This window comes from Harpia harpyja, chromosome 3 (genome assembly GCF_026419915.1).
Source record: "Harpia harpyja isolate bHarHar1 chromosome 3, bHarHar1 primary haplotype, whole genome shotgun sequence".
Lineage (NCBI taxonomy): Eukaryota > Metazoa > Chordata > Aves > Accipitriformes > Accipitridae > Harpia > Harpia harpyja.
In genome coordinates this window covers 4,198,290-4,270,378 of record NC_068942.1, presented here as the reverse complement: position 1 = coordinate 4,270,378, position 72,089 = coordinate 4,198,290, and positions in this window count along the sequence as shown.

The following is a 72,089-nucleotide window of genomic DNA, read 5'->3' as shown; positions in this document are numbered from 1 at the left end:
TCCAAGATTTATACAGTGTGTGCACTCAGCATAATTTGGGCTACCGTGTGAGTCTGAACCCCGAGCCAGCTAGACAATATAAGTGTACTATGCACTAGCGCTGTACAGTGGTAGAAAAAGGAAAAGGTGGACCAATGTGTACAGATTGTCCATTGCTCCATGAAGGACATAGAAAGATAACTTTGGTCTATTACTAAAGTAGCCTCCGCCTAATTAGGTAATATATATATAAAATGATTTAGTGTAACTACAGGCACTCTTCAGTATAAAATAGATGCTTATATCAGCCTCCATCCTCTCTAGCCCTCTAAATATCTGTTTTCATTTTCCACTTATTTTTTCAGCTTGATAAGAACATGTTGAAAGCATGAGTTCTAATGAAGTGCATAGGGGCATGTATTTAGAAGCAGTTAAGCACAGATAAAGAAGCAAACAATTGCTAGGTGGGATTTTCCAAAATTACTAACTACTGAACTCCCCCATGAAAGCTTCTTTTAGGTAGTATTTGTACTTCCAGGCATCCAAATACAGTCTTAAGCTTTAAGCAAGTTTGCAGTATAAAAAATGTCCAATTCATAAGTTATTTTAATAGAATCTTGCATTCATTTGTACATGAAGACTTCAGAAAACAATAGGCTAGTTTTAGAAGAGATCCTGTTCTGGGTGCTTGGTTTAATGTATTCCTAAAAAAGTATTTATGACAATGGAAAAAGTTCAAATGCAGAATGCTCAGACCATTACATTACCATCAACAGCTGGTTGTTCACTGTCTCCAAGGATAGCAGAATTGTAATTTAAATGTGTTTTAATTTAAAATCCAGATTTGTCATGGGCATTAGGTCATTTCCCATGAAAGATGAAGGATGAGGAACAGAGGTGTGATCTGAGAGCTGATGGTGGGTTCGCATTTTACTGAATCACAGTGCTAGGACATTTGATCTCAGTGTTTTGTAAGCAAGTTCTTTATTTTTCAACACAACAATTTACAGGTAATTTTAAGAAGTTAAGTCCTTCTAAAAAAGAAAGGAAGAAAAACAAAACTCTATTGAAGATAGATATTCTTTCCCCTAAAAGCTTGGATGGAATATGGATTTTCTGGCCTTGAATATAATAACTGGGGCTCCAGAGCAAAATGAAGAAAAGCAAAATGAAGAAAAACAAAATGAAGAAAAGCAAAATGAAGGCACAAAAAACCCCAACTGAAATTTAAACACTAGTCCCCGTGAAGAGTTAACGTGTGTTTGAAATACTATCTTGCATACTCTAAAACATGTCTTCTGTTCATAAGCGTTGAAGCTCTGAATTATACACTGTAGCTTGCAAACAGATTTTTCTATATGATAGTGATAATCCAGCTCTGCACCACAAGACATTGAGCATACCGTGTAAACTGGATAAGATGAAAACATGCTTAGAAGAGCCAGAAAAGTAGCCATTTGGTTGGACCCAAGGGCTGGTATTTAGAAATCTTGATTATGACACTATTGTCGTTTGCTATGCACTAGCAATGCAGCTGCGCCATATTTCTCTCCCAGCTGGGGCAAAATAGTCACCCAGCTAACACAAATTAAGAGGCTTGCTGAGTTTGTTTGCCAGGCACTTTCAGACCCTCTGGTAGAATGTCTGATCTGCATGCTGTGTTCCATTGATATATACATTATAAAACGTATTTGTCAGATGGTGGCAGGTTATGATCTATGGCCTAAAAGTAATCAGATCACGGAATATTTTGCAGGGGCAAGATTTCAAGAGAAATTTACTCTTGACGGAGCACCTTAGACAAGCAACCCATTTTTACATGTTAATTTACATGCTGAAGCATAATATAAATGTTAAAACCTTAGATGGCTTTGGAGAAGGAGAAAAATATTCCCTTGTACTCTCTCCTGCTCCAAACCTATGCACAGCCCCAGCACTTCTTTTTTTTCACAGCTCTGGCATTTCCTGGGCTTCCATCACTGTCTATAAATAAATATTCTAGGGTACAGAGAGGAGGGTAATTCAGGTGAGGGCTTAAGGCACATTGCTGCATAGCTGAGGAGTGCCCAAATCAGCCAATTACAAATTCATTGAAGTTACAATCGATATTACACTTTCAATTTTATGAATGTTCTTTCAAAAAGACTCTTTTTCAACTGTATAGAAAAAAACCCCCCACACCATACCCATGCAAGTCCCCCAAACAATTAATTGGACTGCAGAGTGAATTACTAGTCCTATAGTTTGGTTAAAAGGACATCCTAATTGCTTGTGGATTGGAAGGCTAAAGGTCTATACTAACGCATCTGCTAGAGATAAACCATCCCTAAAGAACTGTGCTTTAAATGTCTGAGGGTATTCTGAATGAAAGCTTCAATGGCCATTTTCACACTAACATAATTATAACATCAGAAGGGGAAACCAGACAGAATTTCCCTAACTAACTTTGTCAAAAAAGCTGAAGAAAATCTATTTGCATCACTGAAGTAAGAGAATATATCTATGAGCAGCTGGTTAAAACTTTCAGATGGCAAATTATGCATAGACATTTAAATGAGTTTTTATGTGGCATGCTGTGATGAAGGGAATGTCTTCCAGCTGAGATGTAGTCAGAATTGCTGGTAAACTTTATCACTGTATTATGATGTAAAATTTATCATTGTATCACTGCATCAGTAATTTGAGGATATTACTATTTCTTTTTTACTACCCAACTTCCTCAGCTGGGCTCTGTGGGCTATAAGCTGAACTGCTGAAGATCATAGAGATTCCCTAATTCCAACCGTTTTTTTTTCTGTTATGCTACTTCATCACCTTACCTCACTCCTAATATTATTCCTTTAAAAATTAGGCATGGTGAGTTCAAGCTCATTGACCTTAAACAGATTGGTATTTACTTTTAATCTAGATTCTATGTTTCAAATGTTTCAGGTTAAGGAAAGAAAAATTTTAATTCAGGGCAATTGTAAACATTAGTCAAATGTGAATTTGAAGTGTACTGAAGAATTGTTACATTCTATCCTATCTCTCCCATTCCTTCCTTTTTTCCACTTTCATTTTTATGACTAATACCCTTTCTTCACTTTCTGACCGCTTGCTGACTCAGCTGCTGACATACTTTTAATTTAAATGATGACTTTCACTGACATCAGTGGGAGGTTAGGGTGCAAAAAGACTTCCTTGAATGAGGAATAATACAGAACATGACAGAAACAGGAAATAGCAATAATGAAAGTATATGGTTATATAGGTTAGATAAGTGCGTAACATGACCATTCAGAATCAGTGATTCTTTCTTTAAGTAACTGCTTTAACTTGTGTGTCTGTTGTAATTTCCTGGTGTTTTCCACAATGAATGAGAAAGCCTATCCACCAACCTGGAAAAAATCAGAGGCTAGGAGAACACATAGACAAAGTATATATATATATATATATATAAAAAACTTTTTTTTTTTTTCCTAGTCTTACTCCTACCTAGACTTCTGCTTGTAATCAGTGTTGGAAACAGGATATTGGGCTAACTGAACCCCTGGTCTTAAACTGGGTGGCTTTGCTTTGGTTCATAAGTTTTCTTACAAACACTGGCATATTTTATTTTATTTTATGGCAGTGGTTCCCATACTGTGTTCCATTCTATGTAGCCATAGAAATTATTCACATCCACTTACCAGCTTGATGATAAAGGGATATATGCTTCTCTGACACTATTTGTTAAAAATTCTTCCAAGTTCTGCATCTGTTATGTGGTTTTGGTACTTACTTACTCACTGTTTCCATTATGCTTTCCATCATGCTTTCCTTCTGTTTTCCTCTTTCCTATCTTTAAATATTAATTCTTCATTATTTCGTTGTTGCCAGTTTCAGTTCTCGAGGCCTTATGAGTTTTAAAATTTATAACTATTTTTCTTTCTAGCAAATCCTTCCTCAGGACTAGCCAGTGTCACCAATTTTAAAAGACATTGCCAGAAAGCATGCATTTTTATGTATAATGTGCATGGCAGAACCATAATTTTCAAATTTTTTTTGTCTATTTCTATGATTTACATGTTCTATTGGGAAGGATTTGTATTTAATTCTGTGACATGTTTAGTGTCAGCCATGCTATGATTACTTTAAAAATAACTGGTTTATTCCTATACAATATCACAAGGAAAATTCAATACATATAATTTCAGACCTTTGATTTTTATTGACTTTGTTTTAAAAAGTTGCCACTAAATAAACAACATACGAACAGCTGAAGCCTTTGAGATCAGTCAGTAAACTGTATTAAAGAGTTTAATTGTCAAGCTGACATCACATCAGCCACCAAGAAGGATTAAATATGAATTAATAAGCAGAAGGATTCATTCTGGTTATACAGACAGCTATCTAAATTTTGTTTGATGTGTCATTGCATGTCAGCATTTTAAAAGAGCAGAATAATAAATAGTAAAAATGAAAGAAAAATCGCCATTTGTATTAAACACTGGGACACATACACACTTCAATAACTACGTAGACAATATATTACAAGTAGCAAAACCTGCTGCAAACCTCGGCAGATGAAACTTGGTGCCTTTATTCATGACTCTATTAGCTTTCTACTGAGTCAGCACTGTGCTAGCATGCAAGTCATTCTCAACTTTGTAATTTAATTCCCTTGTAAAGAAAACATGAGTTTTGGGGATGTACCTGATTAAATATGGTTGCATTTTCTGATCTGTCTTGGATTTTGGAGGGGCTTTTTTTGTCAGTAAATAGGCAAACTGCTGCCCAGTTTTTTCCTACTGGTACAAAACATGCAATCCATGGAGCATATTATGTTATGTCCCATGACACAAAGGAGTGCCATGGTGAACATGAAGACACTTAACAATCGCCAAAGCTATCTTTTATTTTCTGTATTAACTGACTGAATAAATCAGGTGAGTTTTAACATAGTGTGGGTATTTTGGGTACTTCAGTTTGAGTATATATTTTTAATAAGACCTCACTGCTGCAGTAATAAAATATTCCCACTGAAAAGAATTCTAGCTAGCTTAGCCATGCAGTTGGTTTTCCAAAGGTGTTGGAAAAATGCACTGAGGCAGTTTGCTATTAATAAATATAAATTTAATGCTAATTAATATTAATTAATATTCATTCTAAGTCAATGGAAGGTTATTGATTCAGCTGTCTTTATGAGAAGCATGAATTTATAAGTAAACAGCTGGACTCTCCAGAAGCTGATCCGCACCTGTACCACGTGAGATCTCTGCCTTCAACATGCCCTGCTGGTAAATTCATTTCCTTCGGTTTTGCGACTTAGAAGGACACTAAACTTGAAACCAAAATGGAATACAGGGTCTTGCTTCTCCAAGGACTGCCTTGAAAGGATCCAGGCCCTTTCTGCCACCACCACCTTGGGAAAATGGAAGCACTAGACAGATAAAAAATAATCTCTTAACATGTTTGCAAAGCCATCGGCTAATCTCATCCCCTCTTAGGACTTTCCGCCTCCCCCTCTGGCAGAGCGTTTGCTTTTATCCTCAGCCTCTATGGCAACTTGCGGAAAGGAGCTAGGCCTAATCGTGACTGAAAACTTCCTCGTTTAATTGAAACAGGATATTGTAATTGATTTTAAAATCCCAAACGGACCAGCAGTTTCCCTGTGGTTTCATTAGGAAAGCTTTGTACAGTTTTAAGTGGCTATATTCATGGGGAGTGGTGGAGGCATTCGGACGGAGAAAGGAGGCATTTAATGGGCTCACCTGTTTGTGTGTACAAGATCGCATGATTACCCATTTACAACAGCTAAAATGGAAACAGCTGTCTTCGAACAGTTTAGAACTTTATCCCCTACTTAACTGCACAAATAAATAAAAACCCATTTCCAATGCAAATTATGCTTGATACCAGCCAAAGGTATTTAACAAGTTAGTTACATTTGTACTAAGGCTTTTAAGGCATTCATATTTATCCATGTGTTTTATCTTTAAAAATAATTGCATGAGGTTTGATGCTGACAAAAGCTATGAGACACAGACAGTGTGGGCAGGCGTCTCTAGCACAGTTGAGTGAAACTGCCTAAAATGGGGATCGGCAATCAGCTTCCCTTGTTACTGTTTTTCTAAGAGTCTGGATAAGAGACTGCCTGTAGTTGATGCCATGGTGCTTTGTAACGTGTCTGTCTGAGTATCTTAAAAAGCATTGCAAAAAGTATTATTTGGAATGCCTTGAGCTAGTACAGCCTGTCTACAGACCCCAACAACAGCTGTCTCACGTATTTTAAAAGTGCTGTCTCTACTGGTTTCCTCCCAGCATGAACAGAAAATTACAAACATTAAAAGCCTATTGGTACACCCAGCCTTTGTACTTTTTTTTGCCTACAGTGCAATACATTATGCTTTGAATTTTACTCCCAAAGATTCTACTGTCAAAAACAACAGTGGGCACTCGCGGAGAAGTATTTTTCTGAAGATGCAGAATGGATTGACACAGTGACTCATGTCGGGTCTGAGAGTGTCACAGGGCTCTTCAAACCAGCAGGATAACCCAAATGCTTTAGGGGCAAGAAATCTGCAGCAGCTTTCTTTTCTTAAAAACCATGTGCTGCTCGAAAGCCTCAGCAGCACTTCTGTGGGAAGATGGGCAAATTCTCTTACTCCAAGCTATTAAGGAACAGCTGCTTTAATAAAAGAGTTGGGGAACTCCCCAATTCTCCGTTCCCTCTCTTGCTCCCCACAGAGAGAGAAGGCAAAGAGGATTTATCTGAAGTTGTGCTATGTCTTTAGACTTCTTGAAAAGCCAGGTGAATTCTCTATGGGCACTGCTTCCATATAAACTAATTATTTTGCCTGACTGTCTGACTTTTCTTTCCAGGCACTTTTTTATTAGCTTCTATTTAATATAGCCAGTCAGGTCTCTATATTGTATTTTCAGCACCTCACCTCCACCACGTTCCATGATTTTTTTTTCCCATCTGGAGAATTGTAAGGTCTTCATCTCCCAGATAGATTCCATGGAGCCTAAAAAGGTTTGAATTCGTATACCAGCTATTTCCTCGGCAACAATGCTTATAGAGTCATCTTCTTGGACACAAGTTTCCATGAAACATTAAAAATTATCTCTGAAACTCTGTTCCTTCATTAAATAAAACTGAAATCAGGTAACAGGTTAAAAAGGTATTAAGGATAACATGTAGGTAGAATGAATCACACATGCACAGAAGGTTTGGAGTCTTAGTTATCAAGAATTCATAGACAATTAGGGAAAATCATGTCTTCGAGAAAAGGGTGGTAGGGGGGTGGGTGTGTGTATCTTTTAGAGTACTAATGTTGAAATAATCTATTTAAGAAAAAGTAATAATAATAAATTCTTGAAAAAATTAAATTATGGTCAAATGAGACAGAAATTTTCTTGCTTTGAATTATCTGATCATTTGTGGTGACATGTGGCTCGTTCCTGGCCTTTCAGATTGAGACTAGGGACATTTCTGAATTTGCTTAGTGCTGCTTTGCTATACTGAGTTACTCAGACACTCAAGGTCTAATTCTGTCTGGGATACTTCATCACACTGCAGGGTGATAATTTAAAAGCAAACAACAAAACCTCATCCTCGTTTTGTAAAGCAGCACAAAAATAATATGAAGTATGGTTTACCTCAGGTAGATAATATTAAATATGATGTACCTTAAAAGCCTATGGGGTTTAAATCATTGTAATAGTACACATTAAAATGGCTTATGATGCTGTGTGAGAAATGATCAGTGCTGCTCCTGCCTGTAACTCAGAAGACAAAGTTCCATGCTGGTGGATGTGATGTGAGCATTATGAGTCCATAATTTCTCACGTTCATCTTGGACATTCAGCTTAATTCTTAGCCAGAGTGTAATGAGCATGAAGCCCACAGAAGTGGTGAAAAGGGTGATGGAAGATTTTCTAGTGGGACTCGTTTATTTTCTCTGCTCTTGTCTAATCCTCCTTTTGACTGGAGGTTACTTTGCAAGATACTCATTATGCTAAAATGTGTTGTTAAATGCTAATTAAGAAAAGATAATAGCTTGAACTTTTAGACTAGTTCAGTAATCAGGAGCCTTCAGCTAACGTATATGCTTGTTTCCACATCCTAGACCAATTTGAGATTGCAATTTCTCCCCGTGTAAGATTTTTTTTCCCCACTTTTTCTTGGAAACTAACTTTTTTCTGTTGTTCTAGTTCAGTTGATTATGAATTGGTATTTCAGTGAGTATTAACTCCATCTCAGCCAGACCCAATACAACACTAATATTCATTAAAATCGTTTGTTCAGCCGTAATAAAGAGCAGCGACTGCAGGTCTTCATCAACTACCACATGGCAACTGGCCCACAGCAGAGCTGTGATTATTGTCGCAATGCCAAATCCATCTCTTCCGCCCAGCTAAATAAATAAATAAAAGGAAAGACTAAACAATTCAGAGTCGTGATACAAATAGTTTCCTGTCTGATTCAAGAGAATCCTCTGACACTAGTTTGGAGAATAAGCTGCATTTACTGCGGTTTGCATGTTGCGTGACCACATATACAGAAATGCCACCAAAAAATACACAAGGGCTGAACGTAACAGCAATAAGGATTAGAGAGAAGGGAGGAGATGCAGGTCTGCCCAGCCACTGCCATATCACATAGCCCGGCACATGTATGTCAAACGATGCGAAACTGATGGTCTTGGAAGGGGTCAATAAAAGCCTTATCAACATTCTGCTGCTGTAAATCTTTTCTAGAATCCACAGCAGAACTGGGTTAAAGAATCTTTTGAAGATATTGGTAGAACATATGTACATGAATACACTTTAATCTACTGAATAGGAGTGTCGTGGTTTAACAAGGAGTTAGGCTATATATTTTACTTTCTAAATGTATATTAGTAGTATCTATTTACTCCTGAATCTTTGTTGAATAAATGAATGTTGAATTAATTCATTCCTCAGTGTCCTCATAATTGCGGAAGTTTGACTCTTTTGAGAGAAAACTGTATTTTCCTGCAATAAGAAGAATTTCAGAGCCTGTACCTTGAAATTTTTGAAAATATGAAGTGCTACCAAATCTTTGAAATGAGATCTGAATGGAAATAGAGGTTAGTATGCAATTATACTGTGCCATGTATTTCCCAGAAATAGCAGCTGGCCATTTATCATATTATCTGCTCTTATTATTTCCAGTGATAAAATGATTTCATGACATATTTACAACTGACTTTCTTAAAAGGCCGGGGTTCTCTTGTTCTCTGACAAACTGCCATTGAAGCTGAAAGCACAAATCAGAATTTGGCCTCCAAAAATAATAATATAATCAGGAAAGAAAACAGTCTTAGTTTGGATTGAAAGCTTATTGGCTTATTGAAAATGTTGCTATAAGTAGCTCATAATGGATAGAAAGTCAAGCTGTTCGGATCGTTAAACCTAGACTGAAAATAAATCGCTCAGACCCAAAGAAAGAAGAGTAGTATTGTCTCTTATGGATGCATTTGTGCTCTGCTATTGCCATATAGTGATCTACAGGGGTTTTAGGAAAGGGAGGCAAGTCTCGTAAATCATCAAAAGCCAGTGATGGGTAGTGAGGGATAGATTTCTCAGAAAATTAATCGAACTTGAAATTCTATTAATACCTGTCCCATGTTGTTTTCTAGCCTTGCTGATCAATCAGCACTGTATCTGTATGCAGCCATGGTATTGCCCTTTCTGGGCAGAATTTATTCTCAGATTCCCAGTAATTAAGGTAAAAATTGTGTTTCTTTTCTGTGTAAGCATACATGTTTGTGAACCATGACAAAGAATGAAAACTTCAGAAGATAGGTACAATACAGTGAAGGACAAATCAGCTGTGCAAATTAACTTTGCCTGACCACGCTATTGCATTTAAATCTTGATTTAGAGGGAAATTTGTGTTTCTGATACTAGTTAGTTCCAAATCTTTCCACTAAAACTTCCATAAAACATCATTACTGTTTGAAGTGGTGGTCTTTTGCTCTACACGCTTAGGCTTTGAAAACCAAGTCAAACACTGTATCTGTTTGACAGAGACTGTGAAACAAGCATCAGTGCTTCTGATCATTATTGCTCTGGTGTACATGACCAAAAAGCTAAAATATCTTTGCTCCTTTTATGAACTGCTTGAGTTTACTGTATTTTTACTGCACTTCATCAAACTTCTTTCCAGTTGATCTCTAATGGTAATTTCTGAGTCAACTTGTCTTCAACCAACTCCCCATGTTTTTTCTAATTCTCCTAAAAAATGCCCAGCTGTATGGTTGGTAGCAATACACTGTGATGCTAGTTAAGGTTACTTACTACCCTCACAGGGGCATCACCATATCTGTGGATGTTTCATACCTATTCCACTTAGAATTCTTTCCTTCTTTGGTACTCTAGTGGATGATTGGTGAAATATATAGAAATAAGTAATGTACACAGAACATGAACATGAACCCAGTTACTCAAACCATTAGATTTAAAAGGGGGGTGGGAGAGAGGAACAGGGCACAAATCAATGACCTAAGTTACATACGCAGATTCTCTGCCTTGCAAACCTTTAAAGCTCCTAACTTTAAAATACAGCTTTTACTCTTTTGGTGTCAGATCATGTTGTAATTGTATCCTTGTTAGGAGTCTCACCAGAATTTTCCCAGATGTGGAGGCAGAATTTGTTTCCCTGTGGAAGACTGCTCTGCATATCAGAAGGGAATTTGTTCTCTTGGGATCTGGATGGGACACCTTGCACCTTTTCCTAAAATTTTGACAACAAAAAAAAAAAAGGTTCTCCTGCATATTTAGTTAAAGTGACTCACACAATGATCAGGTCCTTCAGTCTCTTACCTTAACCAAATGAAGAAAAAGGCATTTGCATCATGAATGTTCTATAGTTCCTGTTCAAAGTCATGCTGGAGTCACCCTACAGACTATTCACAGGTGATACACAATGAATACCTTGCTAGTATTTTTAGTACACAATGAAAATCTTGCTACTATTGCTAGTACACCAATAGTCAGTTTCTAATATAATTTATTATGCTAGAAGTGTACTTTATTCCACCAGGTTATCTCCAGATGTTACTGAAGCCACTTCCAGGGAAAAAAATTGGTAAGGGTAAAATAAGGGTAAAAAAATCTTGACTCCTGGTGTTCAAATGTATCTGCAAATTCAACCTCCTTCATAAGATAATTTGTTAGAAGTTATGTAAAACTTGGCAGGGAGCCAAGCTTGTTCCAATGGCTGATAATTTCTTTCTCTGGTTATTAGATTTCTGTGTTTGCAATCATTTCTCATTCTGCTAATGTAATGCCATTTCTTGACAGACCACCCATCATCATTTAATTTTGTCTGCTGGGAAAACCGTGCCAGTCTATTCCTCTTCAATGAAGGAGCCATATATCACAAGTTTTTTTAATCCTGATATACAGTCAGAATTGATTATCCGGTAGTTCTTAACATATACTACTATAAGAGAACAAGCAGAATTTTTAAACATTAGCCACTACTTTTTTTTTCATTAATCTTTTGACTTTCCTTATAATTTTTTTCCAGGCAGCTGAACAATATTGCTTTAAATGTGATGTGCAGAATTTGAGTAGATATGGTAAATCCAAAGATGGGTTAAACCCCTCTTAGCCTGCATCTCGTCAAGTTATCTTGCAATACTTATATTTGAGAAATAAAATTCAACCATACTGACTTGCAAAATCCTAACCTATAGGATTGAGAGGTGCATAGGGATCATCTGTGTGGAATTTCTAGACATGTATTGTCTTTCAAAACAAATGCTACACAAATCAAGACACCATATATGTCTTTATGAAGAATAGTTTATATTTAGTATGATCATGAGTGTAGGAGTATTATTAGATATTAGGAAAACAACTTCTACCATGAAGATAGTCACATTAGGATACGTCTTCCAGAGATGTTGTGCAGTCTCCATGATTGGTGATATTCAAAACTTAGATAATGGCCCACATCTAGCATAAATTTAGTCCTTTTCTGAACTGATTCTAGGGGAAGATGATCTTCTGAGGGATCTCCCAACCTCAACTGTTGTATGGCACTCTAATTTTTTAACCACCTTGTGGTCTGGGAACATGTTTTAGTGTTTCTTCATATTGTATCAGTCAAATTGCATATCCAGCTGAAACTTCTTCAGACAGTTTTCAAACAAGGAATTCAACATCCAGCTCAGCTGTTCAGAATACATCAGGTTTTATTCAAAGCACTCCAGTCATAAGAGCATATTCCTTGTACCTATAGACTACTTCTAATATTTGCTGTTATTTCCTCTCAAATTAAAACTCCGTAATAACACTGGATCTACTTTCAAGATTTTCATCTGAACTCTTAAAGAAGTTTATTGTATAGCATGTACACAGCACCTTTCAATAAACTATCTGATTAATTTCTGGCTTCTATTAATTTAGTGGAAATCAGAGTAAAGCTTTGGCCCTTGCCAGTTACTTCTCAAAACATAGAGGAATGCATATTTTAATTTGTTCTTTGTGATTCTTGAAAACATCCTTTCGTGTCATGGGTAGGAAAGGCTTCTGTGGCTCGTAATGATCCATAATTACATTTCTGCCTTGAAGCAATAACTTCATCCACAATTTAGCTCCAGTCATTAAGAGTAGCACTAGATATTTCTATGGCACTATAATAAAAAATAATGCTTGTTATAACTCTACATTTATTTGCCTATGTATTGGGTCTGGCTGAGATGGCGTTTATTTTCCCCATAGCAGCCCTCATAGTGCTGTGCTCTGCCTCGGTAGCTAGAAAGGTGTTGATAACACACCAGCGGTTTGGCTACTGCTGAGCAGTGCTCCACAGCATCAAGGCTGGCTCTCCAACATTCCCCCCTCACCAGTACGCTGGGGGTGTGTCGTGGTTTAACCCCAGCCAGCAACTAAACACCACGCAGCCGCTCACTCACTCCCCCCCACCCAGTGGGATGGCGGAGAAAATCGGGAAAAGAAGCAAAACCCGTGGGTTGAGATAAGAACGGTTTAATAGAACAGAAAAAAAGAAACTAATAATGATAATGATAACACTAATAAAATGACAACAGCAATAATGAAAGGATTGGAATGTACAAATGATGCGCAGTGCAATTGCTCACCACCCGCCGACCGACACCCAGCCAGTCCCCGAGCAGCGAATCCCTGCCCCCCACTCCCCAGTTCCTATACTGGATGGGACGTCCCATGGTATGGAATACCCCGTTGGCCAGTTTGGGTCAGGTGCCCTGGCTGTGTCCTGTGCCACCTTCTTGTGCCCCTCCAGCTTTCTCGCTGGCTGGGCATGAGAAGCTGAAAAATCCTGGACTTTAGTCTAAACACTACTGAGCAACAACTGAAAACATCAGTGTTATCAACATTCTTCGCATACTGAACTCAGAACATAGCACTGTACCAGCTACTAGGAAGACAGTTAACTCTATCCCAGCTGAAACCAGGACAGGGTGGGCGAGATCTTGGGAGGGGACACGGCCAGGACAGCTGACCCAACCTGACCAAAGGGATAGTCCATACCGTATGATGTCTGCTCAGCACTAAAAGCTAAGAGAAGGGAGGAGGATGGGGGGGCATTCGTTATTACAACGTTTGTCTTCCAGAGCAACCGCTACGCCTACAGAAGCCCTACTTCTGGGGAAGTGGCTGGACATTGCCTGCTGATGGGAAGTAGAGAATAAATCTTTTGTTTTCCTTTGCTTCTACACACAGTCTTTGCTTTTGCTTTATTAAACTGCCTTTATCTTGACCCGTGAGGTTTTTTCCATCTTATTTTCTCCCCACCTTCTCCTGCTGAGGAAGGGGAGTGACATAGCAGCTTGGTGGGCACCTGGCATCCAGCCAAGGTCAAGCCACCACAGCCTAAAATGTTTCCACACCTTTTTTGCTTTTATTTTCTGCAAACATTCTAGTAAAAATGAACATTAAGCCAATATTGGAGATCATTTGTGGCAAGTGATTTTAATTCATAAATACAAATATTCACATTGCAAAGCTGATTCTCAGAATTTATGCTCAGCATTTAGGAAAATTAAATGATGCCTTGCAATAAACCTATTAGCAGCCTCAAAAAACAGCATCATGAATAATACACGGAAGTCCCTTAGTTAATGATTTTTACTAATCCTTATGAAAAAATTGCAATTTCCTAGAATACAATCAAAAATGGAAAGATATGAAAATAATATAATAGGGAGATGGTTTATTAATCAGTCCCTGGCTCAGCTCATATTTGGGTAAATATCCATTTAGGTTACTGAGAGCTTTGCCTGAATAAATGCCTGGAAAATTTCTGCAGAATGTTGCTGTTGAGAAGCCTTAAAAGAGAAAGTGTTGAAAGGAGAAAAGAGAGACAGAATTTCTTGTAAAGGACTGAGGAATAGAGGCCATTGGAAGATGTAGACCTCTAATGATCTTATTTTAATTTCTTTTTATATCCAGCAAAGGGATGTGATGAAGAAAAGCTTCATTCTTATGCATGTTACTGAAAAAAAATTGCATCCTTTTTGTTTTTAAAAAATCAATAAATATTTTAAAAATCTGTCCCTTGAATTTTGAGAACGAGAAGAACAAGGTTCAGCTTGGGGTTGAGAGATGACCATTATTACACTAATTGCCACGAATTTGGCAAAAGAGTCCTGGATAAGTTAAGGGAATGAGAAGCACTTTCTCTTGAGAGCCAAAACCACCCTAGGATCTACTTCAAGAGCAGTCAACACAGATTTGCCAGGCTTTCATGAGTCTCAGGCTTGTGGGTCATGTCAGACCCATGGATCAGACTTGGTGCCTAAGTATTTCTCTGAATCATGCTCTTTGTTGTTTTAAAGAATGTTACCGTAAGGATCCTAAGGGCATTTGTACATGGAGACGCTTACAAGAAAAATTGTACCAAAAGAATGTCTTGTGTAGATGTTCCTATTCCAAAATGATAATTTTTTACAGTTTAGTGTGCACCAGCTGCACACTAAGCTGCTTTGAAAAAAGGTGTCTACAGCAAGACAGGTGTGCCAGCAAAACAGCAAGCCTTTACCAGCTAGGAAAAAATGTGTCTAGAGCATTAGCCTACCTTATAGCAAAAAACCTCAAACCTGTTCCAAGCTGAAAAGTGAAACAGATTTACCCATCATACCTATGAACATAACTACTCATTCCCTTGCCTTGCCTTGCCTTCTCCTTCCTCTTCCATTTGACCTTCTCTTTCCCCTTCCTGTTCCTTTTTTTCTGTTGTAACCAAGGACTTTGTGTTCTTATCCTCTAAGCAGAGAAAGTTTTCTACATATCAAACATAGCTACCTTACTTTTGTGCAGCAAGGATAAAGCAGAATTTTAGTTTTGGGGTGGGCTTTTTTTGTTGTTTACCAGTGATTAAATTTAATTAATCCTATTTTGGTCTTGTAATTCTTTTCCCATGTGCCCTTTTACAGGCAGAGTTTGACTCTTCGGCATTTTTATTTTAATGTCAGTGGAAAATCTCAACTTGATAGGGTAGCACTTAGTTGAGTATGCTGGGGTACACTGAAGCTAGTCTCGATCCTTTTCTATTACAGAGCACCAACTGTTTCTAATATTTCATTAAGCAGTGAAAGGCTACAATAGTTATTTTAACTGACACCTCAGCTCTTTTTTTTACTGATCTTTAAAAGTCCTTATGCTTTTCCCAAAATGTAAATCTCTGTCTCTACCATATCTTTTTCTTCATCTGATAAAGGCAAATTAGATTTTTTTTTTTATTAAGTGACAAAGCCCTTAGTTTCAAAAGAATTTTAGTTTCTCTTGTATTAGACCTCTACATATCTTTCAAATTCTCTCTCATGAATACTTCTCTGGCTTCCTATATCCCACTGTTTTGAGAGAGAGAGAGCATTTGAAAAAGATAACCATATTTTAATTTTGATGTAGTTCCTTTGCCAAGTTGGCTCTAGTTACCGATACATTATTTTTTTTGTTGAGCTCCTTTTGACACTTCATTGAGGCAAGCTCAACTCTTTCACTTAAGGCAAGAGTGAAGGTAGACTTACTGAAGAACACAAGTCTGTGACAGGGTTTTTTTATGTCCTGCCTCCCCTGCTTAGTAGATACATCTGTGATATACCCAAATTCTTTAGATCTGTATTCTGTTATCACCAGTAGAATGAGGTAGAAAAAGAAAAAGCAAAAACCAGGAACACATAAAGAAATATTTTTCTAATGCAAAGGCATATGAAAGGAGAAAGTGGGAGGGAAAAATTAACCCAGTAAATACATAAACATTAATAGGTATAATACTAGTTTGATCCTAATGTCAAAGGTTTTGTAGATACATAGGTAACTGGGGAGATAAAATCATAAATTGAGTGAGTGTACGTGCATCTTGAAATGTACAAGGTAAAACTTACAGTACACCCGTCATTCTTTCATCTATATGCTATAATTATATTGTTTATAATATACATTGCTAAGATTAATTTGTATATGAAGTATTATCTGTCAAAAGAGCAACAGTAATGCACTCAAAACATTTTCAAGCACTAACGTCATTAATCATAGTGTTGTTGGGAATCCTGGAACACGCGTTTCTCCTCTTGTTCCTGTTGTTTTGTTTTTATTTTGATTTGTGATTGTTAAATCATGTAGGCTGCTTGATGTCCTTGCTGTGTCTGGCACTGAACCAATGGGAGTCAGCACATGTTAATACAGGAGAATTTATGTCCCATCAGAAAAACACGGAAATTCTATCAGCTCCAAGTGAAGCTTATCTCCACGGGTTTAATAGGCAAACTTGTTCAATGTATTTTCATAAACACAGGCTTTCAGGCTTTTTATTCAACTGAATGTGTAGAAATGTGTAGTGAGAGATGAAAAAAACCCATGAATTACTGTAGATGCCACCATAAGCTTTAAGAATAGTTCATTTTTTTTTTTTAAGTTCTTTTATATCTGAGAATGTGCTTATTACCGTTTTAACATAAGAAGCCTTTTAAGTTTTTTTTTTTATTTGAATTGGGAGTCTTTAAGGGTCTAGTGAAGCATATATTTAATTGGATTAAGTTTTTACTTGAGGAGTTATAGCATATTTAAAACAAACTGCTTTATCTTCATATTAGGTAGGGACCACAAGAGCAAGATTTGTTGTAATTTGCATTTTTTACCTTAAAAACAAACTCAGATGAGGAAGTCTACCAGAAGATAAAATGAGATATCATGGGGACTTGTAAGCATTCAAACTAAAACAGTTTGAATAAGTTATAAAGATAGTCTGTTCCAGTCCCAGCTGACTTAAATCAGGCTTAGGCTATTGCTTCCAATACCCAATTTCTACATTTCCATGTATTAACAAAAAAAAGGAACATGACCATTAGGGCTGGGAGTATTCTTTTTATCCTTCACTTACATGACAATATCCTTTTCCCTATATTTCAACAATGCCAGGAGACATCAGCTTAAAATGAGGTCCCCATTATGATAGGCACCGCACAAGAAAATTAAGAGAGAGAAACCCTGACTTAAAAAAATGTGTATCTTGGACAATCAAAGAAGATAAAAAACACAGGAGAAGGAATCCTCTTTGGTATGTGACAGACCTTGGAAGAGGACACTTAGAGCACAAATCCTGCAGGAAAACAAGTCTTGTTCCTGTGTAAACTTCTACTGAGTTCAGATGCAGGTGTTGTTTAACCGTACAGGTCCTACCGTAGGTTCTATACATTACTGGTTTTCCTTGAGAACACAATATAGCAGTAGCATACTTGCACTTAAAGTCAAGTCTATTACATCTCAGAGTAATGATGTAAACACAAAACTATTGCTAAGCTCTCCATCACTCATATGAAAGCTTAGGTGTATGTCAATTCCTGGAAAATACCACAAAATCCAAACATTTTCCATACACCTTTCCTCTATGATTGAGTCTTACCTTGAAGACAAGGATCTATATTATCCTAAGTACTGAGTAGTTTGCAAAGGACAGAAGGATTTAGGTGCAAAATGATAGCAAATGTAAGGCACCCATTACCCAGAGAGACTGGATTAACATAGATTTTTTCCTTCAGTGTCTTCTTATTGGCCATTTTCAAGCAGCTTCTTGTTCTGCTTTCTAGCTTTTGAGAAGGGTTTTTTAAGATAAATAATTTTCCCCCAGAAGTGTACAAGGAAACAGGTGCTGCAATGTCAAGCTTTTCAGTAACCACTTTATGTCTAGCCATCACTGTAAGTGTGGTCAGATTTTCAAACATGTGACAATGGTTGAGCTTCTTTTAATTTTTTTTTCTGTATATTTTTGCTTCTCTTTGTTGGAAAACAAAAGAATTTTTTTCCATTCATGACTTTCAGTAAACTTTTCATCACAAATTATTTTTCTTTGGTTTCTGATTGTCTTCTTAGAAAATCAAACCAATCTGTAAACCTCCCAGGTGCTCAGATGGCCTGATGCACCTTCCATTTCAGCAAATCTTTGCAGCAATTTAGACAAGAATTATGTTAAAAACAGTATTTGGAGTCAGTCTTTAGCTATGCAATCTTTATATGCCACCTAGAATTCTAAATCCAACTCCATCCCTAGATTTAAATGCAGATGGCATTCATTTTTGTCTTTGGAGGTCTGATTCAATTTCCTCTTAAATCTTTGACATCTATTCCACTGGGTTTAGGAAAACTAGAGTAAATCCACTGTCTGGAGTTAGGTCCTAATTGTAAACAAACTGCTCCACCTTCCGTAGCCAATACACTAATTTTAACTATTCAAAGACTGAAGGTAAAACTTAACTGCTTAATTTACTGTAGATCTACCAACTTCCAGGTGAGGATATGACATATGTTACTGTTAAACCAATCATAATTGGTAGGGACAGGTGAATTAATGTGCCTAATCTTTAGATCATCTTAAACACTTTGGATTTGAATGTTTGTCTTGAACATCATTACATCCTGACATTCCATATATGAAACAACTACGAAAAAGTCCAATCAAAATAAAACCTAGTTTGACAGGTAATGTAGAGGAATTTCGTTTGAGACGACTGCAAAATGAGATGTAGAAAATGCAGGAGATAAGATGTCCTGGTAAAAAAAAAAAAGCTTCTTAAAGTAAAGCATTTTAAAGTTCTCAGTTGAGGAGACATGACAGTATATACATACTTTAAGTAAAAGATGCATTTAATTGCTTTACTGAGTCAGGACTAAGGTCTGTAGGACATGTCTATTGGTCTAGTAGAGATCAACTGTGATTTGGCTATGATTTAAGGATTTTTAAAAATCTTTGCTGAGATAGATTTCAGTTAAATATGCATCTCAGGAAGTCAATGGATGTATGCATATTTAACATTGTCAAACAAAATTCAGATTTAATATACTGCAGAATATGATTTGCAAAGGCATACGCAAAAGTAGTAAGGGCTTTGAAGAAAAATCAGCAATGTGTTTTAAGTCTGTAGGGTGAGAAATTTACCCAAGTTTTCTAGTTTTCCAGTGCAACCCTGCACTTAGTCCTACCTTCAGGAGGTCACATATACCAATCCAAAAAAGGACACTTGAAAATATGATGTTTACACTGCATGTTCAGTTGCTGACAGAATTCTCTGCCCTCTATTCTGCTTGCATGGTTAGAAGTTTAAGTCTGGGCTTTGAATCTGCACACCCAACTAGAGTTTGTACCTCAAGTCTATATGCTGGGTAACTTTGCCTGAGTAGGGCAGTCTACCCTCCCTTTTCAGCCAAAATAGACAACTTTTGAACAGTTTCTCTAGTTCTCTGCTGCTCTGCCTGCCTTTACGCCCCAACAACAGGATTCCTTAATCGCATCAGTCTCACTTCACAAGGTATTTAATTACTTTTCAAGTAGCAAAACAAGGGCATCTAGTGTCTTCAGTGTTTCAAAATTATTTATTTTCAGAAAGTAGCTGAAAATTGCCTCGCTCTGGTCATAAAAAAGATAATTAAATTTACCACAGTCATGAGTGCTAACACGCAGTGTCCACATGACATGAAAAGTTATTAGCAATCATTACAGAAGCAAAACCACAGAACTAAAATACTCAAATCAACCCCAGCTACTTCAATAACAGTCATGGTTTGCTCATCCCTCCCACTCCTGACTGCAGACTCCAAAGCTGTAGATTGAGCAAATACCAAGTCTGGAAAAGATTTCATACTCAGGTTGTGTTTGCCTCCCGTGGTGCCTCAGCCTTACAGATCTAAAAATCCTCAATGTTATGAACTATGATGTGTATTTATTACTTGTATTTACGTTCAGCACTTATCCAACAATAACTCATTTTCACATTTTTTAGCAAATTCACTCTACCTATGCCATACTCACAGTAAGTTCCTTCCTTCTTTTTTTTTTTTTTTTTTTTGTTACTCCCAATATGTAAGTATCATTCATGCTTGAATGCACTGTCAGGATAACCATTTTCTTCTTATTACTGAGTGACCGCAGCATTTACTGTTAGGGAGGGTGACATAACTGGCATCCTCTGACCCCAAGCGGTTTCCATTCACCATCACTCTCACTGGTCCTTGCACAGAGCCATAGCAAAATAAGTTGTTTAATAATAAAAATATTTCCCCCCAAAATAAAAAAAAAATCAGAAGAATACAAAAAGTGGTGAATTTATTTCTGCTGAGACAAAAATATAGGTAGATGGAAGCAGCCCCACAGAGTGTAAGGGATGTTAAGAGCGATCACCACCTCCAGAGCAGCTCAGAGCCTGGGGATCCCTCCCGCCCAGCTGTTGGAGGCCAGCTCCTGGCATCTGGGGACCCGGGATCTCCATCCCATGGTGATGGATGCGCCTGCTTCTTTCCTTTTTGCAGATTGATTCAGTAGTGAAGCTGAGCATGTGTCCCAGAGACCCCCCCCTCCCAGAAGACACAGACATCGCTGGTTACCCTGACCCCCACTCACTCCAGTGGCCGGGGGAGTCTACACCCTGGCTCCAACTCCAGTTGCTGTCCTAATATCCAGCCATACCAGTTCCCCCAGCAGCAGGCAGGAGAGAGGGTGAGATTTGGGAGCTTTTGCTAGGAGTCAATTAAAAAAGGAGAGTTTATCATCTCTGGAGGAAAGGGCAGGCAACTTGGGAGGAGTACAGGGATCTTGTTAGATCATACAGAGAGAAAATTAGAAAAGCAAAAGCTCAGCTAGAACTAAATCTGGCCACTATCGTAAGGGACAACAAAAAATGTTTTTACAAATATGTTAACAGTAAAAAGAATCCCAAGGAGAATATCTATCCTTTAATGGATACAGAAGGGAATGTAGCAACCAGAGATGAGGAAAAGGCCGAGGTACGTAATGCCTTCTTTGTCTCAGTCTTTAATAGGGAGACCAGTTATCCTCAGGGTACTCCACCCCCTGAGCTGGAAGGTAAGGATGAAGAGCAGAACATACCCCCCTTAATCCAGAAGGAAATAGTTAGTGACCTACTACACCATCTGGACACTCACAAATCTATGGGACCTGATGGGATCCATCCAAGAGTACTGAGGGAACTGGCGGAAGTCCTTGCCAAGCCACTCTCCATCATTTATCAGCAATCCTGGTCAACAGCGGAGGTCCCAGAGGACTGGAGGCTTGCCAATGTGACTCCCATTTACAAGAAGGGTTGGAGGGAGGATCCGGGGAACTACAGGCCTGTCAGCCTGACCTCGGTACCGGGGAAGATTATGGAACGGTTTGTCTTGAGAGCACTCACGTGGCAGCTCCAGGACAACCAGGGGATCAGGCCCAGCCAGCATGGGTTTACGAAAGGCAGGTCCTGCTTGACCAACCTGATCTCCTTCTATGACCAGGTGACCCACCTAGTGGATGAGGGAAAGGCTGTCGATGTTGTCTACCTGGACTTCAGTAAGGCCTTTGAAACTGTCTCTCATGGCATACTCCTTGAGAAGCCGGTTGGTGGTGGGTCACAAGTGGTGTTCCCCAGGGCTCGGTGTTGGGCCCTGTTCTGTTTAATATCTTTATTGATGATTTGGATGAGGGGATTGAGTGCACCCTCAGCAAGTTTGCAGACGACACCAAGTTGGGAGGCAGGGTCGATCTGCTTGAGGGTAGGGAGGCTCTACAGAGGGATCTGGACAGGCTGGATCGATGGGCTGAGGCCAATTGTATGAGGTTCAACAAGGCCAAGTGCCGGGTCCTGCACTTGGGTCACAGCAACCCCATGCAGCGCTACAGGCTTGGGGAAGAGTGGCTGGAAAGCTGCCCAGTGGAAAAGGACCTGGGGGTGTTGGTGGACAGCCAGCTGAATATGAGCCAGCAGTGTGCCCAGGTGATCAAGAAGGCCAACGGCATCCTGGCCTGTATCAGAAACAGCGTGGCCAGCAGGAGCGGGGAAGGGATCGTCCCCCTGTACTGGGCACTGGTGAGGCCGCACCTCGAGTCCTGTGTTCAGTTTTGGGCCCCTCACTACAGGAAAGACATGGAGGTGCTGGAGCGTGTCCAGAGAAGGGCAACCAAGTTGGTGAGGGGCCTGGAGCACAAGTCTTATGAGGAGCGGCTGAGGGATCTGGGGTTGTTTAGCCTGGAGAAAAGGAGGCTGAGGGGAGACCTTATCGCTCTCTACAACTACCTGAAAGAGGGCTGTAGTGAGGTGGGTGCTGGTCTCTTCTGTCAAGTAACTAGTGATAGGACGAGAGGAAATGGCCTCAAGTTGCGGCAAGGGAGATTTAGGTCAGATATTAGGAAAAATTTTTTTACTGAGAGGGTTGTCAGACATTGGAACAGGCTGCCCAGGGAAGTAGTTGAGTCACCATCCCTGAAGGTATTCAAAAAGCGAGTAGACCGGATACTTCAGGACATGGTTTAGTGGGCATGGTTGATGGTTGGACTCAATGATCTTGAAGGTCTTTTCCAACTTAAATGATTCTATGATTCTATGATTCTATGATTACACAGAGAGATAGTCAATAAAGGGTTTAACGAGAAGCTAGCACAGACTGCAGTGTCCAGACGCAGAGCTCAGTCAGACAAGTGTGCTGACCGACCCCTTTTTACATGTGACCAGCCCTTTTTATACCCCTTTCTGTGTCTTCTCTCTTTATTCTTACCTGATCCCCTTCCCCTGCATATTCCTTCACATAGTTCCACTGTCCACCTCCTTGGATATTCAGGAGCCTCCAGATTTGTATCCTTATCAGTTGCAAGGTATGGGTTTGCCTGCAGTTTCTTGATAGCCCATCAACTGGTGTAACCCCTGAGGTTTGTTTCTTCTCATTGTGGCCGCTGTGTTTGCCTGCCAGGTTTGTGTCTCTGTATGTTTTGTTCATTGCCTTCCCCTTTTCCTTTCCATCCCATTTTGACAAATTCCTTGAGCAGATAATTTTACTGAAATCAACATTCTCACATTGCATGTATCCTTATGAATTAGCGTGACTGTCCAGGTTTGGTTCTTATTACTGCCTCCCTTCTCGTTTGTCGGTCAGGTTTTTCCTCTGTATGTTTTGTTTGTTGCTTCCCACCTTTTCTTATTATCCCCTTTTACACCAGAAGGGTCTTTGACCAGGTACCCTTAAAGGAGCAGATGCTCTCTCCTTCCCCATATCCTTCTGGAAACTGCTACACACATCTTACTTTGGAGTGACAGAGGACCTAAATCAAATCAATTAAGTAGCAAGGCATCTCCCAGATCACAGCAGTCCCTTAAAATGTAGCGTAAACCACTAGGATTAAAAAAAAAAAATCTCCAATAAGGAAGTGAATTGGCTTTTATTACGTCTAAAAGTAACTAGGATGTCACCTGGGTATTTGTGTCTTATATGAGCCATCTCAGTCACTGCAGACGTATTCGCTCCTGGCTTTTCAACAACCTCCATTCTTCACCACAATGCACTTGCATCTTTTTGAGTTCTATATCTGAGGACTGTGGTTTAAAAATAACATGGATTGTATGATGCCCTCCCGTAAATGCCATGGGAGCCCATGTTGATGTTGTGCTTTATTGTTTTGTCTCACAAATCAATCTGTTCTGATTTTTATCTTCATTGTAAGAAAGATTTTTCTCTCTCTCTTATTCTCTCCATCTCTCCCTTTTCTTTTTTTCTGGCGCCCATTTCATTTCTGAGGGTATGTATGTCTACAAATAATACAGCATCTATCCATACAGTTCTTTTTGTCCATATTTGTAAAAAAATTCATAAAGGGTGACTAAATCTTACTCTCCTACTGTTGAGAAAACTGAGGTTGAGAATATTTTGTAAGTCACCTAAACCCATATGCCCATCCGACTGCAAATCTAGTGATCTTCCACTGAATTTTTTGTCTCACCACTTGTGAACTACAGAAGATAGAGGTCTTTTTCTTCTTGAAAATAATTTCATACTTACATGATTTTATACTTACTGGGTCAGATGTCTAATATTCTTATTCTGTTGTGCTTTCACTTTCTTTGGGAAAATTTCATCTTTGGTGTAAAACCACAGACTACATAATTATGTTAGTGATAAGCTTGATCCGTTGTGCATCTTGTTTGCTTTTTTTCATATTGGTACTTTTCATTTTGAATGTTTAATACATCTTATAAATTTGTTTTCCTTCCATTTGCCTTTCTGACCTTTGTTCTTCTCATTGATATCTTCTCTTTTACATTAAGGGGGGGGGTATTTACTTATTCGTTTGTTTGTTTTTTCCTCACTTCTCCTGTCATTTTACCTTGTCTAATGGCTTATTTTCTCTTTTCTGCATCTTCCCTGTAAAGGATAAATTCTGAGGCCTTGCTAGCACTGTTTGATCTATTCTCCATATCATTGACACACTCACTGTTACCTCTTCTTCCTGAAGGGTGATTTTTAGGTAGGAAAATGAAGTACAGAATATGACTTTTGGTTTAGGAGGTTCAGTTTTGGCATTAGGAATAATTTTTCCACCAAAAGGTTAAATGCGGCAGTGGAACGAGTTGACCAGGGAAGTTGTGGATCTTTCATCTTCGGAAGTTTTTGATGCTCAGCTAGACAAAACCAGGAGTGACTTGACCTCATGTTGGCAATAGTACTACTTTGAGTGGGAAGGCTTGATGATCTGAAGAAGTCTCTTCCAATCAACATTTCTATGATTTTTATGAAGTCTCAGACTGAGAACCAGAACTACTGAAGGCCAGTGGGTTCTGAACCCTGACTGCACACGATCCTGCTGCCAGGAATTGTGCGGTTATTACTTGCAGGAAGCAAAAATCATTCTCTCCTGATGCAAACGGTGCAGATATTGTACATTTAAAAAGATAAAAACAACTTCCTAAAATCATCTATGCCTATAGCATTCTACAGTTGATTTTTAGAACCACAATTAAATGGGGGTAATGTGAGAGAGGAGAGCAGTAAGTTGCTTAAATAATTTATTCCCACTAACCTAAACAATTTTTTGCTTTCTCCCCAGTTCCTCCTTTCCCGTGTCCCAGTACAGAATGTTCTATATAGTCTCAAAGTCATTCAGTAGTTTATGTGCAGAAATGTCCTCACTAATTGTTCCTTTTACTTCAGTACTTTTGAATTGACATTCATTCTGAACATATTTAAAAATCCTCCGTAGAAAATCAGTTTGAGCTACACAGTAATTTAATGAACATACAGATCTAATACTCCATCCTGGTCCCAGTTTGTTGACATGTTTAAACTAAAAGCCCTGTCTCTCTTTATTTTCCTCCTCCCTTTTTTTTTTTTTTTAAAAAAAAAAAAGAAGGAAGCATGTGCTTAGGAATTAGATTAGATCCTCATTTTATTGTGGCATCTACTTTAAAACTGCAGCCTGCTCAGCCCATGGTAACAAAATAGTAGTAAATAGGTAATAGAATGTGGAGAAGCAGTTATCAGCACAAACATATGCATTAAAATGAAACACAAAATGTATTTGAATATCTTTTTTTTTTTTCATCCTTTCAGATCTAAATCTGAGGCCTCATTTTGAAGTTAAGAGCAAGAACCCTTCCTGTTCCTGAACCCCAGTTCTTCGAAATGTTAACATGCACACCTAACTTCTGTTTTTTGAATAATTGCTCTGAATTTTCCTGATCTTTTTTATATTATTAAGTGGCATATTCTCAATGCCTGGATACAGAGGAAGGCAAGCTTCATTTACTTGCAGACTGGAACATTTACACAGCATCTACATCACATGGGGTTTGCATCTGCAGGAAACTTTCTTGAAGAAGACAGTTCATTAGACGTAAGAATTATCTTAATATGATACTCCCCCTGTACTATTGTTTCAGAGAGAGCAGAAAAAAGAAGTGAGGTAGCAGGAGAACAATACTTTGCTACAGAGAACCGTGACAGCTGATACAGTGTCATCTTCAAAGCTGCCTCAAATCAAGTACTGTCAAATAGATGTTAGCATTACTACAATGAAAGAGAAATAATAATTCATTTAAATACCAGTATAGTTCATCTGTCAGAGCTGTAGATGGCAGTGCCATATTCTATATCAGACAACCTTTGACGAAGTGTAGAAAAGGACTCTGATTTGTCAAGAAATAAACTTAGTTTATTTATTCACAGCTTGTTGATATAAAACTTCTTAGTTCCTACTAGTGGAAAAAAGATGAAGTCTCTAAAAATCAGGAAGATTTCAAGTCCAGTGAAGAGAAGTAAAGAATATATCTGATACTACTGATAGTAAGTCAAATTGTTGACATATGAGACTTCATAGGTTTCAAAGGACATTTTATGTTTTAGGAGGAGAAATCTCTGTGGATTTCTAGAACAAGGTTATTTGCTGAACATAAGTATCAATCTAGAATGAATATGTGTACTACACCTTATAATTTCACTGGGTAGACTAAAGGGAAAGAGTCTACATGGAAAAAAAATATTTATACATGGCTGTTAAAACTTCACCATAGTTAGAAACTGCTCTATGCTTAAGGTGGCTGCAAACATTTGCTATATATCATAGAATCCAAAAATCTGTGAATATAAAAAGATCCTTGCAACAAGCCATCAGAAAAGCATTATCACTAAATACTTTTTCATACCTGTTTTACATAGCTGAACTTGGTTTGATGTAAGTGGAGTTATTCCCAATCAATGTCAGTCTAAGCAAGGGATCAATCAGGTTTTACAATTTTAAAGAGAAAATTTTTTTTCACTTTTAAATGTCATGACTGACACTACTGGTAAAATGTTCAACTTCATTAAACAAACAAATAATAAATCCCACTCTGCTGTGGTTTTTTTTCTTTTTTTTTTTTTTTTAATGGGTGCCATACCATTTGTGGCTTAAAAAAACCCTCCTTGTATACAAGAAAATCAGGACTTTTGTAGTACTGACTGAGCAGTACTATCTGAATATTTGATCTATAATGCCTGGGTTTTAACTACGCAATAGGACTGTGCCAAAGAACTTAAAGGATTTTGATCCGAAACTATTATAGTTGTCCCGGACACCTCTTTTAAATCTAGTGAAGCCAGTCAAGCAGATAAAAGGAGATAACTAGAAGTTTACTGTGAATGATCTGGTTATGAATGCAGTGTTTTTCATACATCATAGCTTATTCCAGATGCATTCCCTACAGGATACCACATGATTCAGAGTTAAAAGCTCTAATGTACATTTGATCAATTTTAGTTTGTCACTTGGAGGAAAAGCTGTCAAACTGCCATTAAACTAAGTTTCTTTTTATTCTAAAGTACAAAAAAGTAACTCTTCAAATAATGTGAGTATCAGGCAAAGTGAATTTATACTGTAATAGGGAGTGATGTAAGTAAAGCACCCCAGAGTACAGGTAATTGCAATGGAACAAAATAACAAACACAGATGAATTCTGTCTTTCAGAAAAGCATTCATTTAGGTAGACAATAAAAAAGACCCCGCAGCAGCAACAACGAAAACAATTCATTTTCTTAACACACTCCTAAAGGTTTTACAAACTAATTGAGAGTTCTATGAATTGCTCTCTGGTGCTTTGGTGTTTCTCCTTTGCCTGATAGTCACACTGCTGCAGGGCCAGAGGAAGGTGAGGGTGCGGGAAGGGACAGGGTGATTCATAGATAAAGGAGTGATAAAATATATTTGACAGCAACGTAAATATTAAAGGGAGATGGGACACCTGGGATTTCAGTTGTTCCACTTTCAAGACAAATTTCGTTCCATGTTTTAGTCTTCCTTACTGGCGCATTCTTGGATATTATAGTTAATTTATATTTGAAAAGTAAAATACCCAATTCTTGTCAGGATCCTGAGGGCAACCCCCCTGCCCGGCCCCCCAGGTGTTCCCCCACCTGCCCACGACCCCATGTCAGCCCCTGCCCCAGTGACACGTCAGCAGGGACGCTCTCCAGCTCCCCACAGCCCTCCCCAACCATGGGTCCCACTGACCCATGGGCTCGTGTCCCATCCCGGCCTTGGCCCGTCCCCAGGGAGGTGCCCAATGCCAGGTCTGGGGTTGCCCTGGTGCCCCCCCCCCAGTTGCCCTGCTCCTGGCTGGGACACTGGGATGGGCACTGCTGGGCAGGATCGGTCCTGCCCTGCCCTGCCAGCCCCCAGCGTTGAGGAGTCCCCAGTGCTCCTGGTGCCCTGACCCCAGGGGGATGCCGGCCTGTCGTGGTTTAACCCCAACCGGCAACTAGGCATCACCCAGGCCCTCGCTCACTCCTACCCCCCAGTGGGATGGGGAGGAGAATCAGGATAAAAAAGAAGAGTAAAACTCGTTGAGATAAGAACAGTTTAATAATTGAAATAAAATATTATAGTGATAGTGATAGTGATAGTGGTGGTGATAGTGATAGTGATAGCGATAGTAATAGTAATAGTAAGCAATAGCGTAAGCAATAGCAATAGCAATAGCAATAGCAATAGCAATAGTAATGAAAAGGGAGAGAGATAACACCCAAGAAAAGACAAGTGATGCACAATGCAATTGCTCACCACCCACTGACTGATGCCTGAGCAGCGATCCTCCCCTCCCAGCCAACTCCCCCTAGTTTATATACTGAGCAAGACATCTGATGGTATGGAATATCCCTTTGGCTAGTTCAGGTCTGCGGTCCTGGCCATGCTCCCTCCCAGCTCCTTGTGCACCTGCTTGCTGGCAGAGCATGGGAAACCGAAAAATCCTTGACTTAGGGTATGCACTACTTAGCAGCGACTAAAACATCAGTGTGTTATCAACATTATTCTCATACTAAATCCAAAACACAGCACTGTACCAGCTACTAGGAAGAAAATTAACTCTGTCCCAGCCAAAAGCAGGACACAGCCCTCGCTGAGCTCTGACAGTTCTCATGGTAGGGCATCATGATTTCTCCATGTCTGAAATAAATACAGTTAACTTTCAGTAAGTCCTGATTTTATATACAACTGGTTACCTCAGACGTTATTAACTGACTAGGTGCTTTGTGAATTATAAATTTGTTAAAATCTAACCTGGCCTGACCTTGGTTTGAATGGCAAAACTGAGAAGAGTTTTCTAGTGCATAAAGTGGTTGGCCCATGGTGGGACATGGTCAGAAACAGCTCAGACATCTGACTGAAGATCAGTCAGGGCAGGGAAGGCAGGTCCATCCCCTGGGCAGCACCGTGGAGGAAAACTTGTTTGTCCTTCAACTCACAACCAAGCTGGAGACATGGGGACCAGGAAAGTGGACAATAAGATGGGTGGGAAACTGAGTTGGCTGTCATGCTCAAAGAGTAATGACCAGCGGTATGAAGTCCAGCTGGTGGCTGGTGACTCCTCAGGGGTCAATCATGGGGCCGGTCCTGCTTCATGTCTTTATTAATGCCATGTGTGATGGGATGGAGGATCAGCAAGTTTGGGGATGCTACCAGATTGCAGGACAGGGCTCCTATTCAGAGGGACCTGGACAAGCTGGACAAAATGGAGTGACTTGAACCTCAGGAAATTTAGCAAAGGCAAACTTCTGTACCTGGGATCCTGTGCAGCAAAACAGCCCAGCTAGAAAGCAGCTTTACAGCAAAGGACCAGGTACTTCTGATTAACAACAAATTAAACATGATTAGCAAGGCACTCTTACATCAAAAAAAGCCAGTCATGTCCTGGGATGTATTAGCAAGACTGGAGCCCACAGGGTGAGGGATGGGATTCTTCCCCTTTAATTGGCACTTGAGAGACTGCATCTGTAGTACTGTGTCTAGTTTTGCGTCCTCAGTACAAGAAAAAGATTGACAAACTGGGGCAAGTCCAGAGGAAGAGTAACAAAATGGTTGGGCAACTGGAACACATGACATAAAGCGCAGGCTGAGAGACAGTTTATTCCTCCAGAAAAGGCAGAGGTTAAGGGGAGATCTCATGGTGGTCTATAATCACCTGATCAGAAGAGACAAAGATGAAGGATATAGATCCTCTCAGGTGCACAGCAGAAAGGCAAAATGCAAGGGATACAAACCGCAATATGGGAAATTCTGACTTGATATAAGGAAAAAAACCCACTGTGACAGGGGTCAAACACTGGAACAGGTTGCCTGGAGGGGTTACAAAATTTCCTCCTTGAAGATTTTTAAAAGCCAACTGGACACTGCCCTGAGTAATCTGATCTAACTGGATCTGCTTTGAGCAGGGAGGTTGCACGAGATAACAAGAGGCCCTTTCCATCTTACATGCTTCCATGGTTTCGTGATCGATCTTAGTTTACCAGCTGCACTGATGGGAAGCAGAGATCTCTGAGATAATGTAAAGCTTGGTGGATTTATTTTTAATGCATCACTGTCATTAACAGAAATATCAATGATTCATTCGTTACATGACTCTGTCGCCAAGCCGAGCAGCTCTGGTGCCAGCAGGATCGATAAAAGAAGCCCTTAGGGAGTGTTAGCAACCAGGAGCACCGCGAGCAGGACATAGCATGTCAGCAAGGGCATGGCACGGCAGTTTGCATGGAAGGGCATGCAGGAAGGGTGCTGTAGCTCTGCCAGCAAGACCAGGGAGCAATGGTATCCACTTGGCAGAAAGCCACTGCCTCTCTAAGCTGCTACGATGGACGCAGCTGCCCAGACAGAGCTCCGGCGGGAACATGCTGTCAGCCCGGTGTCAGGCTGTGGGCAGTGCCCTGCTCTTACACCAGTATGGGACAACAGTCACGAGTACACCTGTGGGAGGTACAGCCAGGCAGAGGAATTCCTCTGCTTAATGGCAGTGCTCCGGGAGGACATGAGTAGGTTGAGGAGCATCAGGAAATCTGAGACAGACTACTGGAATCACACCGTACCTTCCCTGGGACAGGCCCAACAGGCAGACAGGACGCATGATACGGAGGATTCCCTATCCTCTCTCCGCCTGGCTGAACGCGTTGACTTAAGGGATAGGGGGCAATGGCCACAAGTTCCTGCCCGGCACAGCGGGCACGTCTCCTCTGTGACTGCCCCACCTTCCCAGGTGCCCTTGGATAATACGTATGAGGCTCTGCAAATGGAACCGAACAATAACGAGGACGAGGGTTCATCTAGCTTGGAGGTGTCGTCGAGGTTAAGTCGGCCTATGCCCTGTGTCAAAACCGCTTCCATAAAGAAAAAAAGATGGGTCGCTGTCATGGGAGACTCTCTCTTGAGGGGGACAGAAGGCCCAACATGCAGACCAGACCCATCTCTTAGGGAAGTCTGCTGCCTCCCTGGGACCAGGGTTAAAGATGCGAAGAGAAAGCTTCCTACCCGGGTACAGACCTCAGATTAATATCCATTATTGATTTTTCAGGAAGGCAGTGATGAAGTGGCAACAACAATTTCAAAGGCAACCAAGAGAGACTTCAGGGCACTGGGATGACTGGTTAAGAGATCAGGAGCACAAGCAGTGTTCTCCTCTATCCTTCCAGTTGCAGGGAATGATGAGGGAAGAGCCAGTAGACCACTACCTGGCTCCAAGCCTGGTGTCACCAGCAGAATTTTGATTTTTTTCACCATGGATCGGTCTACATGACACCAGGCCTGCTGGTGACAGACAGGGTACACCCGTCTCAAAGGAAGAAAAGGATCTTTGTGCAGGTGTTAGTAGGGCTCATTGAAGGAGCTTTAAACTACATTTGAAGGGGGAAATGGATAAAACCAGTATCGCTAGAAATAAGCCTGGGGGGTGGCACGCCAATGTTTGAGGGACACTGTGCTAGCAAGGTCCTTTGGTCTGCCATCTCAGTGGAATTAGGGGATGGAGATCTATGCGGGAGCAAAGACACAGGGGTTATTGATGTGTTACAGACCACAGAAGCGCCTGAGAATGGTCATGTAGGAATTAGGGCCTTTGCCCCCAAAAAGGTGGAGGGATCAAAAGCCCAACTGAAGTGCATCTACACCAATGCACGCAGCATGGGCAACAAACAGGAGGAGCTGGAAGCCATTGTGTAGTAGGAAATCTATGATATAGTTGCCATCATGGAAACATGGTGGGATGACTCGCATGGTGGAGTGCTGCGATGGATGGCATGATGGATGGCTATAAATTCTTCAGAAGGGATTGCCAAGGAAGGAGAGGTGGTGGGGTAGCCCTGTATGTTAGGGAGTGTTTTGACTGTCTAGAGGTTGATGATGGTGATGATAGGGTTGAGTGTTTATGAGTAAGGATCAGGGGGAAGGCCAACAAGGCAGATATCACAGCAGGAGTCTGTTATAGACCACCCAACCAGGATGAAGAGGCAGATGAAATATTGAATAAGCAGCTGGGAGAAGTCTCACAATCGCTTGCCCTTGTTCTTATGGGGGACTTCAACTTACCAGATGTCTGGTGGAAATACAATATAGCAGAGAGGAAACAGTCTAGGAGGTTCCTAGAGTGTGTGGACGATAACTTCCTGACACAGCTGGTGAGTGAGCCAACTAGGGAAGGCACCCCGCTGGACCCGTTGTTTGTGAACAAAGACTTGTGGTTGATGTGATGGTTGGAGGCCATCTTGGGCATAGTGATCACAAAAGGATAGTTTTTGATTCTCAGAGAAGTGAGGAGGGGGACCAGCAGAACCTCTACCTTTGACTTCCAGAGGGTAGACTTTGGCCTGTTTAGGAGCCTGGTTGATTTGGGAGGCAGTCCTGAAGGGCAAAGGAGTCCAAGAAGGCTGGACATTCTTCAAGAAGGAAATCTTAAAGGCACAGGAGCAGGCCATCCCCATGTGTTGAAAGATGAGCCAGCAGGGAAGAAGACGGGCCTGGCTGAACAGAGAGCTTTGGCTGGAATTCAAGAAAAAAAGAGAGATTATGACCTTTGAAAGAAGGGGCAGGCAACTCAGGAGGCCTACAAGGATGTTGTGAGGTTATGTAGGGAGAAAATTAGAAGGGCCAAAGCCCAATTAGAACTTAATCTGGCTACTGCCATAGAAGATAATAAAAAATGTTTCTATAAATACATTAGTAACAAAAGGAGGGCTATGGAGAATCTCCATCCTTTATTGGATGTGGGGGGAAACATAGTGAGAAAGGCTGAGGAAAAGGCTGAGGTACTTAATGCCTTCTTTGCCTCAGTCTTCAATAGTTGTTCTTGGGTTACCCAGCCCCCTGAGCTGGAAGACAGGAACAGGGAGCAGAATGAAGCCCCCATAATCAAAGGGGAAATGGTTAGCGACCTGCTACACCACTTAGACAAACACAAGTCTATGGGGCCAAATGGGATCCACCCAAAGGTACTGAGGGAGCTGGCAGAAGTGCTCACCAAGCCACTTTCAATCATTTATCATCAGTACTGGCTAACCATGAAGGTCCCAGTTGACTGGAGGTTAGCAAATGTGATGCCCATCTACAAGCAGGGCTAGAAGGAGAATCTAGGGAACTACAGGCCTGTCAGTCTGACCTCGGTGCCAGGGAAGGTTATGGAGAAGATCATCTTGAGTGCCATCACACAGCACGTACAGGACAAGCAGGTCATCAGGCCCTGTCAGCATGGGTTTCTGAAAGGCGGGTCCTGCTTGACTAACCTGATCTGCTTCTATGACAAGGTGACCCACTTAGTGGATGAGGGAAAGGCTGTGAATGTTGTCTACCTAGACTTTAGTCAAGTCTTTGACACCATTTCCCACAGCATTCTCCTGGAGAAACTGGCTTCATCAATGATCTGTACAAGGGGATTGAGTGCACCCTCAGTAAGTTTGCAGACAACAAGTTGGGTGGGAATGTTGGTCTGCTGGAGGGTAGGAAGGCTCTACAGAGGGATCTGGACGAGCTGGATTCATGGGCCGAGGCCAACTGCATGAGATTCAACAAGGCCAAGTGCCGGGTCCTGCACTTGCATCACAACAACCCCATGCAGCGCTACAGGCTTGGGGAAGAGTGGCTGGAAAGCTGCCCGGCAGAGAAAGACCTGGGGCTTCTGGCTGACAACCAGCTGAATATGAGCCAGCAGTGTGCCCAGGTGGTCAAGAAGGCCAACGGCCTCCTGGCTTGTACCAGAAACAGCGTGGTCAGCAGGACTAGGAAAGTGATCGTCCCCCTGTGCTCGGCACTGGTGAGGCCGCACCTCGAGTCCTGTGTTCAGTTTTGGGCCCCTCACTACAGGAAAGACATGGAGGGGCTGGAGCGTGTCCAGAGAAGGGCAACCAAGCTGGTGAGGGGCCTGGAGCACAAGTCTTATGAGGAGCGGCTGAGGGATCTGGGGTTGTTTAGTCTGGAGAAAAGGAGGCTGAGGGGAGACCTTATCGCTCTCTACAACTACTTGAAAGGAGGTTGTAGTGAGGTGGGGGTCAGTCTCTTCTCCCAAGTAACAAGTGATAGGACAAGAGGAAATGGCCTCAGTTTGTGGCAAGGGAGGTTTAGATTGGATATTAGGAAAAATTTGTTCACTGAAAGGGTTGTCAAGCATTGGAACAGGCTGCCCAGGGAAGTAGTTGAGTCATCATTCCTGGAAGTATTTAAAAGACATGTAGATGTGGTGCTTAGGGACATGGTTTAGTGGTGGACTTGGCGGTGCTAGGTTAATGGTTGGACCTGATGATCTTAAAGGTCTTTTCCAACCTAAATGATTCTATGATTCAATGGGCTGCAGCCAGCTCAATGTCGCATCATTGCTCTTGGGCTTTAAAGATTAAGTAAGAGGTATATAACAAGAGGGCAATTATTTGCTTCACAAAGTCACTTCAGCTACATTTAACATAAATATAACACTGACTTGCTAGACTCCTCTGTTATGGGGGATTTAAAGAATTGCTTTAGATATTAATTAGAAGATCAACCCAAAGATGATTCTGGAGACCTGTTTTTTTCAGAAGTAACAAAACAACAAAAATCCGTGTTCTGATTCTTTAAAATAATTTTGTGCTTGCAAAATACTAAGTGTGGGAAAAGGGCTAACAGCACACTTAAACACTCTTTTTAATAGCAATAGTGTTGGAAAGAAGGCTTCTGTGTACCACATGCCCTGCAGCATGGCAGAAAACTTTACCCTGCACTAGCCAGAGTCACTGCAGGAGAAGGGTGGAAAGAGAAGAGAAACAGATAAAGGTGAGAATTTACAGCTTCCTTTGTCAGGTCTAGTAAATCTATTGTTGGTAAGTGAGAAGGAGCATGGATTTTTTACTGAATAGTAAGACCTCAGAAGACTAGGAAACTACAATCACAAGGTAGAACAAGGTGGAGAAGAAGGTTTCTGGGTCACCAAGTCCACTCTTTTCTATCAGGAACAATCTCATATAATCCCTGTCAGAAATGTAAGCAGTTTGAAAAGGTTTTAAAGACTATCCCTTTCAAGCTTGACTTCATCCTAACCAGTCTCATAGTTTGACTTCATCCTTCTTCAGTGTTTTTCTAGGCAGAGCCTGAGATTTTGCTGTGTGGATTTCTGAGTAAATATACACTTCAACACTGGGTTTAGTATCATTAAATGTGTTTCATTTGTGATCAAAGCTAAATTTCAAATGATGTTCAGCTTATTCATCAGTTGAGGCAATTCATGAGCAGAAAAACTCTTCCTTGAATTACTTAGTTTTGCTTTAAAGATAAATTCTGATTTTTCTTTTAAATTAACCAAAACCAGCAACTACAATCCTGTAAAGGCAATGCTATTAAGGCAGCGGAGTTCCATGATTTCTCCAAGTGCTACTTGGAGTGACTGTATCAGTCCTTTAATATAACTGATTTCCAACCAGCTAATTGCCAATGAAAAATCTAGCGATTTACAATGTTTGTATCCATTTGTCACTTTATCCAGCAAAGTTCTGTAATTGCCTGCTTTCGTTTAGCCACAGTGGGTTCACCCCAGCCTCTGAAGAGGGATGGTGCCACTACAGTGAAACTAATCTGAAGCACTGAGTTGACATGAAGCTCATGCAGGTTCTAGCCTATTACATGTCAGAACAGTAATTTTCTTCCCTTGATGCTTTAAATCTAATGTTTCCACACAACAGTTTTACCAGCAGCAACTTATGAAGCTCAATGTCTCTATATTTAACGTTCCTAAAAAAGAAATTATAATTGATACTATAATTTTCTATTAAAATAGTCAGAAACCTGGTTAAAAAACAAAAACAAAAAACCAAAACAAAACCCCCCAAACCAACAACATACTTGGTTGGGTGGAACATGCATTGAGACTACTTAAAATGAATATATGGAAAGGGAATTGTCAGAAGAAATGTTGAAAATCTCTTTAGTCCTGACTCAGAAAAGTCTGTGAAAATCTTTAAGCAGCCTGATAGTGTCATTATCCTCCATTTTGCCTGAAGTTAAGCATACCATTAAGTGTTTTGCTGAACTGGGCCTTTTGAGTCGTTATTGTAATTTGCTTATACACATTTATTGTTTGTATTTAGTTATATAAGTCTCCATGTGTTTTGTTTACACAAAACATACAGTATTACTGAAAATTCCCCCCACAAAAGCCTCTGTTTCAATATTTTGTTATATTGCATAACAACAATAATATACTTTCTGTGAAGGCCCAGTTGGGAAAACTTCCAGTTTGCTAGTTTGGGCCCATGAATATACGAAACACATGGTTTTGAGGGAATAGAATGGTCCCAGAGGGCATGATCAAACTTCTTTTCCACACAAAGGAATATATGAGCTTGACCTTTCTCAGTAGAAACTTCAAGAAAGCTGTTTAGCCTGGACACTGAGTTTTTTAATAGGTGTTATGACATTTTCTAAAGGTGTATTGCATCTTAAGTTAACTTTTTGGTCTCATAGATTAAACAAAAAATAATTTAAAAAAAGGTTGTATTTATAATGTAAATGCATGCATGACCACTATCCAGTTACACACTGACTTCCACTACCAACTGAAGGACTAAACAATGCTGGTGGCTGAACAGAAAGTTGAATTACTGGGCTATTAGCTATTTGTAGTCTTGCAGAGAATGGATCCCCCTCCCAGCTCCCCCCCCCTTATTTTTCCTCCAGCACAAACTTTAGAAAAGTGCCAAGATTTTTTATTTTAAGAATAAGAAGAAATGTTGTGACTATAAATCTTGAGCTGGTGCGTTTTTCTTTGATCCTAGAATACTCTTCCAGACTTTGGAGCCCTAGCAAAAACATAAGCCTTTCTTTTAAACTCATTTTAATAGTCCTGTACCTTTAATATCTTTTTCCTGCTCAAAATGTTGATGTTACAGAAGTTCACTTAGGGAAGATTTGCAACAAGATTCTGAGGGTGGTGAAAAAAATATTTCCCTATGGAAAGATATCATGAAGAAAGAGATTAGATTTGAAGATCAGGCTACTGTAGATCAGTAATTAGCTACTTCTGTATTTACAAAAGAATAGGTGTGCAGTGATTTGTATGTGCACACTCTCTTCATGTTGATGGAGCTGGTTTAAGGAAAGGGATGGTGTTGACCATCTTCCATTATTCAGTAATATTTTTGGCAAATTTATCTGTAACCTTCATAAGAAAGAAAATAACAAATTGTCTTTTCAGAGCAAAGGGCAAACTTATTTCCGGGAGAGATGGCATTTCTTTGCACAGAACTATTTCTGTTAACTGAACCATAAGCTGGGTCCCAGTATTCATTTCTTTGCAGTCAATGATTGAATAGTTTCAAGCTGATTTCAAGAATATTACTACCTGATAAATACAAGAATCTAAAACTTCCTTTTGTTTTGACATGTTAGAGAAAATTACAGAAACTCAGCCACAACTTCTTCATTTCTCCAGTGATCCTTATGAATCGTGAGTACCTGGGGTCTAGGAATACTGGGGCAATTGTAAAGGACATGAGCCCAAACAGTGAGACAGCGAGCCCTACAGACAGGAAAATAAACCTGCTGCAGAGATCCATTTTCAGCATAGGCTTTTCCTCTCACATTCTTCATTTCATTCCACTGAGGTTGAAAATAATTTGACTGCTTTGGGAGACAATGAAAAGATGTCAACACCATTTGCAGAAAACTTCTAGTGACTTTGTTCTGTTCTAGGTCTAGGGAATTTTCTGCACTAAGTATTAGAAAAGTTGGCTTTGTGCACTATAACAGCTAAACTGCACTTTGCTTGCCTGAATGGTAGAAGAAATAGTGCAAGATACTCTCTTAAACCTACTCAACAAAGAATAAGTCCTCAAAAGTGAATTGCCTAGTGATGCTACTCAGCTAATTGAGATCAGGTTTTTCTTTCCTGGAAAATAACCTCTGAAGTTCCTCTTTTGCCATATATTTGCATCAATATTTTAAAGTGGTACATAACTGCTGAAGGCACAGTAAATTATCTTGTAGAGTACTTGTACTTTTCATTGCAGGTTTCTATTAAGCTACCAAATAAACACTGGGATCAATCAGTGCCCTCTAACTCATGCGCTATAGGCTTTCCCTGAGTTAATTTGTTTGAGGGAGAACACAGATTTTTTTTTTTTTTAAATGTCCAGTTTGGACAGAAAAACATCTAGTTAAGGGGACCCTCCCACGTGCTTGGTTGAGTGATGCTTGGACTGATTAACTTTCCTGTTACTAGTATGTATCCTATTTTTTTATATAATATGTCTAGATTTTTTTTTTTTTCCACCTATAGCTATTGGTTGGAACTTAGGCATTTGTCAATCTGACTAAATAGCCCTCTTTTATCAATTTCCAGTTTTTCATGCAGCTACTAATAGATCCCTTGGTCTTCTTTTTATCAACCTAAACAGCTTTGAGCTCCTGGAGAGAATTACTATTAGGGTTATTACACAATACTTAAGTAATACATCTTCTCTGTATCCTTCAATTTATCAACATTGTTTGGGAACTGTGGACATCGGAACAAATTGCATCACTAGGCAATTCATTTGCATTGCTACCAAGAACAAAGGCAATATGATCTTTCTGACCCAATATAAGATTTTATTATATTTATGTAGCAGAGGAATGCATTGCTTCTTTTGAAATAGGAGCTCCTGTTCAGTTGATCGCCCATTATGCACTTCTAATCCTTTTCAAGATTTTTGCATTTTTACAATCTTTGTGGCATCTACAAACAACATTAATAATGATTTTTTGTTTTCTTCCAAAGCACTGGTAAAAATATTGCATAGAATACAGCCAAGTTCTCAGCCTTGCAGAACCCAGCAGAATATTCACTCTCTAAAAAGATTCCCCTTTATAGTTGCATCTTGAAACCTATTAGTCAATCAAGTTTTAATCTAGTTAATGTCTACAATTCTCATTCGCTGTCGGCTGAGCCTTATTTTTAATAACCCATATCTACAGAAAAGCTCAGAAATTACTTCAGCAATGAACAGTTCTATTAACCTTACATTCTTATAGTGTTATTCAGGTTCACAGAAGCCTCCTATAAAACTTTGTGGTATCTTAAAAAATAACTACTGTTATTGAAAACACTGTTATTAAACCAGTATAGTTATAAAAAAGAAACTAAATTGATTTGTCAAGGTCTATTTTCTAGAGAAGTATGATGAACAGTGGTGGTTTTATTATTAATACCATTCTGTACTAGCAATTGTATTATTGCTCTTGGGTCATTCTGACAGTCCTTTGAATACTTAGCTCATGCCAATTGCTTATCTGAACTCCTAGCAAACAACAACCAAACAATAGATCTCAGAATTTGCCACATTGTCCTAATACTTATGGAAATTCAACATAAAAGATAGCAAAATCTCATAAATTTTAAAATTCTAGGAAATAAACTATATAGATCCACCGATGTACTTTAGGCATTTCTGTTCACTACGATACTGCTTCCTGTTCAAATGGAAAGTATTGTATTTTGAAAGCATTTATCTTATTATGAAAATATTTTATTGTTTCCCAAAATGACAATACTTATTGGGAGAAAACACTTATTGGATAATTTCTATTGGTTATTTTTACTAGTTCTACCACCTTATCCTGTAAAAGCCAGTCCTATTTTTAGGATTATTTAAATTCTTCATACACAAACCCCCCTATTATTTTGTAGTTGGCTGCCAAGTTATTTTTCCTTTTCTTTTTGCTTCCCTTATAATTTTCTACAGTTCCAAGCACCTAATCTTTATGAATTATGAGACCCTTTTTGTTCTTTCATTTCTTAATTTTCTTTTGCACTATTATTTTTATGTTCATACTTTTACCTTCCTTCTAGACAATGTCACTGGGTTATTTTACCTCATATGGTTCTCTTTCTCTGGACAATCATAGTTTTCTTTAAGCGGTCTTAGAGAGTTTCCAATTTTCATTTACATTTTTTGGCTTGATTCTTCTTCTTCCAGTTGATCCAACTCAGAATTACCTTCTGCTTCCCAAAATTACAGAATTGAATCTCACTTTCATTTTTCAACAATTTCAGGTGGTGTAGTTTTATCACATCAAAACATTAGGAAGATCAATGTTTTCCACCCTTTTCTGAAAGTGGTACAATCATAACTGGACAGTTAACAGTGGTTGTTCAAAATAAGATCATCATTGGCCCTAAAAGTTAGTGAAGGAAAACTAGAAATCAGATTGTGAGGAAGAAATATACTTTCACTATGTGTCCCTTCAAAATCTAGTTTATTCACAGTTCCAGTTCTGATTCATAGTATTTGTTCAATAGGAAACCATGAACTGAAGTCCTACTGTGAACCACAAAGGTGGCTTCTGCAGGTTCTGGAGGCTGGTGGTCAGTTAACGCAGAATGTGCTTAGAGAGATTTCCATGTAAGTGAACTTTTTATGAGTTAGTGAAACATGAAGCTACTTTACCTTGGGTCATCCATAGCTGCAAAAATATTTTGCCTATGGTTTTAGTGGAGAGGCTTCTGGAGTGATTTTTCACTCACCTCACATTTTCATTCAGTTTTTGCAAGCTCTGGATATCTCCTCAAGAGCTTTGGCATTTCTTCCATACAGTTAATATAGAACTAACTAAAACATTATGGATAATCTATTCGTATGCCTCGCTTTATTAGTCCTGAAGTCTCATTACAACCTGGCATAGCCTGCTAGATTCATTTCCCAAACTGTCAAGAGTTTTGGGGATGTGTTAGTAGCTGGTAATCAATGAGCTAAATCTTCTTAACCACATGGCAGGTTTTATTTAGTGGCTTATCAGACTAGCCAAATATTCAAATGAAGGTTTCTTGCTTCCTTGAACTGAGGCTTTCAAGTGAGAAAAATAACTTTGCACAAGCACACAGATGCTTTGAACTACAGTTCAAGTATGTGTACATGTGCACTGGGGAGATACTTGATTTTACTTGGAAGCATCTTTTAATATTTTTGAGATGGTAAGCTAGGGAATCAATCATGAAAGAAAGACAGAGTTATTTTGACCTTTCAAAGCATCTTAACCGCCTACAAACAAGGGCCCCAGTTCCCATGGTGTTATGGTATACAACTGTAGCAGCTGAGTAAGCTATCCCAATTTTGTCACAGTATTTGGAGCAGAAGCAAAGACAAAAGATTACATTTTCCAAAATTCTGGAAAAAATATTAAGCAATTTACGAAGCAAAAATAAAATTAAAGAAAAAAACAGTAGTGTGACTACAATGCTGGCTGTCACTGATGTGAAAAGGCAAACATGTAAAGATGACTGGAGATCAGAGAATGCCAGATATCATGAGGGGCAATGTCGTTGCTCTCTACAGCTTCTTGAGGAGGGGAAGTGGAGAAGGAGGTGCTGATCTCTTTACCCTGGTATGCAGTGATAAGATGTGTGGGAATGGTTCAAAACTATGCCGGGGGAGATTTAGACTGGACATGAGGAAGCATTTCTTTACCAAGAGGGTGGTCAAACACTGGAACAGGCTTCCTGGAGAGGTGGTCGATGCCCCAAGCCTGTCAGTGTTTAAGAGGCATTTGGCCAATGCCCTTAAGAACATGCTTTAACTTTTGGTCAGTCCTGAAATGGTCAGGCAGTTGGACTAGATGATCGTTGTAGGTCCCTTCCAACTGAAATTCTATTCTATTCTATTCTATTCTATTCTATTCTATTCTATTCTATTCTATTCTATTTTCAACTCATCCGTCTAAGACACATATCTTAGGAGGTATAAACTGCCCTCCAGAAGTGCTGCTGCCTCATACTGCCTTGATTACAAAAGGGCAGGCAGACAGCTAGAGTAGGTTGGGTATTTCAGTTTTACACACCTCACATCATGATAAATAAATCCAACGCTGTATGTGCAAACTGAAGAATGTATCTTTTCTAGTTCTTGTTATCACTTACTTCCATTGTTTTCTTTTTCTTTTTGCAATAGCAAGAACAGGAAATGAAGAAATGAAGGGAAGAGGAAAATTTGTTTGTAAGAATTCTGTATTAGATTCTTTATGGGGAATTTTAAACAACAAAAAAAGTTAGGAAGAACATGTTTCTGTTATAGTGAGTTTAACCCTTTGTTCAGACTTCAGGGACTTAAGGGAAAATGTTCTGTTCTGTTCTATTCTATTCTATTCTAATCCATCATGTTATTTCCAAGCATTTGAGAGAAATGAAATCAAAACATTTTTCTGTTTAAATAGTAAATATCTAAGGTGAAAAGTGATTTTACTTTTAAAGTAAATCAATTCAGCAACAAAGCTAGCAATTTGTTTTCCATTTACAGCTGCTTAATGATTAACTTCCACATTACATTCCACTTTTTGTCAGAATGCAGAGGCCAAATAAGTCCATGTGATAACACTGGTGTTAGGGAAAGTTCGGGGTGCGATGGTGGTACTGTCATTTGTTACAGCATGTTAGAGACACAGAAAACTTTTCCTATATTCAGGAGTCTGTATGCAAAGACCGCATATGGGTATGTAAGAATATGATAAACTGATGCAGTCAATGATTTATAGTTGTTTGCTATCTGCAAAAATGCCCTTGTTAAAAAGAAGTGAAGTAATTAAATGAAACTGTTATCTTTTCAGTTGAATCTAAATATCAAAGCTGACTCTAAAAATTTATAAACATTTTAAGAAAACAGATGGTCTACTTCTGTAAATATGGCTTTGAAGAACAAAGTTGGGGAAAGAAGTAAATTAGACTTTTCCACTGATTTTACTTTAGTAAAGCTTTGAAAGAAAGGCTGTATTCCAGTATTTTGGGAATGCTATCATAACAAATGTTAGTTTGTTTTACTTTCACTAGCTTTTATCTTATCTTTCATACATTTTTGTGCCTCCAAATACAATACTTTCACACAATTAAGAAGAATTAAACAGTTATATTAACAGGAGCTAAAACAACTGCTAAGTATAGGAAGAAAATCTTAAGTTACCTGTGAGAATACACAGAAAAAACTTTAGAGAAATATTTTCAGTTCTTCTTCCATCTATTATATTTCAGAGGGGGAAAAAGCTGTATAACACAGTTGCCCTTAAAACCTGGATGACATACCCAGAGAAAAAAAAAGAATAAAAATCTTTTTCTTTTACATACCCACGCATTTCCTATTACTGCTTATGGAAGCTGAGCAGATTTAGCAGCCTGAGTACGTACCTTTCGTATGATTTTCTCCTGGAGGTAATTGAAGGAGACCTGTTTGCTTCTTTGGCATTTGTTGAGGTCATATATTTGCGTACTAGCCTCTAATCTAAAGAAGTATTTTTCCTTCCACATGCAAAGGACCCTCAAAGCATTCCTGTTTGCCACTTAGCAGAAGTCAAGGACAAGCCTGAACCTAATGAGGGGCTAAAGGCATGAGTAGTACCTGGACAGACAGCAGCTAGGACACTGGTGGCATGGCTATCAATGGACAAGAGCACAGGTGAGGAGTTGATTTGGATGGAAGGCATCAGAGTTCTGACACATGCAGATGCCCTCACGCAGCGCTGCCAAGGCTGTTGATACAGGGAACAACGGGGAGCATCACCTCTTCTGAGGGACACTAAATAGCCACGGCTGTTACATACAAAGACTTGGTGTAGGTAGCAGTGCATTTGAAATCAGCGCTGCTAATCTGCATGTCCTCAGCCAAGCCACAAAAGGGTGGGCACGTTAGTGGATTTTTTTTATCATAGACTTGACAATACTGAACTTGCCTTCTACAGATTGGCAGAGGTTTGCCACGGCCATTTGCCTTAATGCAAAAGCTACTTGCTCTGGGACAAGGTTCAGGGCTTGGATGTAAGCAACTGCCTTTCAAGTACACGTTTCTAGCACTGTTCATACCTGAAGTCATGACCTGTTGCTGAACCTCTGGAGGGCAGTGCGGTTTCTGGTGCCGGTAATGCACATGCAGAATGAGTTTGGGAAAGCAAAAATAAATGTTTGCCTCTAGCATTGTAATTGTGTTCTTCTGTTACTGCAGGCGGATTGATACACCTCTGAGCCACCTGCTCAGAGCTGGGTTTTCTGGGGTGATATCATCATGGCCTTGTCACTGCTGGTGGAGTTTTTTCTGGAGACTCCCTGAGGCCTCCATAGAAGCTCGTGCTCCTACTTGTACTTCAGGGTTCACTGATTTGCTTGGCTTTCCGTGCTAGTGCGGTGACATCAGTGCAGAAGCTGAAGGCTGTCAGTAGGCAGGGCGGGTATACAGGGGATCTGGGTGGGCTGTGCTGTGGGCATGAAGTTGTTAGATGGGGACGATCTCACTGGGACTGTCCTCAGGAACATACGAAGAGCACAGGGGCTATAATGCCCGGTTGTAATTTGCTGCCTGAATCCGTCCTTCTGTGTACGTCTTTGCCCACTTCACTTTGCTCACCTGCATTTACCTTCCTTAATCCAGTGTTATTGTCAGATTGCCGAGAATCGCCATTTCACATTCATTTCCAATGGTGAGGGACAGGATTCTCCAGGAGTAGTTCTAGTCAGAACAAGAATTTTGTACCCTGATTAGCTGTATGCCAATGACAGATATAAATCTATCCCTAAGGGACTAAGATGAGACACACCATCCGTTTCTGAGCTTCACAATGATTGACTGCAGCCCCAATTAGGCTGAGGCATTCAGTTGTATTTTGTGTACACTCTTCAAGGGCAGCCTGAAATACCTTGTACTCTTAATTCCACCAAGTATATGGTTTAAAAAGTTTTTTAAATTGAATTGTAAATTTAATTTCTTTAATGCAGTACTATCCTTCTGTCACAGAAAGGCAAATATTTTTCAGAATGAATTTATGTAGGGGGTTAAATTTACCTCAGACATTTAATTTTGAAGTGACCTTGTTTATGCTGGGTGAGAAGAAACGTTTATTATGCGTTTGTTAAGCTACAGCTGCATACTCAGCATTATAGGAACCTGGGCCCCTGCCTCCAAAGATTAATATAGTTTTGATTTGAATTCAGTGAAAATCTTACAATGCTTTTGGTATTATATTAATAAATTCCGTGTAAAATTTGACCTATGAAAAAAAAAAGGAGCCTCATTCCACAGAAAAGGTGCTGGTTTTTCTCATACCTGTGTTTTGGTAACCTAAATATTGCAGAAATTATCTTATAGCTTGGAAAGCAACGCCTGAGTGACACTGAAAATATTGTGTTTAAATATACAGAACAAAAAGCAATAAAAGTCTTTCAAGGGCAGTGCTGAGTTGCTTGAGCATCAGATGTGAATGTGATTAATGCTTTCTGAAATAACTTTACATAATGTACACAACTGAGGATACACATATCTTTGTTTTTTATCTTTCATTTTTATCAATGTAACTGAGTCTTTTCTTTCAAATTTCTGCTTATGACCTACTGGACATATTTTATGGTGCCATTTAGTATCACTGGTGTGGTCAGTATGGCAGTTTGATTTTAATAGATTTTAAACAGGCATTGACAGTCTGAAGGTTAGCTCTAAGGGTTATGATTTAAAGTTATCAGATTTACTCTGTATTATACCATGAAAGGAAAACAAGACATGGCCTCAAACCATGACATTTAGATGGAAGCTTCAGAAACTCAGAGACTGGAGCTTGGCAGTCTGATGTGGGGTTTTAATTCTGCCTGGTTTAACAAAAAGGTCACTTTGTAAAATTTAAATCTGAATTCACAGTCCTATTTCAATTTACCCACAACTTTTAGAAGGTTGTTCAGATTCAGGATTTTTGTAAAAAAATGTATTGTGGGTTGAGATATGTTCTTACTTTCAGTTCTCAAATAGTTTTACAGTCCAGGGACATTTTGGGGGTATAAATGAAAAAGGTTTTAATTGTGGCAAAGTCAAAACTGCATTGTTCACATGGAGTATTTGCTTCCTAAGTTGAAAGAGAGAAAGGAGATTGACTTCTACAAGTGAAAGGCAAGCATCAGCATAAATTACGTTGGTTCAAATCCTGTCATTTAAGAGAAGGAAAAAAGATGTAAAGCAACATAAATTAACAACCTATTTCTTAAATTGAATCTTTCCTCTCAGCTTTATTTGTAGACACCTGCATCTAGTAAGCTGTTTCCTTGCTCTGTTGTGAAAGAGTCAGTGTTGATATTCAGCATGATGATCTGTATTTATGACCTCATAAAGACAAACTAACTACATATTAGTACTGCTTCTGACTGCATTTCTTTAAGCTGAGTTTATGGAGGAATTAATCCTGCTGAGTGCACACACTGTAGTCAGATGGCATTGTTAACTTTGCCATTGATCGAAAGAGCAAAGAGAATTTCTGATCAATGTCTTGCAGCCCTCTTTTAACTGTCTGTTGGTACCTGACTTCTGGCATTTACCAGTTCTTCAAACAGCCTTTATTGCTTACCCATCTGACCACCTTACCTGACTGATTTTGAGGAGTTAATGATGTCTGTCAGATCTTAGAGGTCTGTATTTCTGAGAAGCAAAAAATATGATTATTTGATGGGACATTGATGAGCTAGTTTGTATATGATTTAATTGCTTCTCTCCTGACCAACCCAGTCATCAAATTGTATTGTATGTTCCATGCAAAAATTTATTCTGTAATGGTCTTCCTGCAGTCTCAGGCTCTAGACTCTACAGCATCAGATGCCAGAACAATATTCTTCCCATGGTGTTGATAAACAAGCCAGCTAGCTCATGATGAGGTATCAATCAATCCCTGATGCCTATAGTTAAAATTTTCTGTTCCTGGTGCCAGAAGTTATGTACAAAGCTAGTCATCACTGACTTCTTATTGCTAGCTGTGGTGTCTGACACATCAGTAGCAACAAGCTATAGATGTATACAGACTGAGGCAAAATGGTTGTACTAAAGGACATTTGCCCCCTCTGGAGCTTTAGTCTTCAAGAGAGGTCTTCCAAGAAGTACATGAAATAAATATTCATTTGTTCTTGAGTTGTCATTTGTCTATGTCCCCTTATACTTTGCTGTAGCTGAAGCACTGAGTCTACTGCTCTGTATTTTATCTTTGTATTTAGTCTAATACAATCACTATATTTTAAGTTAAAAGATTATCTTCTCTAGCTCTTTCTTCTGAGCAGTTGATTTGTGGAGATTAGAAACTCATTAAGCATTCATACCCCATGATGATGGGTGTAGCTTACACAATCAAACAGACAAATTATTGGAAATGTGTATAAGGTGCAACATAAAACATATTTAGATAGCAACTGAGTGTAAATATTTCACAGCAGAAATCAGGTGCCAAGTCTGAATGCTTCCATCCAAAGAACTGACTGCATTTTTCAAATTAATATCTCTTTAGCAGAACATAAACGATTTAAAAATAAAATCAATTTAATGCAGTCCTCCCACGTAATTCTCACTTTACGTATCTATGCAAATTTACCCTGTTACTAAATCAGATTACTCACTTCACAGGCAACGAAAACATATATATTTAGAGACTTGGTGTACTAATAATATTACATTTCAAATTATCTCTTAAGCTAACAAAAATAAACCTGGGGGTTTTTTCCCTTTGTAATGTGAAATAACAAAACATTTTCCAAGGAGGTCCCACAGAGGACACAGAAAAGATCACATCCCAGTCAAATTATAGTTACTTTAAACTAGTTTCTTTTTATTCTGCATCGAGACAATACTTGCTCTAATCTAAAACATAAGGATTTTTTAGTGATATTGTAATTTAGATAATTTGTGAGAGACAGCTACTCTGCTATCAATTTACCTAGTAAAAATATGTAAGAGGTCTAGTATTATATATGCTATATAGAGAAGGAAGAATTAACAATAATAATAGCATTAATAATTATATTGTCGTTGAATATCCAACCATTCTTTCACATTACTTGTTGCCTAGCCTTTAATGCAAAAAATGGTTTAAACTGCTACTTCCTTGCACAGGCATTTTGTCCTGTCTTTGGCTCCCACCCTTCATTCCCATCATTGGTTGAATTCTCTGCCTCACCCATCATCTCAGTTGAAACTTTTTTCTTCTCTTGAATCGTACTTCTTTTTTGGTAACCTTTTGGTAACACCTTTCCATTTTTTTTGGTGTCCTTTGAAATATCTCACCTACATTATCCTTCCCTGTTGACTGTATTTCCTCCTTTACTGTTGTTGGATTCCTGCCCCAACCCAATGTATTCCCAATGTATTCCCATACTCATAATAATCCTAAACTTCAAAAGCTGTTCCTTTTAAACATCCCTGGCAGCTTCTTTTCTGGTGCTTTCACCAGGGTCCTGGTGCTAGGAATATGAAGAGCCTGCTGTGGAGAGAGACCACACTGGTGAATAAACTATTCTGTGAGATGCTCCAGCAGGATACACCCAAACTGGCGTCATCAGTGCTTTGAGAGTACTATGCGTAGGGAATCAGATTTCTCTTTACTACCTCAAGCAAAAGTGAATTTTTTCCTAAATACAAATGACAAATCTCTCTATCACAATATTTTGCAACTGTCAAACTGGTAAAATCTTTAGGTCAGAATTTTCAAAAAATGCATGTATACTTTAGCTCAAGATTTTTCAGCTAATGTATGCTTCAGCTTCTGGATTTGTATATGTAAACCCCATTTGGGTGGGTGAATTTTCTGTATATTGGTATGATCAGTTGCACCTGAAGTTGTTAGTGCTTCAGCTATTGGTCATGTGCAAAAAAGGTTCAAGTCTGAGAATTTTTCAGTATTGCCACTGAATAAGTAGGTTCCTTTACATTTCAATCTGATATTAAATGAATGTGATTTTTTTCAGCATTGGGGTTCTCAATTATTTTATTTATAGCGAGGATATTTCAACTACTGCATAAATATGTTATCACATGGGTCATTGCAAATACACTATAGTTTCAGCATGCATGAACACAGTACAATTTTACAATAAAAGTCTGTAAATTAACATTCCCATACATCTGAAAATCCTGCTGTTCTAAGCAGGAACTTTACAGAATTTAATTCCATATCAGGTACATTCCTTAGGAAAATAAATTTTTAAAAACCACCTTGCCCTTAATTAAAATGAGAGACTGATCTGGATTTTTTTTTTTCCCCCCCCTGGTTTTATGCCAACTTAAATTTTTCATACGTAAGATCAATACAAGAGCACAGGTTGAAAGAAAGATACTGATCAGTGTGTACTATGGAACACTGAAAATCCCAATGGAAATGGGACACAGCTAGATCAGACATTTTATTTTTCCAACTTTTTCCAAATCTAGTGTAATTCAAAAAAGAACAAAAAGTGCACGTATACTACATCAGAGATTTTGCATCCATTTCTCAAATCACTTCAGATTCAAAGTGTATCTCTGCACAGCTTAAGCCTGACTACAGTGACTGCTGCATATCTTGCTGTGTGAGAAGGCAGCAATGATAAATCACTTCTTGCAAAGTGAGTCACGCTTAGACAACGAACACAGCAAGAGTCCAAACAGTGATCACAAGGCAGCATGGCTCAGTATAATACTGCTCAGCAATTCCAAGCTGTGTTGAGCAGTTTAGAAATGAAAATGAGAGGCGCAGAGAATACCAATGACTCTCTTTAGTCCCCCACAACAGCATACTACGCTTCTGGTGACCTAGGACTACATAGTCCAATCATGAAATACTTAGACATTAGATCTTGGTAGTCCTATAGAAAGACCACACCCTATTAAAAAAGGAAAAGGAAATTTTTTCTTTTTTTTTTTTTTTTTTCCCCCCAGTAGTCAGCAACGAACAGGAAAAAGGTGATATCACTGACCACAGCTGAATCCAGCTTGACATTGTCAAATGTGTTTGCCTCTGTTCTGACAGATCTCTGAAGCTAGCCAGTTTGTCTGCTTTACTGAGCAGGCTAGAATAGCCCTAATATTTTTATAAAATAAGCTGAAATTGAAGGAGTTCAGTAATTATATTAGATGAGTTAATAAGCCAGTTAGATATTGATTTATGGTTCTTAGAAAGAAATGAGTTTTAAGTTGTGCTCTACTATGTATCAAGAGCTGTGAAGACTGCCAACCACTTCAAGAAAGAGACATAAAGAGGTTGTTTTCTCTTATGTGATATATTTGAAGGTTTCTTTTGCTAAAATTTTCTGCCACTGCTACCACTGATTTAGTGCTACTTCTGATAACAGCAGTAAGGGCGCTCATATGGCCAAGACTTTAGGAGGTACTCTCATCCTTTCAGCACCAAGCAGATTAACAGAAGTGTGCATCAGACTGTAGGTGATGATAGGAAGTCATCCACGATATATCCCCACTTGCAGAACTATTGTTGCTGTAAAAATGAATGAGTACAACTAAAATTTTGAAGATATATCACTGATAGCTAAGCACTGAACTCAGCCATATAGGTTAGCTGGTTAGTTTTCCCTGAGTCCCTTCAAAATCAATGGAAAGTGGGTCACCTCTTCTTAAGGGTCATCTTAGGGATCTTCTGTGTTAGACCTCTCCTTTGAATTTGCCTCTGGATGAACCTTCTCTGCACTGACTAATCAGAGAAGGCAGAAGACTAAAGGGCTGAATTAGGCTCCCGAAGATAAATATTTGCCAAGACCATTTCGGGTAGGGGAGACTTGAGGACAGACCTGGGCTGTGTTTCACGAGAACTGTCTTTTTAGCCACTTGACAAAAGCAGACTTTTGTAAGCTTGTTTTATATGGTGTGACAGTACTAGCATTAGTGAAAGTTTATATGTCAAGAGTGTGGCTTTATGTGTTAGAAAGACTAAATTCAAGTACTAGCTCTGAAACATCTTTGATGTTTGTGGGAACTTTCCCTAATGAGGAAATAAATTAAGTACTTAGAGACTTCACTTTTTACTGTTTAAGATATTTCAGTATGGTAATAATTGGCCCATATTACATGGTTATTACCAATGATAGACAAGAACCATTTTTGTTGTTGCAGAATTAACAGCAATTTGTGTTGGTACTCTTCATTAGATCACTCTAATTCTTAAAGTTTTATGGCTGTAAAAATATTCCATGAAAATTCAAAGTTGGCATCAGGTGGTCCCCAAGATATTTGCTTTCTGTTTCATCATTCCAACAGATCAATGGAACAAAGCTTGCTGCTTCTTAAGGCCTTCTGAAAATTCAAAAGCAAAAATTATCCTTTTCTGATTTTGCTTCATATGCTGTCACTTTCAGAATGAAAAATTTGTATCGTGCAGGATTTAAGTGTTTGTGGTACACTTTGCTTATCGATGTGAATTATCACTGATGAGAACACATCCGTTTTAAAGCAAGGTAAGCAATAGGAACATCAGTTTCTCTTAGTAGCAAAAGATGCAAACTTGTCCCTTCTGAAAAATGTAGCGTCAAGGAGAAGCCCCAACACCTGGGAAGTTTGGTTAGGCCATAGAGCTGTTAACAAGTACAAGGACAACACAATTTTACTTTTTTTTAAACCCCAGGAACTGGAATTTTCTACAGGTGAGGATTTTTTGTTCAGAATGTTCTGAGGTAGCTGAGGGATGCCTCTTTGTTATTCAATCTTGATCTCAGGGATTTTGTTTCAAACGGTTCTCACTCTAACATGTATTTCCTTTTTGCATTCTCACTATCCCTTATTTTAATATATGAACATGTGCAAGAATGATCTTGAGTCACTGATCTGGGTTACTTAGAGGATTTCCTTTGAAACCTTAATTGTGGACTGTTGAGACACAGAAAATAGAGTTTTCATATTGAAAGTAAACTCTATATTACAGATCTTGATAATTTAAAATGTACATTTATTATTGTTTTAATAAACTGGACCTGAAAATCATAACTTTCTAAATAACTGTTAACTTATTCAACACCAGTTTGATGTGTTAATATTATGTAGAAACAAACATTTTTCTTAGAATTCTGTATAGTTTCCCAAAGGCAAAAATTTAGTCCTGTTATTTGTGGCTTCTTACTCATCCTATAAATAAAGCATGGGCTCTTATTATAAAAGGGAAAAGAGGCAAGTTTTCAACAGTTATAGGATTTTGGTGAATGTGAAACAATCTTTAGTCTATTTTGTAAAAACATATAATACACAGGGAAATTCAAGGAATCATACAAAGAACTACAAGTGTTATTTTTATTAAACATTTCAATCTTACTAAGTTTATGAACTACATAATTTAAATAATATTTCCCAGTTACTCATAATTGAGAGGGTATCTGCTTTATGTGACTTCAATTAAAGAAGCAATTAGAGATAAGTTCTAGAAAACAGATAGTTCCTGGCCTAGTGAAATCCACTCCAGGTGTGTGTCTCTTTTTATGTTTTAACACTGAGGGTTTTATTTTTATACTGCTTTAGTTAACCACTTCCTACACAACAGGAAACTGTCCTTTGCTTGGTTTTCAATTTTCTTCATGGTTTATAAAGATTACTAAAAATTGCATAATATGATTTGTAAAAGATTTTGTTGTTTGCTTCCTCCCCCCCTCCACCTCAAAAAGGGACCACAGAAGGCAATAATACTGTTAGAATAACTCTTCTCTTACTCATAAACAATAGGTATGTAGAAATAAACTGTCCTGGCATCATGACAATCTAATTTCCAAGCTGAAGATTTGACTCTAATGCTTATTTCTCCACAGGGTCTTATTGGATTCATGTCATTGAAACACTGTGTACAGAAGTGTATTTGCTTTGACATAAAATTCATGTAATGCTGTGGAGAGCTGCGGCACCCAATGCTGAGGAGTAACACACAGGCTACGTATAAGACCATGTAAGACCATTCTTAACTTTAACACAGTCTTGAGTGCTCCAAATAAAGGTAGTAGGACTGCCTGGATGAAGATAAGAATTACAGTGCTTAAACAAATACCAGTATCAGAGGTAAGTTAATTAAATGCTAGTGTCTAAAAGTAAGACCTACAAATGAGTGTGAGAATAGAATCAGTTTGTAGTGTAACTTTTTTAAACTGTTTTGCTCATGGGCAGAAGAGACACATATGAACTGGTCATCTGGTAGCAAGAGCCGGACCACCTCTAACCAGGAGTACCAAATTCAGTGATTACTGAATCATTTCCTGTAAATTCAGATACTTCTAGTGGAACTGTTTAATCTCAGCCGAGCTTCCACTTTGCACACACTTGGTAAGCAGGAGCATTTGCTGATTATATATTAATATACATTCCTTTTTGTTTTCATTACTTACATCTTTATATAGGTAGCTCAATAAACTGAGAGAAAAGCTTGAACAGATACATAATAATGAACCAACAGAGCTAAAAAAAAACCATAAGAGGACATTGTCTTTCCGTTTTCATAGCAGCAAAATCATTCATCTATCTTGACTTCTGTAAGGTCTTTGACACAATCCCACACAACATCCTTGTCTGTAAATTAGAGAGATATGGGTTTGATGGATGGAATGTTAGATGGATAAGGAATCGGCCACATCCAAAGAATTGCAGTCAATAGTTCAATGTTCAAATAGAGAGCAGTAACAAGTGATGTCCCTCAGGGGTCTGTACAGGGACCAGTACTGTTCACTGTCTTTATTAATGATATAGGCAGTGGGATTGAGTAGGAAGTTGCAGACAACATCAAGCTATGTGGTGCAGTTAATTCTCTAGAGGGAAGGTATGCCACCCAGAGGGACCTTGACAGTCTTGAGAAGTTGGACAATGTGAACATCATGAAATTCAATAAGGCTCAGTGCAAGGTCCCGGACCTAGGTCAGTGCAATCCCCAGTATCAATATAAACTGGGGGATGAATGGATTGAGAACAACTCTGCAAAGAAGGACTTGGGGATAGCGGTAGATGAAAAGTTGGACGTAAGTCAGTCATATGCACTTGTGGTCCATAAAGCTAATCATATCCTGGGCTGCATAGAAAAGAAGCATGGCCAGTGGGTTGAGGGAGGTGATTCTCCTCCTCTACTCTGCTCTCATGAGACCTCACCTGCAGTACTGCATCCAGTTCTGGGGCCCATGGTACAAGAAAGGCATGGACATGTTAGAGCAGGTCCAGAGGAGGGCCACAAAAATGGTCATAGGGTTGGAGCACCTCTCCTATGAAGACAGGCTGAGAGAGCTGGGGTTGTTCAGCCTGGAGAAGAGAAGGCTTTGGGGGACCTTATTGCAGCCTTTCAGTATATAAAGAGGGCTTAGAAGGAAGATGGAGAGAAACTTTTTACCAAGGCCTGTAGTGACAGGGTAAGAAGAAACGGGTTTAAACTGAAAGAGGGCAAGTTTAGATTGGACATAAGGAAGAAAATTTTTACATTGAGGGTGGTGAGAAACTGGAACAGGTTGCCCAGAGAAGCTGTGGATGCCCCATCTTTGGAAATGTTCAAGGTCAGGTTGGACAAGGCTTAGAGCAACCTGATCTAGTTGAAAGATGTCCCTGCTCATGGCTGGTTAGAAATAGATGATCTTTAAAGGGCCCTTCTAACCCAAACCATTCTATGATTTTATGATTCTATGATTTTGTTCTCTGTCTTAACAACCTTACATTTGCATACCTGATTTTGGGTTCTGAACTAAGTACTATGACATAAGATAGAGTGCTTGGAATTATAACAGGTAGTTCAATGAAAACATTAATTTAGTATTCAGTTGCAGTTAAAACGAGTTAATTAAACATTAGAAATTTTATGAAAGAGGTAAAGATTAAACCATAAATGTCCGTCCATCCATCCATCCATCTTTATATATGTATTTGTAGTTACATACACGTTTGTGTTTAATATATATGTATTCAGATAAAAATTTACATATATAACTATGTCTATCTGTATACTTCTCCATGGTACACATGTATCTTGAATATATCAGCAGTTTGGGTCCTTCCAACTCAGAAAGGATACTAGACTTAGAAAAGGTAGGAAGAAAGCTGACAGGGGTGATCAAAAGTAGCTATATAACAAGCATATGAGACAGATTGAATCTTTAGCCTAGAGAAGAGACAGCTGAAGTGGATACTATAGAACTCTCTACAGTCATGAATGTCAAAGTGTAATATGTAGGACACGAGTGCAATTTAGCATTAGCTACCCTGAGCTAGAAGTAAATTACAAGTAAATTATTCTACTGATAGAATTAAACCTGGCCAGGGACGTCAAGGGCAACAAGAAAAGCTTCTATAGGTACGTCAGTGATAAAAGGAAGACTAGGGAAAATGTGGGCTCTCTCTGGAAGGAAACAGGAGACCTGGTTACCCAGGACATGGAGAAGGCTGAGGTACTCAATGACTTTTTTGCCTCAGTCTTCACCAGCAAGTGCTCCAGCCACACTGCCCAAGATGCAGAAGGCAAAGACAGGGAGTGGGAGAATGAAAAACCACCCACTGTAGGAGAATCAGGGTCAAGACTATCTAAGGAACCTGAAGGTGCACAGGTCCATGGGACCTGATGAGATGCACCTGTGGGTCCTGAGGGAACTGGCAGGTGAAGTGGCTAAGCCACTATCCATCATATTTGAGAAGTTGTGGCAGTCCAGGGAAGTTCCCACTGACTGGAAAAGGGGAAGCATAACCCCCATTTTTAAAAAGGGAAAAAAGGAAGACCTGGGGAACTACAGGCCAGTGAGTCTCACCTCAGTGCCTGGCAAGATCATGGAGCAGATCCTTCTGGAAAATATGCTAAGGCACATGAAAAATTAGGAGGTCATTGGTGAGAGCCAACATGGCTTTACTAATTGTGCCTGACAAATTTGGTGGCCTTCTACAACAGAGTTATGGCGTTGGTGGATAAGGGAAGAGCAACAGACGTCATCTACTTGGACTTGTGCAAAGCATTTGATGCTGTCCCACATGACATCCTTGACTCTAAATTGGAGAGACATGGATTTGATGGATGCACCACTTGGTGGATAAGGAATTGGCTGGATGGTCGCACTCAAAGAGTTGCGGTCAATGGCTCGATGTCGAAGTGGAGACCAGTGATGAGTGGCGTTCCTCAGGGGTCAGTATTGGGACCAGCACTGTTTAATATCTTTATCGGTGACATGGACAGTGGGATTGAGCGCACCCTCAGCAAGTTTGCTGACAACGCCAAGCTGTGTGATGCGGTTGACATGCTGGAGGGAAGGGATGCCATCCAGAGGGACCTCGATAGGCTTGAGAAGTGGGCCCCTGCAAACCTCATGAAGTTCAACACGGCCAAGTGCAAGGTCCTGCACAGAGGTTGGGGCAATCCCAAGCACAACTACAGGCTGGGCGATGAGTGGACTAAGAGCAGCCCCGAGGAAAAAGATTTGGGGGTATTAGTAGATGAAAAACTGAATATAAGCCAGCAATGTGCACTCGCAGCCCAGAAAGCCAGCCGTATGTATCTTGGGCTGCATCAAAAGAAGCGTGACCAGCAAACTAGATTGTTTTGGAACTCCAAGAGTGTGTGTGTGTTTGTGTGTGCAGTCATTCATGACACAGATGCAGGATAAAATATTTTAACATGACATTACCTTCACTATTGTCTGAAATGAAATAGAATTTTCAAATGCAGTTTTTCATATTAATTTGAAATAGGTTTTTTCTTCCCTCATAAACACGATGACATGTCTATGTTATAATTCTGTTTGTTGATCATGAGAGCTGAGAAAAGATCTCCCCAAATAACCTCAGATTTTTCTTTTTGTGTCTTTCCATTCTTTTTCCCAATGAACTTTAAAAAAAAAAAAATGTTCTCAGCCCTGTTGATATGTTGATTTATTAATTATCAGAGTCTCTCCACAAGCCGCCAGATTTTCTTTGTGAATTTTTTCCAGTAACAGAATACAAAGTCTCTTGTACAGTTAGATTGGTCTCTCATGATTCTTCTATTTAGTTTCCTATACTTTTCTTAAAGGAGTCTCTGCTGAATTTATGACTTAGAAAGTCTTTACCACAACCACAAATGAGGAAAGATAGGTACTGTATCTTCATAAATCTCTTAGTAAGAACCCTGAAATCTCTATGAACTTGAGAAAGCTTGCTCTTCACAAGACAAATCTGTTTTATAAATTTCTCCTTTATATTAGCATTTGCAGAGATTTATTCCTTAAGAATACTTTATCCTGAACTGCTTTCAAATTTTATGACATTGACTATGAGTATTTTACATAAATTTTTGAAATTTCTTTAACTGAGACATATTCCATGTCAGTGCAATAGTAATATGATATTGTTTATAATTATAAACATAATACCAAGCATATTTCTCATTTATATGTGTTAATTACTCAATTTATAATATTAGTTATAGTAAAAATAAACACTAGCAACATGCTAACTGTGTTGATCTGAGGAACTGAAATCCTGTTGTAGGCTACTGAACCTCAAAAATTAATTGAAAGGTTATTGTCTGAGATTATTAATAGACAAAGGTAGCATTCATTTGATGTCAATGTAATATTCTTGGAGTGGGTCAGTGTCAGATTCATGACCGAACTGAATTGTTAATGTAATTAGCAAAGAGATAAAAGCATTTGGAAAGAAGAAAAAGAATGTTGCATATCTGCAGGGTTTTTTTCCTATCTGCCACTTCTTTGCGTTTCAAAAAAAATTTCTAAAGAGGCCATATCTCTGCAGCCAATAAAAAACCTGTCTTGTTATAGATTTCTCATGCCCTAAATGATCCATAGGTTTCTTTTTTATTATAAATTTCTGTAAAGAACATCCTGAAATTGCCTGGTGCTTTTAAACAATTTTTCCACCCAGAACATAGAACTTCCCTTAAGCTGATTAATCAGTCTGGTCATGTATGCTATGCATGGCATTAGGGCATTACGGCATTATGTGGTTTATGTTGGCATCCTTGGTAATAAACACAGCAATCACTGGCCAATGTTTTGTCAGAATGATTGTTTTTTTCTGTTTTGCTTTGGTTTTAATTTTGATGGACATGATATAATTTAGTTTTGTACTCCTGCCAGATACCCTACTGTACAGCCTGTCTCCAAAACCACATTTCTCCCAGCTATGTTTTTTCATTTCCACAGAAGTTACGTAATAGTAAACACTGAACAAGGAAAAACAACATGTGAAACATGTTCATCAATGAACTCTGTCCATCGTCAGCCCTAAGTATGTCATGAATCCTGTAAGGAAAAGTGATAATGAGTGGCCATGTTAGTAAAGATTGCACTTTAAATTAGAATTGAGTATGTATAAAGAACTGTAATCCTACTTCATCCTGCCTTGCGTTTAACTTTTCAACTTAAACAATTGCTGCACTTCAGTATGTTTGTATTTATGTACATGTGTGAGTAACCTACGAGTGAATAAAAGATCATAAAAGTAGTTTACTGTACGTGATAAGCCAATTTACTAATTGTTTTCATGTGATAAAAACTAAAAAAAAAAAAAGGCAAAATCTCTAGACAGCAACATATAATGAATTTTTATTATGTGACTAAATAAATCAACTATCAAAAAACCCCAACAATTGATAGGCCTATTCATAGGCTCATTCATACGTCTATTTATAACTAAGAAGTCACAGTTCTTCTGCTGGATTTGCAGCACAGGCTGCAAGTTCATAGCAGTATGTGTCTTTTCAGAGACAGCTACCCACTTCCATAAGTATATGCATATAGATAGATGTAAATTGTATATACAGTACATACATATGTAGTATGGTATGTAAAACAGTATCACTTAAGAAAGTGTCACTGAGTGTATACATGCAAGATGCTGAAGGAGGCAAGCTTGTAGCCCATTACAGCTTCGTGACAAGGAATTTCAGGCAAGAGTTCATTTCAAAGATAACTCGAGCATAAATATTCACATACAGTAACAAGAATGTTTGAGTGTAGATAAGTAAATATGTACTCTCAAACTTTTAGTCCATCACCCTTTGATACTACTCAGGAAAAATTCCATAACTAGCTGTCAAGAAGTTATTCTGGCAGATATTCAGCCAGTTATTGTACTTTAAAAACTTTACTGAGAAACTTACTTTCTCTTCCTTCATTGTTGAAACATAAATAATCAGGATTGTCAAGTCATAGTTTTATTTCAGTCTGCAGGGATGGTATGTATCTACCTAGATTTTGATTGCACTTTAAGTCCGACTGGGAGACTGTTCTGAGCTGGTGACATTTCATAACTGATGGGTAGATAGTGTCCAGAAGAATGAATATGCTCCTTTCTCTATCTTCTCCAGTTTGGTACTTCAGGTGGTCTAGAGAAACATTCAAGAGTAGATACTTGGTCATCCCAGACACAGTTGCTGTGTTCCTAAAAAATAGGTACCTGTTGCTGAGAAGGTTCAAATGCTGTCACCTAAGAATTTTTTTAGGGGAATTTTATATTAGATGGCCAGGGAATTGAATTTCAGGCTTTCTCATGTAAATATTGCTTGGTAGAGAGGCAGCCTCCTCTTTCCTCCTCTCCTTCTTGTGCAGTGCCATTTTGTTTCTTGCCTGCAGAGCAGCTGAGATTCAGCACACAAGGTGAAGGGAGACTAAGCCATGGTTGGAAGTGGAAGAGAGTTTTGAATGTCCTGAAGGTAAGACAGGAGTTGAACAGAGCACTCCCATCCTGTGTCTGATTGCTTTAATGAAAGCAGCGGCACCATTTAATGAATGACTCCAGCTGCCTGCCCTTTGTACAAGACTGTTCTTTTGTGTCAGGCGTGCATCAGCTAATGCCTTACAACTAGATGTACTTGCTCATGCTCAGGCACCAAAGTTGACTGCCCAGACAAATCTCAGGCTGACAGGTTGTCCTGGTTTCAGCTGGGATAGAGTTAACTGTCTTCCTAGTAGCTGGTACAGTGCTATGTTTTGAGTTCAGTATGAGAAGAATGTTGATAACACACTGATGTTTTCAGTTGTTGCTCAGTAGTGTTTAGACTAAAGTCAAGGATTTTTCAGCTTCTCATGCCCAGCCAGCGAGAAAGCTGGAGGGGCACAAGAAGGTGGCACAGGACACAGCCAGGGCACCTGACCCAAACTGGCCAACGGTGTATTCCATACCATGGGACGTCCCATCCAGTTTAGGAACGGGGAAGTGGGGGGGGGCAGGGATTCACCGCTCGGGGACTGGCTGGGTGTCGGTCGGCGGGTGGTGAGCAATTGCACTGCGCATCATTTGTACATTCCAATCCTTTCATTATTGCTGTTGTCATTTTATTAGTGTTATCATTATCTTTATTAGTTTCTTCTTTTCTGTTCTATTAAACCGTTCTTATCTCAGCCCACGGGTTTTGCTTCTTTTCCCAATTTTCTCCCCCATCCCACTGAGTGGGGGGGAGTGAGTGAGCGGCTGCGTGGTGTTTAGTTGCTGGCTGGGGTTAAACCACGACACAGGTAAATGTCTCATGAGCTTTAAGTGGGTCAGGGAAAAGGCAACTTCAAATGACTGTGTTTTCCAGGTGGATTTTTTTTTTTACTTACACATCATAATTTCATCCAAATTTTATTTTAAGCATGAAAGGTGCCCTGAATCTCAGTTCTCATTTGTCTTAAGGTATGTCCTTGTGCCTTTCCATACACCCAGCTATTCACTTGCCTTTGTCAACTCAGCTCCTGCTTCAGTGTCGGCTGGTTGCAAATAAATCAAGGCACAAAATTCTTATCTTGGCAATGACATAGACTTTTTTTTTGGTTCAAGACAACTTAATCTTTAATAAAGTTAAGGTGACATTTTATTCTTAATCATGCCATAAATCTCATAATTCAACTTAAAATATTTTATTGAATGAATTATTTGTATTCACTTAGTTCAGGGGCTATATTCTCTATTCTGAGAGAAACACTGGCAGGCTGTGGGATCTACCACAGGCAAAGAAATGAGTGTCTGACACTGATAACAAGCCACAAACTCCTTTTTGTTTTCAAACACCATTTCATTTTCCAAAAGGGAAGAGAAGACCTCCTCATGCCTACCCTTTGTCTCTCTGCTCTCCACATGCAGACAAAAGATAAACAAAATGACTCCCACAGAAGGCTAAAATGGAAGATTACTAATCTTGGTGCCAGACCTCTCTGAGTGACTGTCCGTGCTGAGTGAGCCCAGCGCAGGGGGCTGCTCTCAGCTGGTGGCCAAGCCACAGCCCCCATGGTGAGGTTACAATTACAGGGCTGGCATGTGAGAACAAGTCAGGAGAAGGAAAAAAAAAACACCAACGCAGGGCTTGAATAAGCTTTCCCCAGCATTAAGAAAGGAGGATAACTGCACCATGCTGAATCACGGCTGACGCCTCTTTTTTGTTTCCCCTAAGGGAAGGGAAGCTGCACCCCTGGGTGCTCCTGTTCGAGCTGGAGCCAGGCACTGCCAATTGCTCATCCCCTCTTCAAGGTCCCCTTGGGAAGCAGTCTCATGGCACACCACTCGCTGCTGTTGAGCTGTGTCTCCGCTCTCCCCAGCCTTCTTGGCTGCCCTGGTCCAGCGGTTGCTGCAGCTGCCAGGGAAAATGCAGCAAAGCCCTAAATTGTCACGCTCTGGCATGGAAATTGCATTTTGGAGTCCAGCTGTCCCTACCGGGCTGTCTGCTGTCTTTCTTCGTCTGAACCTAACTACCACTGTGGTTTTGATGTATGATGAGGGGAAAGTGGGAGTTAATTGCCAACTACGGGCAGAAAGGGGGAGTTCACTAGCCCAGCTAATGGGTAAAAGCGAACAGTCTTATGTCTGAACCTTGAATATTATACCTGGGTGGAAACTCTTTCTCTAAAAATAGTCTTATAGTCCTGTGCTGGCTGTGAATAAAGTATGTATTTGATCCAGATATCTGAGGCTAGATCTGTGCCTGATTGAACTGTGTCATTCCCTCAAAGGGTAATACATAAACTAGACGTTTGCAGCTTCAGGAATGGTCTATTTAAGAAATTGAGAAGCACAAAGAAGTTCTTCAGAGCATACTCTTCAAGCTCATCAGGTAAACTGTAAAATCCTGCAAAGTTGAGGTGGAAAACTAGAAACTTTGAACCAAATCTTTTATTTAGCTTATAAAAGGTGTAAGCATATGGATTCAGCGTATGGGATTTGCATGTGGAAATCTGATGTCAGATGTCTGTTCCTGCCTACTCAGTGCCACCTGTAACCTCCTAGTGCAGGAGGAAAGAGAAAGAAAGAAGAGCATCAGGGCTTCCTGGGGTAGAAGTGGGAAAATCCCCAAAGAGATTAAACACATGCAGCCAGAAGGCTCTGTAAAAGTTCTCCACTGTCTTAAAACCTATTAACAGTAAAGTAAACGTGGTGGCTCCTGCATCACGTGGATTTTTTCATTGCTCATACAGTAAGGAAGAGCTAGCAGAATAGCTAAATGCAAGTAGAGTCATGCTGAAGAGAAAGACGTGTCCTCACTGAATACTGTGTAACACCTGATAATGCTCCAGTATCATCATCCTTTGCAGTTCACCACCACAGTGACTCCCTCTCTCACGTTTCAGTACGCAGCAAGTGAGAGGGAATGGGAGAACAAGGCGATGGATGGAGTCAGGCTGAAAGCCAGAGGTGTCCACCGTTGCTCCCATGGAGGAGATTTCTGTAACCTTATTGAGTACCTTCTCTTACATGATCTATTAGTGTAGATTCCTAGATGGGCTGTGGTGCAACAGTAGCAAGCCCAAGAGTCATGGATATGTTCCCCTTTATTACCCATATGTGACTGGGATATTGTAGCCTTCAGATTTATTAATTTTCCTGTTGGAAACTTGTAAACCTAATTAATACTATTTCTCCCTTCTTAGTGCAGTGCCAGAAACATGGTTAGAAATAGTGGGGGAAAAAGTGGATGGTAGTTGTTTGAATCATTTCCATAAAACAATTTGATTCCAGTTTCAGCTGTTCAGTGAGTCCCAGACAGGTTTCCTTCAATACATCTGCTTTCCTGGCAGGAACGTGGCTTCTGTTCTTACTGGTCCTTGCTTAGGCCCCTAATTCCAGAGTCCTCTTCTGAGCAGCCAGCAGGCATGCTGCCTCCAAGCTGTGGGCTTCAGGACTGTGACACTGCTGTTGCTAGTTCTGCTTGCATTCATGCAGAGTTTGAAATTTGGGGATTTTTTTTCCCCTGAATTTAAATGGAGTCAAACTTCTGTATGTTTTGAGCAGTGAGCAGAACTGTCTTTCTCATGTCACATCCAGCTGCAATTATGTTCATTTCTCTTTTCCTTTGTTTCTCTTACTTTTTTCTTTTTTTCTTTTTTTTTTTTCTTCCATATCTTTTCTTCATTTCATAGGTGTAATGATTCAGGCCTGCTCCTCAGTAAGCATGTCCCACAGGCTCTGATTTTTCCCCTCAGTAGGCAGTACTGGGAAGGATCCAATTAAGGTCTTTTTAAGTCCTCCTAGGAACACCCCTTGCCTTCAGTGATTAAGATTGCCTCTGTAAATTTACCCATTTAATACAGTCCTAGTTTTGATGGTATGAACTTTGTTCCCAAGGTTTTAAAAGATTTCTCAGTCTTTCTTTTTGTAGTAACTAGTGTGATTGTAAGAAATAATCCAGTGTCTTAGAACTGCCTGTTAAGGTAGCCTCTTTGCTCTTTGAAAGTGAAGCAGTTATCTTACCAGTAAAAGAAGGTTAAAAGGTGTATTGAAGTCTATGAAGCAATTTCTTATTTCTAATTTCCAGCTATTGTGCATGTAACTTTCTTTTCTGTTTAAAGTAGCCTTGCATATATGTATTTTAGTGGAACATGAACTTCCGTGGAAATTACCTGGGAAACAGTACATATTCTGGGAGGAAATAGTTAATAAAGAGTTTAGAACATTTGGAAATTATCATACTCAGCATAATTAATACAAATGAATCATCTTGACTCAGAAACTTCCTTAAGAAAATATTCTGTAATCTATTGGATTTAATTAAATACATGGGAAACAGAAACCGTGGATACAGTTGCATTTCTTCTTATTCAGGACACAGAAATTATATTCTCAGCTTTCTCCTAAAGAGCTCCTATAACAGGATGGCAGTCTAAAAATTGTCTGGGCATCAAGGACCCTAAACAGCCCAGCGTTCAGACCATAAGAGCTGGTTTAGGTGGTGATTACTGCTGAGTCTTCCTGGAAGGTGATCCTGATTATTTCTAATCGGGATGCTAAAGGAGTGGAGAGTTTTTTTGCTGGAAGAAACTGTCATTGATGAAGGAGGTTCAATGGACAATGACATAAAAGCTGCAGCTGACTTGAGATGGAGGAGCTAACTGTCATTGTGTTCCAATCACTCGACTTCCAACAGCACTATGTCTTTGACGACTCAAGTTTTATGATAGATGTACCTATGCCAACAGGAGTTAGAAATGTGTGGTAAACCTTTTATTTTTCTATCTCCGTATTATGAATTTACATTTCAAATATTCACAAAAAGCACATAGTGGCAGTAACTATGCAAATAAAACATGCGTGTTCAACAATGAACTAAAGGCTAAAAGGTTACTGTTGTAACATCACCTAATTCAAGTTTATCTGTATTAACATGCAATATAGAGATGTCTTTTTGCAAACTTTGGGGGGGAGCGGTTCTGACAAAAATAACAACTCTTTTGGCTTGCTAATTGGACAGAGAATCCCATTCAAAAAACTATTTAAGCACTGTAGTGTTGTCCCGTTCATATATTCACATATACTTTGGGTTTTCTTGATACCTTATGCTTTAAATTTTGAATATTCCTTATGAGACTGACATTTTTTAGCACAAGTAAATTATAAGTAGTTTCCCTATGAATCTATTTAACTCAAGAATTAGATTGCATCTAGATTAAAGTAGTTTAGGTTTTGACAATTTTCCTATTGTCATATGTTGTTTGATTACAAGAGTAAGATGTAAATTAACTATGTCTCACATACAACTAAAATAAGTTTTTTTAGCCACCGATGTGGGGGTTAACTACTGTGCTCAAAATTAATTGCACCAGGGGAGCAAAAATACAGCTGAGCCTGAAATGGACAGGAGGACTTAGAAATAGGGATGTGAGCTAGCAGGGTAGAAGCAATAGACAAAAAGGAAAGAATGAGTGAGAGAAGATTCCTTTCTTATACAGGCTGCATCTTTAGACTGTGAAAATTCTCTGTATGGCATTTTGAGTTAAAGCTATCTTAAAATTTTTGGAAATCCTTGGTGCTGAGGGTGCAAATGCACAATACTGAGTATATTGAGAAAACTGGATTCTATATACAGCAAGTCAGGATTCACTGCCCATGTGGTGGTGTTATTCTCTGCGCTTGAATCATCAGTCTGAAATACTGGATTTCACACCTACCATCACCAGTAATTGTTCCCAATGCTGCCTTTCAAACCAGGCTTTGTGTAGTCAGTATGAAAGATGGCAGAATTTCAAAAAAGGAGGATACATTTTCCACCCTTTTGTTCCTCCTTGAAAAGAGATGGTGAGATAAAGCTTTGTTAGCAAGAAACTTCCAGGAGGAGGGCATGTGGGACTAATGACTAGAGGATCCCTTTTGCTGTGAGAACCTGCAATGTCATGGGCAGAGATAGAGATTTGTTTTGAGGATGGACTTGAAAATACACACTATTCAGTGATATAAGGTATTTACCACAGAATTTTCTTTAAATTTCTGCATATTCAAAGATAGACACTACTATTGGTGGTGAGGTGCTTTGCAGACAGCTGTGTCTTCCTCTGTCTGAAACCGGAGAAGCCCTCTGCAAGGGTAAAAAGATATGGGAAGGGAGAAATATTAAGGTACTGTCCTTCTGTAAGACAGCCACAAAATGAGGCCAGTGGTAGAAGCTGCTGTGTGCAGATGCCTGTGATCTACCACTCTTACAGGGAAAAGAGAGCTTTGACCGCTGAGTAGTAGTGAATTGAGGACAAGAGTGCAAGGGGGATATGTGTTAAAGCTGTTTGGGTGTAGAGGTAATACCCTCTCACTGTAAGACAAAAGACCATTGCTGTATTTAAATCACTTGGGAGGCTCAGCACAGACAGTTCCACACCACCTAACTTCTGTATCCGTGTCAACAGAGACACTCTTCTATGAAACAGAATCTCCTCCTCTCCTGGTCCTGGTCCTGACTTGGTGTCTGTGTTCATGAGAAACAACATTCAAGGCGTGATGATGATGGAGTCGAGATCTCATCTCTGTCACAGTAAGGATTTTCACTCAAGCTGCAAGAAGTATGTTGGTGCATGTGTTTCTGTGGTGATCTTTACGCTAATACCTACAGAACTGAAAAAAATGGTTTGGACAGAGTTTCATTATTTCTATAAATGGCATGGCAAAGGCTGTGTGGCTGAAGGTTATGAGAGATCATCTTCCTTAGACATCTGTCTGGATTATGACCCAGAGGTTGAGATAAACCCACTGGTGCTCAGCACCACTCTGGAACTTCACTACACAGCACCTGCAAACTATAAGTGAGATTCATGGGCAGGGGAAAAAAAAAAGGAAAGGAAGCAAATTATCTCAAAAGTTCAATTCTATTTGCTGGAGAACCTGTGCAATGCAGGAAAACTGAGGCAGAGGCTGTAGCCCCACTGCCTAGAAGACATGTTGCTGAGTATTCCCCAGATAAATATTTTCCTTATAGGACACATAAAAGTGTAGTCTTAGGGAATGAGCATGTTAGGAACTGTTACCTATTTTAAGGGTGTCTAAGGGAGAGGATAACCTTTCCCAGATTTCTGTGTGGGAGCATAACCCTATCGCAGGGGAAGTAAGGAGGATGAACATGATTTTTGTTTTGCAACGTTGTATAGGCTTAAATCTTGAACTGACCTGCTGACAATGTGTCAGTTACTGTTCTGACAGGGTAAACCATCACATTGCAGTTGGCTTAGGTTCAGTAAAAACATTGTAGCTGAACCTTCTCATCTGCCCTTGCATGTCAAGTTCTTCTCCGACAAGCAGCAAAGAGCTGTCACCAGCTCTGGGCTGGCCAATTGCTCCTGTTCAGAAGCTGAGTTGAAATGCCATAAAAGTTGTCAGCGGGGTCTTCCCAGGCTCTGTTCCAGGTAAAAGCTTTTATGTCTTGTTCCATCAGTCCACATTATAGTAGGAAAATCAGGTTATATTCCTCTCTTGTGGAGATGAAGAGAATGACAGTTCAGCTGCTCTGACTGCCAGCCAGAGGCTCAAATGACACATAAAACATGAGAATATAAAAAGCCATCCCTCTCCTAAGGTCAGTTTTAATATTTAGAGAAGTAAGAACACTTTTTACATTATTCATTTTGTTTTTTTCTCTGCAAACTATCAATTGCAGACTATTGTCCTGGTTTCAGCTGGGATAGAGTTAACTGTCTTCCTAGTAGCTGGTACAGTGCTATGTTCTGAGTTCAGAGCGAAGAATGTTGATAACACTGATGTTTTCAGTTGTTGCTCAGTAGTGTTTAGACTAATGTCAAGGATTTTTCAGCTTCTCATGCCCAGCCAGCGAGAAAGCTGGAGGGGCACAAGAAGTTGGCACAGGACACGGCCAGGGCACCTGACCCAAACTGGCCAACGGTGTATTCCATACCATGGGACGTCCCATCCAGTATAGGAACTGGGAAGTGGGGGCGGGGAATCGCCGCTCGGGGACTGGCTGGGTGTCGGTCGGCGGGTGGTGAGCAATTGCACTGCGCATCATTTGTACATTCCAATCCTTTCATTATTGCTGTTGTCATTTTATTAGTGTTATCATTATCATTATTAGTTTCTTCTTTTTCTGTTCTATTAAACCGTTCTTATCTCAACCCACGGGTTTTGCTTCTTTTCCCGATTTTCTCCCCCATCCCACTGGGTGGGGGGGAGTGAGTGAGCGGCCGCGTGGTGTTTAGTTGCTGGCTGGGGTTAAACCACAACAACTATTTACTACAATTTTCTTGAATTTATCTCAGTAGAGATGGGAATAATTGTCTTCGCTATCAGATTTAATGTATTACATCCATACTACATTACAAATCCTGCACATGTATGATACGGCAAGCAGATACCCATTGTGGATCCCTACTCATTTAGAGTGGGTGTTTTGGACCTTTCAACCTGAGTGTGTCTGCAGATGATAGCTAAAGGAAACTTAAGGCTACTAGAAGCAAGTCCTATTCAATGTTTCCCTATTCTCCCCATCTTACATGGCTGGAATAGTTGTGAAAGAAAGCAAGCCTTAGTACTGACACAACAGCATGTTAAATCAGTACTACACTTCTAGATTTGTCAGGATTGCTCAATGAGAGAGTTGAGACTGATTTTAGATCCCAGAACAAGCTTGTGATGCAATGGCATTTTTTGAGACTGAATAGGAGCTTAGGCTGTTGTCCCATACATCCTGGTCTATTTTTCTCCCTGAAACACACACAGTACTAGTTCACTGCTTCTTAATCCTTGGAGGCATTCTGACACTTGCTTTGTCAGTCAATTTATATAGCACTTTGCAGTTTGCAGTTTTAGTTAAGTAACTGGTGATGACTGCGTATGATTTAGATAAGGCAGAATTACAGAGTATTAGACCCAGAGCTTATTCCTTGTGTAGTTAAGAACAGACCAGGAAGCAAGGAAAGAGTTGAATTACTGGTATGCGATAGAAAGTACCTGAGGTGCATTTGGACATTACTTTCCTTAGCACTTCTGAACCCTTTGTATCCCTTTCTGAAGGGAAAGAAAGAGCTTGAGAAGTGAATAAAAGGGGTATTTTACTTCAAAGTTGGACAATTAGACTTTGTGCTTGGCTTGAGCACAAGAGCTTTTGCTGTATGGTATTATTGCAAGATGTTTTTGTGATGATTCTGCTTTTAGAGTTCTCAGACTGCATTACTCTTGTCCTGGTTTCAGCTGGGATAGAGTTAACTGTCTTCCTAGTAGCTGGTACGGTGCTATGTTTTGAGTTCAGTATGAGAAGAATGTTGATAACACTGATGTTTTCAGTTGTTGCTCAGTAGTGTTTAGTCTAAAGTCAAGGATTTTTCAGCTTCTCATGCCCAGCCAGCGAGAAAGCTGGAGGGGCACAAGAAGTTGGCACAGGACACAGCCAGGGCACCTGACCCAAACTGGCCAACGGTGTATTCCATACCATGGGACGTCCCATCCAGTATAGGAACGGGGAAGTGGGGGCAGGGATTCACGGCTCGGGGACTGGCTGGGTGTTGGTCAGCGGGTGGTGAGCAATTGCACTGCGCATCATTTGTACATTCCAATCCTTTCATTATTGCTGTTGTCATTTTATTAGTGTTATCATTATCATTATTAGTTTCTTCTTTTTCTGTTCTATTAAACTGTTCTTATCTCAGCCCCCGGGTTTTGCTTCTTTTCCCGATTTTCTCCCCCATCCCACTGGGTGGGGGGGAGTGAGTGAGCGGCTGCGTGGTGTTTAGTTGCTGGCTGGGGTTAAACCACGACAGTCCTTTTTGGCGCCCAACGTGGGGCACGAAGGGTTGAGATAACGACAAACCTGACCAGAGCTTGTTAAAACAAATTTGTTATAAGCATTCATTATATCGGTCTAATAGTTGCTGGTCATTATGTTGATTTATGTGTTCTTAGAGTTGTTGCTCTGGTTTTTAAAGTTCTGTTATGTATCACCTCGCTTGCTGTATGTAGTCCCTCTTCTGCTGCTTATCATCCGTGGGAGGTGGATTAAGGTTTTCGCTTTGATGTATTGTACAACACTGGTTTATGGTATGATAAAGTCGTCGGCTGTGGGATTAATCCGGTACTTGCACTCAGCATTGTCACCTTTATACTGTGGAAGCCATCTGTGGGAAACTATTAATAATTATACCATTTACCTTTCCTCCTTGGAAAACCAGTCTATGGGTGGGATACCTTTCTTCCCCTCTCCTTTCTCCTTTAGTCCAGTTACAATGGTGTTTGAGAATTTTGAAAAATTTGAATACTCTTGGGATGTTGGGACCAGCACGGTCCTAGCCCTACCGCTAGGAATTAGCATGCTTCTGAATGTGGTTCAACTCTCGTTTAAGGTTAAACAACTATTTAAGAAAATCACCCAGAGATCTGCCCCAAGGCTGGATAATTATGAGTGGCAGGGTGTGTGGGGTAGTATGGGCAAGTACCTAGAAAAGTGGGCACCTCCAATGTTTTGGAAATTCGCCCCTGAACAAGTGCAGAATCCAGAAGAACTAGTAAAATATTTGGAAAAGGTATGCTGTCACCCCGGCAGCTCCAGAGAGATACAAATTACTGCAACATGCTGGGGCTTGGCCCATGCCTATCGAGCCCTGTTCGACACCACTCAGTACCCTCAAGGGGAAGAGAAGGTCTCTGGACCCAACAACAAAACGATGAGCACTGCGGTCACTCAAACCTCGGCAACGGGCACTGCAGCCCCTCCAGCCCCGGCGACGAGCACTGTGGCTACCCAAACCTCAGCGACAGGCACTGCAGCCCCTCCAGCCTCGGCAATGAGTACGGCAGCTACCCAAACCTTGGCAACAGACACTGCGGTTATCCAAGACCCGGCGAGCGGTACTGCAACTGAACCAGCGGACCAACCTGCACCAGTATCAGTTGCCCCCGTACAGAAAAAGAAATATACAAAAAAATCAGTTCGCTTAGCGAAGGATGAAGGCGAACCAGGGTCATCACGGGAACAGGAGGAAGAGGCAGAACCAGAGGTAATAACCCGGTCCCTATCCTTGAGTGAGCTGCGGGATATGCGAAAAGATTTTGGCCGCCGTATAGGTGAGCATATTATCACCTGGCTCCTCCGATGCTGGGACAATGGGGCTAATAGCTTGGAATTAGAAGGTAGGGAAGCCAAGCAGCTGGGATCGCTTGCCAGGGAAGGTGGCATTGACAAGGCAATTGGAAGAGGGACACAAGCCATCAGCCTCTGGAGGCAACTCCTGTCAAGTGTGAAGGAAAGGTACCCCTTTAAGGAAGATGTTATATGTCAATCAAGCAAATGGACAACCATGGAAAAAGGTATCCAATATCTGAGGGAATTAGCTGTGCTAGAGACAATTCATCATGATCCGGACAACCCACAATTACCCAAAGATCCAGACGAAGTCCAATGCACACGACCCATGTGGCGGAAGTTTGTACGGAGCGCACCATCGTCCTATGCCAACTCACTGGCAATAATGACCTGGAAAGACGAAGAGGCACCGACAGTGGATGAAGTGGCTCGCCAACTCCGTCAATACGAAGAAAATCTCTCCTCCTCCCTACAAGCCTGCATTTCGGCTGTGGAGAAGCTGTCCGAGGATTTCCAGCAATTCAAAGAGGAGATGTCCTGTTGCCCACCTGTAAGGACCAATGTCTCAGCTATTAGGAGTGAGCGCTCCTCTGCCCAAGAGAGAGAATATAGAAGGTACACACCGCGAGGTGCCCTGTGGTTTTACTTATGTGATCATGGAGAGGACATGAGGAAATGGAATGGAAAACCTACCTCGGTCCTAAATGCACGGGTACGTGAGCTGCGAGGAAAAAAACACCACAAAAGGGGATTCTACCAGGAAAAATGCCGCTCCGGTTTCCAAACAGAGTAGAAGGGCTGATCTTATTTCTGATCCTCTTGAAGGGACTTCTGAGCCAATTTTACGAGAAGTGAATACTGGATACTCTGACCAGAATTAGAGGGGCCCTGCCTCCAGCCAGGTGGAGGAAAGGGATAACCGGGTCTATTGGACTGTGTGGATTCGATGGCCTGGCACGTTAGACCCACAGGAGTATAAGGCTCTAGTAGACACCGGCGCACAGTGTACTTTAATGCCATCAAGTTATGAAGGGGCAGAACCCATTTCTATTTCTGGTGTGACAGGGGGATCCCAAGAGTTAACTGTATTGGAAGCTGA